The sequence below is a fragment of the Erythranthe guttata genome, chromosome 10 (genome assembly GCF_056151865.1).
Source record: "Erythranthe guttata isolate IM_541 chromosome 10, IM_541, whole genome shotgun sequence".
NCBI classification, from domain to species: Eukaryota; Viridiplantae; Streptophyta; class Magnoliopsida; order Lamiales; family Phrymaceae; genus Erythranthe; species Erythranthe guttata.
Genome location: NC_142542.1, coordinates 8,625,809 through 8,697,463, shown reverse-complemented (window position 1 = coordinate 8,697,463; position 71,655 = coordinate 8,625,809). Strand labels below are relative to the sequence as shown.

The 71,655-nt window shown below is 34.6% G+C and overlaps 6 protein-coding genes across 16 annotated transcripts in view; 4 read left to right on the top strand and 2 right to left on the bottom strand.

Annotated features, from left to right (window-relative positions):
• Positions 1-5,345: 5,345 nt before the first annotated feature.
• Positions 5,346-7,632, bottom strand: LOC105963616 (uncharacterized). The gene is made up of 3 exons (XM_012988035.2): positions 6,814-7,632; positions 5,891-6,709; positions 5,346-5,459 (listed from the first exon to the last, which is right to left on the bottom strand). The coding sequence occupies exons 1-3, from the start codon at positions 7,630-7,632 to the stop codon at positions 5,346-5,348; spliced, it is 1,752 nt and encodes a 583-aa protein (XP_012843489.2).
• Positions 7,633-14,733: 7,101 nt separating this feature from the next.
• LOC105963609 (casein kinase 1-like protein 3) lies at positions 14,734-19,928 on the top strand. Of its 3 annotated transcripts, none has more exons than XR_016034115.1 (15): positions 14,734-15,150; positions 15,301-15,341; positions 15,795-15,864; positions 16,338-16,486; positions 16,591-16,686; positions 16,780-16,850; positions 17,185-17,246; positions 17,363-17,426; positions 17,531-17,615; positions 17,717-17,843; positions 18,015-18,091; positions 18,289-18,343; positions 18,711-18,891; positions 19,071-19,267; positions 19,598-19,928. XR_016034115.1 is itself a non-coding variant. In XM_012988028.2 (15 exons), the coding sequence occupies exons 1-14, from the start codon at positions 15,075-15,077 to the stop codon at positions 19,245-19,247; spliced, it is 1,287 nt and encodes a 428-aa protein (XP_012843482.1). In that variant the 5' UTR covers positions 14,734-15,074; the 3' UTR covers positions 19,248-19,267; positions 19,598-19,928. The 3 variants fall into 3 exon arrangements, 2 of the variants coding, with proteins under 2 accessions (XP_012843482.1, XP_088681062.1); XM_012988028.2 differs by having other exon boundaries at positions 18,711-18,847; XM_088824936.1 differs by having other exon boundaries at positions 14,931-15,341; positions 18,711-18,847.
• Positions 19,929-21,647: 1,719 nt separating this feature from the next.
• Positions 21,648-24,569, bottom strand: LOC105963621 (S-adenosyl-L-methionine-dependent methyltransferases superfamily protein). The gene is made up of 8 exons (XM_012988040.2): positions 24,212-24,569; positions 23,811-23,925; positions 23,624-23,671; positions 22,732-22,969; positions 22,364-22,451; positions 22,178-22,243; positions 22,003-22,071; positions 21,648-21,893 (listed from the first exon to the last, which is right to left on the bottom strand). The coding sequence occupies exons 1-8, from the start codon at positions 24,272-24,274 to the stop codon at positions 21,804-21,806; spliced, it is 777 nt and encodes a 258-aa protein (XP_012843494.2). The 5' UTR covers positions 24,275-24,569; the 3' UTR covers positions 21,648-21,803.
• Positions 24,570-29,484: 4,915 nt separating this feature from the next.
• Positions 29,485-31,384, top strand: LOC105963620 (E3 ubiquitin-protein ligase ATL42). The gene has a single exon (XM_012988039.2). The coding sequence runs from the start codon at positions 29,775-29,777 to the stop codon at positions 31,200-31,202; it is 1,428 nt and encodes a 475-aa protein (XP_012843493.2). The 5' UTR covers positions 29,485-29,774; the 3' UTR covers positions 31,203-31,384.
• A 15,715-nt stretch (positions 31,385-47,099) lies between these two features.
• Positions 47,100-55,672, top strand: LOC105969322 (uncharacterized). 4 transcript variants are annotated; one of them, XM_012994079.2, is made up of 12 exons: positions 47,100-47,319; positions 47,833-47,931; positions 49,640-49,702; positions 50,786-50,827; positions 51,665-51,784; positions 52,212-52,357; positions 52,429-52,576; positions 52,687-52,767; positions 53,596-53,711; positions 53,848-53,906; positions 54,050-54,149; positions 55,235-55,672. In XM_012994079.2, exons 2-12 carry the CDS (start codon positions 47,835-47,837, stop codon positions 55,454-55,456), a joined length of 1,194 nt encoding a protein of 397 aa, XP_012849533.2. In that variant the 5' UTR covers positions 47,100-47,319; positions 47,833-47,834; the 3' UTR covers positions 55,457-55,672. The 4 variants fall into 4 exon arrangements, with proteins under 4 accessions (XP_012849533.2, XP_012849534.2, XP_088680025.1 ...); XM_012994080.2 differs by lacking the exon at positions 50,786-50,827 and having other exon boundaries at positions 47,159-47,319; XM_088823899.1 differs by lacking the exons at positions 47,100-47,319; positions 47,833-47,931; positions 49,640-49,702; positions 50,786-50,827 and adding an exon at positions 50,887-51,043.
• A 14,484-nt stretch (positions 55,673-70,156) lies between these two features.
• The window catches only part of LOC105969268 (DNA damage-binding protein 1), a 9,445-nt gene continuing 7,946 nt past the window's right edge, over positions 70,157-71,655 (top strand). For 4 of the 6 annotated variants that reach the window (XM_088823971.1, XM_088823969.1, XM_088823970.1 and 1 more), the window contains exons 1-5: positions 70,157-70,474; positions 70,715-70,772; positions 70,856-70,927; positions 71,053-71,141; positions 71,513-71,564. In XM_088823971.1, the coding sequence (XP_088680097.1) occupies positions 70,371-70,474; positions 70,715-70,772; positions 70,856-70,927; positions 71,053-71,141; positions 71,513-71,564 (375 nt within the window). In that variant the 5' untranslated portion in view covers positions 70,157-70,370. The remainder of the gene's footprint in view (positions 70,475-70,714; positions 70,773-70,855; positions 70,928-71,052; positions 71,142-71,512; positions 71,565-71,655) is intronic. The other 2 variants (XM_088823973.1, XM_088823972.1) reach the window with 1 other exon arrangement.

Genomic DNA, 71,655 nt, shown 5'->3' with positions numbered 1-71,655 from the left:
AACCATATAATGATATGGGTATTAAAGTGTAAATAATTGGATATAAAATATTTTAACATTGTATATATCTCTCTATCTTTTGGCATGTGAATACGTGAGTTCTTTTGTCTCACTTAAAAGTTATGCATCTAAATTAGTAAATATTCTTAAGTTTTCTATTTTCCCATCATATGTAATAAGATATATTTATTTTGTTAAGATTTGTTTTATTTTTAAATATTTGTAAAATAAAATTATTTATTTTATAAAATTTATAAGAATCTAATATCTATTCTATATCCTTTGAATTTTGGTAATTACCGATGTGTGGGGGTGTTTTTTGTAATTTAGCTTAACTTCGTGGGGGTTTTCGTAATTTATCATATTAACAAAAATTTGTGTTCTTTTTTACGTTTAATGTTTCCTTATACACTTATAATATTTTAAATAATTTTAATGTGAGTTTGATAATATAATTAAATATTGATTTTTAATATATTTAATATGTGTTTTTATATGCTTCATCTACCACACAAAAGGAATTTGATATGAAAGTTGAGAGATGCAAAATAGTAGACCATTGAAAAAAAATGAATGCAAAATTAGAATTAAGATTGTGATTAGTATGATCATTAAAATTAGGATTATAATTAATATTGTTTGAATTAGTATTAGTATTAATACTATGGTTAGGATTATGATTATAATTAGGATTAATATAGTATTAGAATTAATATTAGGATTATGATTAGGATTAGGATTAATATTAGTATTAGAATTACAATCAAGATTTTTATTATGACTAGTATTAGTATTATAATTATGATTAGTATTAGGATTAGGATTAAGATTAGAATTAAGATTAGAATATGAATTAGAATTAACATTAGCATTCACATTTAGCATTTTTAGTATTAGAATAATGGTACATCAGTGATACACCTAATTTTGAAAATATATATGAGGAGGTTCAATATTTTTTTTCCGCCCTAGTCAAAAATTTAAATTATGATCTTAGTTTGTAAGACCCCCTTGGCAACTTAAGTACTTGTTTTGTCATTTTAGTTTCAATTCAATACATGGCATAACCCTAACCTTTTCTCTCTTCCACTCACACTTAGCCGTTACATCTCTCTCTCTCTCTCTCTCTCTCTCTCTCTCTCTCTCTCTCCCCACAACCCTTCCGCGGCCCACATCTGCTCCCGCACCGCCTTGCGCCGCACCTCAGCTGCCAAATCGCCGCCTTGAATCACCCGTTCAAATCGAATAGACTCGATGGCAAAAAACATGATGGATGATGGTTTTCTTTGTTTTAAATTCATTTCATATTTCTTTCTACTTTTGTTTGATAAAATGGTTTCTAATTATTGTTTTAGTTTCTTCTCTTTTTTTGGTTGAGGGAGAACTCAAACCAGATCTACTATGTTTTTTAAGATCTGTCAATAATTAACATTAAAATATTTTTCTTTGGATTAATTTGATTTTTTATTTTATTTGGTTATCTCGTTCCATTTTTTTTAAACCAGATGTAATTTATTTTTTGTATTTATTTGCAGGTGATCCGAAATGCTCCAAGTGTGAAAGCTCTGTTTTGCTTGATTTCATGCACGATGAGAGGATCAGAGGATTCAAGAAATGAAAATCGCATAATTTAGATTTATTTGATATTTCTTTGAATTCTTGAAAATTGCAGGATGAGAGGATCTTTTGAAAAGTGCATAATCAGAGGATATCGTGCTCTGTTTTTGTGTTTGTGGTTTCATCAATCGTTTTGAGTCACCGCTGCCAAATTCTGATGTTGAAGTATATTTCTCCCTATTCCTCTATCTCCTCTCGATCTGAGTTTTTTTTTTGGTGTTTTCTGGTGTAAAATTCAGTTGCAACAAAAAAAGTCGATGTTGAAGAAGATGAGCAACTCAGTATCAGTTTCACTATAATTATCAATATCAATTTGAATATTAGTATCAATATCATTATCAGTATCAGTATCAGTATTAGTATCAATATAAGTATCAGTATCAGTATCATTATCAATATTAGTATTAGTATCAGTATAAGTATCAGTATCAGTATAAGTATTAGTATCAGTGTGAGCATATGTGGTAGTATGAGTATTATGTTAGTATTAATAATAGTGTATGTATCAGTATCCGCATCCGTATCTGTATCCGTATCCATATCCGTATCAGTATCCGTATATGTATCAATATCAATATCAATATCAATATACGTATTGGTATATGTATCAGTATCAATATTAGTATAATATCAGTATTAGTATCAGTAGTAGTATTAGTAGTAGTATTAGTATTAGTATTAGTATTAGTATTAGTATTAGTATTAGTATTAGTATTAGTATTAGTATTAGTATTAGTATTAGTATTAGTATGAGTATGAGTATGTGTATCAGTGTTAATATTAGTATCAGTATTAGTATTAATATTAATTTTTGTATTAGTGTCAGTATCATTATTATTATCAATATTGATATTAGTACCAATATTTGTATCAATATCAACATTAGTATCGGTATTAGTATCATTATTAATGTCAGTATTAATATGAGTAGTAGTATCAATGGTAGTAGCAATATTAGTATTAGTATTAATATTAGTATTAATATTAGTATTAGTATTAGTATGAGTATGAATATTAATACCATTATTAATATCAGTATGAAGGTGACCTCAGTGCAACGTACTGGTGAAGTTCTATTAATATTTAAATATATAACTCTTTATAAACTCATACAGTTGTTATGTTCGAAAACATTATAAAACATCTTCAATTATTAAATAACTTATCAAATTGATAATGGAATTTACCAAATTTATTAGCACCTAACATGCTTACAAGAGGTTTATAAGAATACTTATAAATGCCAAGCAATAAACGGCCTATTACAATACCAAAAAGTAGGGCTGTGATTAGGTCGGGGGCCGATTACCAGCCTAAAAACTGACCCATCCAACAAATTAATTGTGCTCAAATTTTAAAACCGTTGCCGACCCAACCTTTGTGGATCGGTAGATGGTTGACAACCAAATATTCGGTTCCGGAATGGGTCAGTTGATGAGTTATACCCCCACCTAGTCAACTTTATAAAAAAGTAATCAAATTTTGGAGTGAAAATATGCACATTTTGCGTAATGCCACAACGCGATCATCATTTATCGGTTAAAAATAATTAGTAGAAATTTGACAAAAAAAAACAATTGAGAAATTCAAAGTAAGTAAAAAACACACCCTTAATTTTATAATTTTTAATAAAATTTTAATAATATAGTTGATTGACCGGTAATTATCGATCAACCAACTTTTGACAATATTAGAAATCACCAACCGACCCATTATAGTTGGGTTGGTTGAAATTTTCGATCCGGTTCAATGGATTGGTTAAAAAATTATTATCCGCCTAAAAATATAGTCGGTAATGAATCGGTTGGTGGATAAAAACCATCCTGGTCCCAGCCCTACCAGAAAATATGGCATCTATATAATTTATAATAGATGTCGCATATTATAATTATCATTAACATTAACATGATGATTAACGTATTAGGATTATGATTAGCATTCGTATTAGCATTATTATTAGAATTACGATCGACATTGGAATTATAATGAATTAGCATTAGTATTAGGATTATTATTAGGATTCATAATATAATTTGGATTAACATTAGCATTGATATAAGCATATTAGGATTAGAATTAACATTAACATTAACATTAACAAATTAGGAATAAAATTACCATTACCTTTAGGATTAGGATTATGATTAGAATTAGAAATTGCATTTACATTAAATCTGGATTAATATAGGATTATAATTAGGATTAGTATTGGCCTCATCACTAGCATAATAGGATTATGATTAATCTTAGCGTTAGCATTACTATTACTATTACCATGAGCATTAGCATTAGCATATATGATTATGATTAACATTAGCATTAGTCTTAGAATTAGCCTTGCGTTAGTATATTAGCATTGTAGATTTATATGCCTATAAATTCAGTAATTCTCTAGTTGTAACAATTTGATTAGTCGAAACAATGTTTTAGTTACAACTGTAATTCTTGTGTTAACACAGTTATATTCTACTAAAGCAAATAAACAGAACACAAGAATTAATGTGGTTCAGACACAACTGTGCCCTACATCCACGTGGACCTGCAAACACGATTTCACTAGTTCAGATTTACAGTGTACATTAATAAGACTTATTAAAATAATTAAGACTCCCTCTTTAATTCTTTATGCCGTTCTTGTACACAACTCGAACTCCGTGTCTCTTCCAACAGCAGCTCCACACCGCGTGCCTAGAACTCCTTTCAGGCCTGAACTCCCTTCAGCGACGCGGTTGATCTCCCTTGAGATCTATACAGCAGATCTGTATATGTTGACACATGCAACGATGGCACAGTTCTGTCCAGCAGAACGTTTCAGCAATTCTTCAAAGCTATGGAGTAATTCTTCTCCCAAAAAATGTCACGGTCTTTGTGAGAGGAGAAGCCTTATATAGACGTGAAGTCGGCCTCCAAAGACCTACCTTCCAAAGGAATCGAATAACTAGGAAACAGAATCCTAATCAATATCTAATTCTAATCTAGATAACTATAAAAGATTCCTAACTAGAGTAGAGTACAAGGAAATAAATGTAAGTCCTAAAGTATTATAAATGTAGGACTCTAAATTTCCAAAATAAACATGGGAACAAATCTTTGCCAATCTTTACTTCCCAAGTGTGGCGGATTTCTTTATCGGTAAAAATTTGGCGCCAACAAGTATTAAGATTATTATATTAGTATCAGCAGATTAAGATTAGCATTACACTAGTATTAGGATTATAATTAGCATTAACATTAATATATTAGTATGAGTATTACCATTCTCATTAGTGTATACTAATTAGGATTAGGAATAGGATTAGTACTAGGGTTATGCTAAATATTGTGATCTATGATGCATGAAAACTTCTATAGACATGTGTTCCCAAGTTTCAGAAACTGAAACGCCATGACACAATTCGGAAACGCCTCGGGGTCATTTCCATAAATATTCAAAAAAATTGGGGATGTTTATGGTAATAATGATAAAATGGAAACGCGTTTCCACCCAAAAAAATTCAAAACCGGTTTTAAATGAAGACTCAGAATTGCCTACGCTTATAAAAATCTTAAATCTTATGCCTCTTTTTCACTTCTAGTGGTGTTTTAATATTTTTTGTACATGTTAATTCCATACTGAAATAAAGTTATGTGTCTCAAATATATTTTGTGGAATGATAATTTCGGATTGGAACTTGTAAATTATATATAATTTGTAGATACAAATATGTAATTGAGGATAAATATATAAATTAAATGTTATAATATTTGATGGTGTTCGAATTTCTCACCCTCAAGACCTTCTCCGAAATCCTATTTTGAGCATTGCCGGAGAATCCACCACTAGCCGGATCGGACAGCGGTGGCTAGATGTATAAAGAATAAAATAAAGTTTGTAGAGAAAAAGTAAAGAAATATATTATTGATGTATTAAAAACGTAACCCTAATGAGGGTTTTTACATGTGTTTATATAGGTGAGTTAATAGAGGTGTATAATCAGCCAATTATCTATAAATTGCACGTTTCCTTCTTAATTTATCCAATATTATCGCCTTTCCTTGTATAAAATATCTCCTTTCCTTCTTCTTCGAGTCTTCTCATGCAATTCGCGGCTTGTCCTACGAGTTAAGGCCTAATTTGGGCCACAAATTCGTACAAATTCCTCCGGCCCAGCTCGTGTTTCCTCCGCTGGCCTATTTCCTTGGGCCCAACCCAAGCTTGCCAAAATGGGCCCCATCATCTACTCCCCCCTATTGTTCTCGCCCCTTCATGGTTGCTACACCATCCTTCATGTACCTCTTTCAGCACATATTCAGCTTCGCTGCTTCCTAGACATCTGGCATCTACATGCGAGTACAATCTCTTAAACAAGGTTTCGCCTATTAAGTAGAAGTGCCGGGCCTTGTATTCCATTCGCTCTCGCGTGCGGCGATCTGAGATTGTATTGCCTTTGAGATGAGCAATGATTGGTGTTCGCCAATCTTCCTGATCTTCTATACTTGCAACAAGTTTTTCACCATTACTTCCTAAGAAACGTCCACTGGTTGATAATATGGTTATATTCCGCTCGCTGCAGTCCACGGATGAACTGCCAATTTTGGACAAGAAATCAGCTTGTGTGTTTGATTCTCGCGGGATCTGGATGATTTCGCACTCTTCAAAGCCTTCGACCAATGTTTTGATAACTTTCACATATGCTTCCATTCGTACTTCTTTGATCTCGTATTCCCCCGCTAGTTGTTGCACGACTAATTGAGAGTCGGAGTGAACTTTGGCTTTTTTTATTCCCATTTTTTGTGCTATCTCTAGTCCTTGCGCCAAGGCCTCGTATTCGGCTTCGTTATTCGATGCTCTAACATTGAACTTTATAGCGAAGTGGAACTCTTCTTTGTTGGGTTTTATAAGCAACACACCTGCTCCTGCACCTTGATTTGTTGAAGATCCATCCACATATACTTCCCATGGCTGTGAGTTCTCAATGCGCGTAGTTTCCTGTAGAAAATCCACCAGCGCCTGCCCTTTTATTGCGGTCCGGGGCTCGTATTCGACATTGTACTGGCCTAATTCCACGGCCCATTTGACCATGCGCCCAGATGCTTCGGCGTTCCCCAACGTCTGTCGTAGAGGATAGCTGGTTCTTACTATTATAGTATGGGATAGAAAGTATGGCCTTAATCGCCTTGCTGTTGTGATGAGTGCCAGACCAACCTTTTACTTACATAATACACGGGCAACTGTCTTTTATCTTTCTCTCTGAACAATACTGAGCTGATGGATTCACTCCCTGCAGCTAGGTACATGCAGAGAGTTTCTCCTTCTTCTGAGGGAGATAGCGAAGGGAGTTTCGAAAGGACCTGTTTCAGATTTTCGAAGGAGGTTTGGCATTCCTTCGTCCAGGCGAACTCTTTTCGCTTTCGTAACGCTCGAAAAATAGGAAAACTATGTTCGGCGAGTCGTGATACGAACCGACTGAGTGCTACGACTTTTCCCGCCAGCGTTTGTACTTCTTTGATTGTCCTTGGGGCAGTCATTGCTGTGATCGCCTTCACTTTTTCCGGGTTAACTTCTATGCCCTGTTTAGTGACCATATATCCCAGGAATTTTCCGGTGCAGACTCCGAAAGAGCATTTAGCAGGGTTCAGCTTCATGCCATATCTCCGCAGCGTTAAGAAGGTTTCCGCGAGGTCATCTATGTGTGATGTGGCCTTGCGACTTTTTACTAGCATGTCATCTACATACACCTCTAGATTTCGCCCTAATTGCTTAGCAAACACCTTGTCTACTAGCCTTTGGTATGTCGCACCCGCATTTTTTAAACCAAACGGCATAACTTGATAACAGAATGTGCCTCCTGATGTGATAAAACTAACCTTAGGTTGGTCTATGGTGTCTAGTCTGACTTGGTGATATCCTTGCGATGCATCCATCATGCTCAATAATTCGCATCCTGCTGTAGCATCTACCAGCTGATCTATCCTGGGGAGCGGATAGTGATCTTTAGGACATGCGGCGTTGAGGTCCCGAAAATCTATGCACATACGCCATTTACCGCCTGGCTTAGCTACTAGAACAACGTTTGAAAGCCATTCAAGGAAATAGGCCAGCGGAGGAAACACGAGCTGGGCCGGAGGAATTTGTACGAATTTGTGGCCCAAATTAGGCCTTAACTCGTAGGACAAGCCGCGAATTGCATGAGAAGACTCGAAGAAGAAGGAAAGGAGATATTTTATACAAGGAAAGGCGATAATATTGGATAAATTAAGAAGGAAACGTGCAATTTATAGATAATTGGCTGATTATACACCTCTATTAACTCACCTATATAAACACATGTAAAAACCCTCATTAGGGTTACGTTTTTAATACATCAATAATATATTTCTTTACTTTTTCTCTACAAACTTTATTTTATTCTTTATACATCTAGCCACCGCTGTCCGATCCGGCTAGTGGTGGATTCTCCGGCAATGCTCAAAATAGGATTTCGGAGAAGGTCTTGAGGGTGATAAATTCGAGCACCATCAAGTGGCGCCGTCTGTGGGAACTCGAATCGAGTTGAGACGTTGAGTGCTAAAATTATCATGGCTGAAACGAAGCGCATATTGTTACCAATCGTCGATAAGTATTTCTATTTTTAATTTTTTGTTAGAATTAATTTGCATAATAATTTAAAGGGTTTCTTACTTCTCACAATGTTAGGGTTTTGGAATCCCCATATATCCTTATTCATATTCTACGAAATTTGTTATGATATATATTTTATGCCATAATTGTGTATTATATATCATATAACTTGGGTATGTGACGTGGGCATATTTTTTCTTATTTGCTAGCAGATTCCAATATTTTGAATATTTTAATATTCTAATATTTTTGATAGAGTAATTGTTGATTATATTATTTATGTGAATTGTATGCAAAATGAACAAGCTAAGGGAGGAATTCTTCCCCTTTGCATATTTTAATATCTTCTCTTTGACATATTTTGATTATTAATCCACTTGTTATATATATTATCTCTGTCAATTGTTTCACTTTTTAATGGGTTGCCCTGATTTATTTGTTATTTGATTATCAATTTCCTTACCCCAAGATGATTGTTTCTATAAACTTTAAATATAAATTGTATATTAAATAAGAGCTGTTTCATTATTATTTCTACTCACATTTGCAGTTATCTTGCAATAGGGTTTATTAAACTTTGTCAATGCCTGTGTCTCAGTGCATGAAATAATTAAATTATACAAGGAGAGATTTCTATTATTTGATCAAGAATTATTTTAATGAGCCGGGTGATACTGACTGACGGTAATTAATTCTTCTATCTACTTAGTGCTCTTTTGAACAGGAAATTAGTCATGATGGATAATTTACATAAAATGAAGGAGCTATTTCGCTATAGTCTTTCGCTACGACCTCGAGGCTCGATTTTTTGTAGCTTGCATTCATTCCATAGAGCTCGCATCAACCCCTTAGTTTTGAACTCATGAAAGCTCGTTTTGACATAGGCGCAAGATAAGTTTTTCTTTAGCCTCAATATTTTGCAGAATTTCTTTATAAAGTTCTTTCTACATTTAAGTTTGAAATTTGCACTGATATGTGAATTGTAGTGCTCCTCAATTATTAAAGAAGATTGCATGTACATCTTTGCTATATATCTTGTATTAAACAAGAACTATACCCCGAATAGCTTATGTGATACCTATCTTAAAAAAAAAATTAAATTAAATTGGTTGCTCGCTATACGACTCAATACTATCCCTTATAGCATGGATCTATTGAAACTTAAATTTATTATCGAGCTCACATTAATAGGGCAAGTATGCTTCAATTTGACTTCTTATGAGGTCTCATTTGAGTTTGGTAACCCCCGTTTATTTAAGGATACTCGCATTAGTCTTATTTAAACTACAATAAATGTCTATTTCTCTCAAGGATTCACCTGTCATGAAACCTAATGAAGCATTGCTATAAATTATTGACTATACCATTCTTTCAGAATTTTACTTCAACATCTTAGTACATGACTCCACGACTTTGAACTTGTTCGTTGATGCTTGAATTTATTTAAGCTCGCCTTTATTGAAGTCCAAATTATATAAAAGTGTCTCGAAAAGCTATTATATGCTCGCATATGTCTCTAAAAGTTCGCAGTTATATTTCAAAATTAAATTCTTGAAGAATAAATTCTTTTGATTCAATTTATCTTAAGCTCAATTATCTGTTAGATTTCATCATGCATGAGTTCGCATATGTAGCCATTATATGTTTTGTATTAAAAAAAAAAAGTTCGCTAAGGGTTGGAAGATCCCCGTGGCTTCGGCCCAAAAGGTAGTTGAAAGTGTTTGATAAGGGTTGGAAGATTCCCGCGGCTTCGGCCCAAAAGGTAGATGAAAGTGTTTGATAAGGGTTGGAAGATCCCCGCGGCTTCGGCCCAAAAGGTAGTTGAAAGTGTTTAAAAGGGTTGGAAGATCCCCGCGGCTTCGGCCCAAAAAGTAGTTGAAAGTGTTTAAAAGGGTTGGAAGATTCCCGCGGCTTCGGCTCAAAAGGTAGTTGAAAGTATTTGAGAAGGGTTGGAAGATTCCCGAGGCTTCGGCCCAAAAAGTAGTTGTGTTCGCCCGAAAAGTAAGTTATGGACGTTCACACAGTTGAGCTCATTACGCTCGTTTGAACAAAATATTGACCACTTATGGTTATGAAAATCAAACAAAAATAAAAACACTAATACTTCAATCATCGCGTGTTTCGAAAATAAACATAAAACGTCAAGGCTCCGCGAAAAGCGGAAACGGGTGACTTAAGCTAAAAGCAAGCGAAAAAATAAAATAAAAATGGGGTGTTCGATTTTTTGACTTTTCATATTCTCAAGCGAACCACTTCGCTAGGTTCACTAGAGAATAGGGGGGAGTAGATGATGGGCCCCATTTTGGCAAGCTTGGGTTGGGCCCAAGGAAATAGGCCAGCGGAGGAAACACGAGCTGGGCCGGAGGAATTTGTACGAATTTGTGGCCCAAATTAGGCCTTAACTCGTAGGACAAGCCGCGAATTGCATGAGAAGACTCGAAGAAGAAGGAAAGGAGATATTTTATACAAGGAAAGGCGATAATATTGGATAAATTAAGAAGGAAACGTGCAACTTATAGATAATTGGCTGATTATACACCTCTATTAACTCACCTATATAAACACATGTAAAAACCCTCATTAGGGTTACGTTTTTAATACATCAATAATATATTTCTTTACTTTTTCTCTACAAACTTTATTTTATTCTTTATACATCTAGCCACCGCTGTCCGATCCGGCTAGTGGTGGATTCTCCGGCAATGCTCAAAATAGGATTTCGGAGAAGGTCTTGAGGGTGAGAAATTCGAGCACCATCAATATTTTTAGAAATTATGGATGTAACTCAATATTTTAATATTTACACGTTTCCCGAGGATTCCGTATCCAACTTTTTGGAAAAATGGGGTTTCCCCGTGCATGTTTCCCCGTTTTACCGTGTCCCCGTTCCCGTGTTTGTGCTTCATAGATTATGATTAGTATTAGGATTAGGAAAGCATATTCACATTATCATTGGCATATTAGTATTAGCAAATTAGGATATATTTAGAAGATTAGGATTAGCATTAAGCATTACTATTAGGATTAGTATTAATATTAGCTAGCATATTAGTATTAGTACCATTAACATTATCATTAGCGTATTACTATTAATAATAGTATTAGTAATAACGTTATGATTAGGATTATGATTAGTATTAAGATTAAGCTAAGAATTTAGAATTAATATTATGATTAGTATGATGATTAGGACTAGCATTAGCATATTATAATTATCATTATATTATGATTAACATCAATATTAGTATTAGTATTAGGATTATGATTAGCATTAGGGTTCTAATAAATTAGGATATTATATTTATCATCGCCAAAATTAAACCAGTTAAATTAATCGAAACAAAATCAATCAGTTCAATTTGTAAATACAATCGTGCTATTCAAATTAAAACACATCATCATATCATTTCGGCTTTGATACCACTGTTGGAATTCGACATGCATAACACATCGGAAATTAAAATAATTTTTCCATCATACAGTTTCGATGAATTTAAATTCATCAATTGCATGAACCAAAGAAAGGGGCTTCCGACAAAAACTTGATTATAAAGGCAATATCTCTTTCTATACACATTGTGGACTCTTGGGACATATTAGCGTAGAGTGTCGAAAACGTTTGAAAAAATGACCTCGTAATACTGGCCCAACCTCAGGTATCAATAACAATGATCAGAAAGGTGATATGCAAAAGAAAATTTGGAGGGTCAATGACACTAATCATGATAATCCATTGACTTGAACAGATTCAAGTATCCTAGATGAAAGTCGATTCTCCAGCAACCCTAAATACTGATCAACTTAATACTGAGCCCTCTAGGAATAGAGAAATAGTGCAAGAAACCAATGCAAATAAAGAATCGGAAACAAACACAACCCCTTCACCACAGCTTGAGCTCAAAAGTCCAACTTTTAATGGTAAACAACATCTGAGAAGGATTTTTAAGTTCAACCTTTTCAAAATCAAAACATGTTTGAGCTGCTAGAGAAAGCTGGATTAATTGATATAGATGACAATCCCAACAAATATCAATTGGAAAAATTGGTTGAATTAGTTCCACAATATCAAGACAAATGATCATTATCTAAAGATTCAGGAGTTAAGACACATCAACAAGATAACGAAGAGTCTAATACATTAGTAGATGAGGATGAGAAAGAATAATTTACTGAGAAAATTGGAAAGAATTCTTTAGCACCGACTCAAAATGTTGTTAGAAAGAAAGGTACAGCACCTCCCAAAAGAAAATGGGGTAGACCAAGTCAGGCTAAAGCCCTTCAAACTCTTGACATAATTTCCGGATGTTAGTGCTTATTTGGAACATAAGGGGAGTAGGGAACCCTCAATCTCTATATTACATATAGTGACTAATTTCATGCACTTAAAAAAACAAGTTAAAGAAGTAATCCGATATATGGTTTAAATAAATTATAGAATAAAAGAGTTTAGCTACTCATAAGTATTATCAACATAAAAGTATAATTCATATGAAAAGAAAAAAAAAATTATTCTTGAAATCTTCGAGTTCTTTTACTTCGCCTCTTGGGACGGCCATCCGAGGCCTTTTTTTTTTTTTTTTTGTCTCCGATTGGTTTTTTTCCATTCTCAAATGTTTTCGCTCTATTTTTGACCTCCAAACGTCCGATCATTTATTTCGCACCTAAACCATGTAAATCAAGTCTTTAGGGACCAAAAATCAATAAAACACAACAAAAATTCACGTAAAAGAATATAAATCGAGTGTAAGACCTACACTCGGCAATCTTCGAAGACAAGGCCCAATGTTTCCGAACAACTTTGTACATTGTAGTAGGGGATTCAAGGGATTGATTAGTCATGGATGTCATGTGTGTTCTAACGGTTTGTAATCCACCGACTCTCTCGACACAGGTGACAAAGTGGTGATTTGGGAAATGGTTTTCTCTAAGTCACACACAAACAAATTATATTACCTAGAACATTCACACAACTATTGAACTATATTCGAGGTTTCATTAGACCAATGCCTCTAGTTCAATCGGGACATATGCGTTGGAGGGATCGCACAATACATTAACTATTTCACACGGTACTTGCAGGCACTTTATTTGCATCTAGAAAATCATGATGCGTAGTTGCTAGACGCCAATCTTGATTCGTTAGACATTCGCTGATTGGATCGACGATTAAGTTCAAATGAGTTTTATCTTAATTGAGACTCTAGGGACGAGTCCGTTTATGAACAATGTGTTGTTGGAATCACAAAGAGTCACAAAGAGTTGTGGATCTCACGACTAGCATACAGTTGGACCATTGAGGGTTACACTTCGCGTGTCCTGGAGATCCTTGAATACAACGAGCTAAGATCAAGTTGTTGGTCCTTGCATAATTGGAGGTCAATGTGATTGGATCCAAGGTTCGTTAATGTTGATTGTTGATTCGAATAAACAGAGAGAGAATTTTGTGGAAAGTTTGTGAACATTCTAAATTGGGAAAGTTTCCCGATTTAGCCGGTCCAATTTTGGAAATTGGAAAATTTCAAGTGGCACTCGTATTGACGAGTACGATGTGTTCGTCAAGAATATGTGATCATTGCATTTTTTCGAGCGATCGTTTATTAGAAATGGGTCATCAACGAGAGGGCCCAACAGCTTAACAGGGCGGATCAACTTAGGCTCACTAGGGTCTTAGAAACCCTAATAAGGAGGGCTGAAAATAATGTGAAATGTTATTTTTGAATCCAAAAACCCTAGCCGCTCCAGCCCCTCTGATAAGAACCAGCTGGAGTCTGCGCAAATCGTTCCAAAATCGAAGTTTTCCTGGATGGAGTCAACGGAAATTGGAAATTCTCTTCCGATTTCCGCCCCTAGAACTGTACGTATCTACAAGAATAACTGGTGACATGTAAACAACTGTTATTCTCCTTTTTTACGTTAGGGGTATTCATTCGGTAATACCGTACGGAATTGTACTGGAATTTCGGTACTTCAAACTTTGTATTGCTAACCGTACCGAACTATTCGGTTCAGTACAATTTTCTTACCTAATTAATTCGGTTTTTTTTGGTTCGGTGCCAATAAAATCGAAAAATATATTTTAATATTATAAACAACGTAAAAAAATATATATTTAAACTAATTAATTCTTGAATTTTACATTCAAATTTCAAATGGGGTTAATTTGCAATTAATTAAAAAAATTCAATCTAAAAGTATTTTATTATTTACCATAGCCCTAAAAAAATCAAAAAAAGAAAAAAAAAAAAAGAATAAATATTTAAATATATTAAAATATATTTTAATATTATAAACAACGTAAAAAAATATATATTTAAACTAATTAATTCTTGAATTTTACATTCAAATTTCAAATGGGGTTAATTTGCAATTAATTAAAAAAATTCAATCTAAAAGTATTTTATTATTTACCATAGCCCTAAAAAAATCAAAAAAAGAAAAAAAAAAAAAAAGAATAAATATTTATTAACTATTTATTCGATACAGTACATATTAACCCGTATCAATACCATAATACCGGAATTTCCAGAAATTGTTTACAGAGTACCACCTACCCAATGCATATGAAATGACTAAAACCTCCCCGTTCTCTCTCCTCATCCTCTTTAGTCTTTCCCAAATCCAATACATCAGTTTGCCAGCCCTCGTGAGCTACGAACAACTCGTCAAACTCTCTCTCTCTCTCTCTCCGTTGTCACTTTTCACCTATACCCAACAAACCCTCTACTCTGTGTATGTGTGTGGCTTCCATTTTTTCATACAGAAAAAAATTTCAATTGCCTTTTTGTACACAACGATTCTGAGGAGTTTCAATCGATTTGATGATAGTTGTTGAGATTGGATTTGGGCCGTTGATCTGATGGAACGGATTGTCGGAGGTAAATATAAGCTAGGCCGTAAGATCGGCAGTGGATCATTTGGTGAAATTTTTCTCGGTGAGCTTTCCTTTTACCTTCAGTATATATATATATATATATATATATATATGCTTCTTTATGCTTTCGATTTTTTTTTTTTTAATTTATTTATTCATTTTTTTTTTAATTTAGTTGTGCTGAATTATGCCAATTTTTGTTGTTCCACAGCTACGCATATTGATACTTTTGAGATTGTCGCGGTGAAGATCGTAAGTCACGACATCTGTAACTTTATTGGATGATTCAATTTTCATTACTAAATTTCCGTGTTTATGTGCTGCTGATTAATTGAAATGGGTTTGAAATTTGCATGGAGCTATGTGTAGTTCATTTCGAATATATTCATAAAGTTGTTTGGGAACTAGAAATTGGGAAACTCAAATCAACTGGTGATTTTGTTTCTGCCTTTGTATGTTTGAACTCCTATTGTTAGTATAGAATCATTTTTTAATCCACTCGCGAGTGCAACGATGCTTTCTTGCCTGATTAAAGGTGACAACTTGTTTGGAGTGATATCTATTTTAGCATGTTTTAATTTTTCGTGGGAAATTCACGCGGCAGGAAATTAGAAGGAGGTTCAGTTAAAAGAAATCTCCGAGGGCTTAAATCATTTAATGCTGACTGCTAATGACCTGATCTATGGCATATGTTTTTCTTTGCAGGAAAATAATAAAACGAAGCACCCTCAACTTCTTTATGAGGCCAAATTATACAACATTCTTCAAGGAGGAAGTATGTATAAATAAATGCATCTAAAATGACCCAACATCGAAATAATTCAGTGTGCATCTGTCTTTTCAGTTTGCATGTGCATGTTAATAAGTTAGGGGATTCTTGTATTTATTAGGTCGTGTCTTGAATAAAATGTTCATTTGTGACTGTTAGGCATGCATTCTTGCATCTAAGATTTAAAGGAACTAAAACTTGCTGTATGCATCAGGCAACTCTCAAATGTTATCTGTTGTGAATCATAATTATTGTGATCTAGGACATAATTAGTATCTAATTTGTTCTCGTGATAGCGAACATCATAAATATGGTCTTCATTTTTAAGTTCAAGTATTAAGTTGTGACATTTTTAAGTTACTTCCAATTCATGCTTCTTAGCTTACATTAACGTATGGGGCACATAAGAATGAAAGAAGTGTTGCTATGTATTAAGTTGGTATTTCCAAAACTTATTTAAATGGGTGGTCTCCTGTCAGGTGGTATACCTGGTATAAAGTGGTCTGGTGTGAATGGGGAAGATAATGTACTTGTCCTCGACTTGCTTGGACCGAGCCTTGAGGATCTTTTTGTATACTGTGGTCGGAAGTTCTCATTGAAAAGTGTCTTAATGTTGGCCGATCAAATGGTAAGATCATAACTGAGAAAAAATGGACATCGTTTCTCTTTCTGCTTGTTTTTCAAACATTAACATCACCTTGAGCTGAAATCTATATCTTTTGTTCTATACAGATAACTAGAATAGAATTTGTCCATTCTAAAGGATTTTTGCATCGGGACATCAAGCCTGATAACTTTCTTATGGGTCTTGGTCGAAAAGCGAATCAGGTAATGGCGTTTGTTTTATTGTTTTCTTTGCGATATTTTTACCCCACAATTTCTCTTTTCTTCTCAATCTTATATCCTTGTTCTATCTCCTAGGTTTATATTATTGATTTCGGTCTGGCAAAAAGGTATCGAGATTCAACAACGAACCGCCATATTCCTTACAGGTGCTTTCCTATCCTGATCATTTTGTAACTTCAAGGTTATTCGAGAAATCGTCCTTGATTTAATGTTAATATTTCTGCACTTGCATTCATTTGGTAATGAATGATTCATTACCATATCCTTGATAAAACTACTACTCCTTGAGAAATCGTCCTTGATTTGATGTTTAAATAACATATCCTTGAGAAACATATCTTGAGAATCATGAAAATTGGATTTTTCCCCCCAGATTCTAATACGATTCTTCTGTATGCTCGTATTTTCCATTTATGAACCACACAGTCTGCCTGTGGTTTTCTGGTCATGAATACTCTACTTTACCCTTGGCTTGTACAGGGAGAATAAAAATTTGACAGGAACTGCACGTTATGCGAGTTGTAATACCCATCTTGGGATTGGTAAGACAAATGCTTTTTTTTTTTTCCCTCTCTAATGTTTAGTCCAGAATAAAGAACAAAGAGTATTAAATGGTGTTTTTCACGATAGGTCAACTCCCTTTTTTCCTGTTTTGTAGAGCAAAGCCGGAGAGATGATTTGGAGTCCCTTGGATACGTACTCCTGTATTTTCTGAGAGGAAGGTATTCCAGTGATTTTCTATGCTCCTGCAATTACATCATTTACTTTTGTTAAACAAATTGATTATCACCGTTTCATTTTTGACCAACTTTAAGTCTGCATATAGCCTTCCATGGCAGGGATTAAAAGCTGCCACAAAGAAGCAGAAGTATGACAAGATTTGTGAGAAAAAATTATCAACTCCTATAGAGGTGGTTACATATGTTGACTTACATCTCTCAGTTCCTTACTTCCCTTTGCTTGTGTGTGTTCTCTTCTGTCTGCAATACCAATATTTTTTGTTCTCCTGAAGGTGTTGTGCAAGTCCCATCCTGTGGAATTTGCTTCATACTTCCACTACTGCCATTCTTTGACGTTTGACCAACGGCCTGACTATGGATTCTTGAAGCGCTTATTTCGTGAACTGTTCACCCGTGAAGGTGAATGATTATGCTTAATTTGCCGTTTTTACAATTTCGGTTTGGGAACTAGTTGAGCTTTGGATTTTTGGAATAAAATTGAACTAAAGTCTGGGATGGAGTAATGGAGTGCATTGTCCAAGTCTTGAGTATTTTCTGTCTTTAAGACTAGTATTTTGCCGCTTCTTGCAGGATATGAGTTCGATTACATATTTGACTGGACCATTCTCAAGTACCAGCAGGCACAAATAAGTAAAACGCAGAAACGGGTATCAGTCGATATCCATCCTTATCTAGTTTCCTAGCTTACTTCTTGTCTTTGCTGAAGTTACCCTCGGCAAGGCTTAAATTTGTTTACATATCATTGCTGCATAAGCAGGCATTAATTAGTACTTTATCTGTTTGGCCTGGAACTGTTGAATTATTGTCATATTTATATCGAGTTTAATGTTTGAGCTTTTCACAGCCAATCACTGGAGAGAGCAGTGAAGCAGTTCCAAGGGCTGTGGAAAAACATCAAGGTAATTAGTTTTTATGCTTCTTTCAGTTTAGTAAATGAACAATGGTAAATAAAAATATAATAGATTCGAGCGGAAGTAGGCATCTAGCCTGTTTGGAGGCTGTTTGTGTGGTTCAGCACCATCGTATGAGTGTGGGCTCAATATAAGTTATATACTTTATTCAGAGAATCCAACTATATTTTGGGATCTGTACATAATCCAAGTTAATCTGGGGTGTAATGAGTTTTTCATGGTTTGAGGCCACATATTTGAAAGACATGAATATAGAATAAATGCAGAATTATTTTATCACCGACTGGAAAGAGTAGTGTACAATATATTATTTGAGAAAGCTAATTTTGCAACTTTTACTTGTTTGGCTTATCAGGAAATAATGCTCCTTTTTCGACTGATTTGGGTGAACGTATAAGGTCAAACGACGCTGCTGCCAGTCCTGGTGTTCGCCTCCAATTTAAATCACCAACAAGTCGAAATTATATTCATGGGAGCCCTCTCGATAGAAATGTATGTAATCACATGTTGGTTGCGAAAGTGGAATAAAACTTATTGTATGTACATCTTTAGTTTCCTTTTCTTTCATCCATAGTAAAAAAAAATATTATCTATCATGACTAATCACGATTAAAACATGGAGGTGTTACTTATTCTTGTTTATTATTATTTGTAGCTATCATATTCATGATTTCCATGTTTCATTTCAATTTTATACATATTAACTATTTTGTAGGTGTTAAACAATTCACATGCGCCATCTACATCACAGTCTCCTGCTGTTGTGGGAAAAGGAAATGCCTCAAAACCTATATTATCTACTGAAGCAAATGCTACTCATGGAAACGGCGATAACTCTGGTCCATCAAGTAGTTGGATTTCTTCCCTACGTCGAATTTCTTCGTCTAAGTGATTGAAATGGCTATGTATTCGGTTTGTTCCTTCCCCTCCCACTTTCTTTCCCTGGCTGTAATAATACATATATGATTATTGTATGAAGACTTCAGTTCCATTATTGATGGAATAAATTGGAAATTACCTTTGGTTTTATGATGCATCAGCTAGTTATTTTCATTGTTCGGGTTTTCAAGATATGAATTTCCATGGCTGTCTGTCAATTACCATTAGGTTATTTAATAGTTTATCCTTGAGAGATTTGATATGTTTGGCTGTTCAACCATGAAACAGAACTTTTGATTACTCTCGTTTGTGCTTCATTCTTGCGAATCCATCAATATGAGTTGATAAATTTTCAATTTTCAGGATTTGGTGTCTCCAGCTATGTATACTGCCATCAATGGGTGGAATGAGCAGAGAAATTATCTTCTGAAGATGGTGGTATCTCCGCTGGACATGTAATTTATGCCAAAATGAGTCTTTTATTTTATGTCGTCAATTGGTAACAAATGATACAGGAATTGTCGGTCGTTTGCTCATAATTGGTTGATTAATGAAATTGTGTGTATAGTGTATGAATGACGAGGTGTTGTTTTAGCATTGCCAAATACTTGTGATATGTTCATGTGTCATGGCCTGTAGACTTTTTTTGTCCATTTAATACAGATCCAAAGCAACGTTTGCTGGAGTTGTCGAAGCTACATTGCAGGCAGCTTGCTGTGAGGCATGAGTTTGATTGTGTAAATTGGAATGTCACAGAATATATATCTACGCGTTTTATAATTTAAGGTTGTGTTGACGAGTGCTACCAACATAAGGAGGCAAGACAGAGAAAAGAAGTCTTGCTCATTTGCCTGTGCATATGACATTGTTGCGCATTCATGTTGATTCTGTGAAGGTATTATTATCTTAATGGAATGGAAATGCTCGAGAAAGTAGGTTAAAGGTGTCTAATCTCCGATACATAGCTTCAACTTGTGTGGTTTTGATATATTGATGAGGAGTTTGACCATTCATTAAGGTTTCTTCTATGTGTTTCTTTGTGGTTGTGAGGAATAATTTCAAGTTAGTGTACGACGGACGATATAGATGTTTGCCACAACAGTATCCAGCTATATATATATATATATATATATATATATATATATATATATATATATATATATATATATATATATATATATATATATATATATATATATATATAACAGGTTATGCAAATGGGAGATGCTATTTCAATGCACTGAACTCGGGAATCACTTCAACCAAGTTATTCAGCCAAGAAGAGAGGTAATATCATCGTGTGTGGTTAATGTGTGGATGTATATTTTTTCTGGAATTGTTATTTGTTCCATAGTGTTAATACTTGAGACCGAGTGTTGATAAAGCTCGTCTTCCTCCATATCAAGCTTTATTTGTTTGCCTGGCATGAACTGCATTCGATAAATCATTTCACTTGTCTAATATAAATGCTGTTTTATTTCCACATGAATAAAAATAAAGCCAGCGTTGAAACTTGGCCCTTCAAATCTTTTACTAACCTCTATTGTTCCTCTCAACTGCAGTTCAATCATTATTGCAAAAAAACAATACTTTTACTCACAGTTTTTATATTCGTCTTGTGGGCCAGCTTCTACAACAATAGATTGCGACGTATAACAGTTTTGCAAACACAAGGGCCCATTATACACGTATATATAAATCTCAAATGATAAATGCAGACGACTTTTATTAATTTCCCTCCAATACCAATTCTAGATAAAAATCCTACAAATGCGCTCTTCCGTTTACACTTGTTACATCAAGTATTTTTTAAATTCAAGTTTAAGAATTTGTTTTTTCTGATTTTGAGAATTAAATTAGGGAAAATCATTTGAACTTGAAATTTATTCATACATTTTTGTCTTAAAAGTTTACAAAAATAGACATTTACATATCCCAAAGGCAGATATTTTTGGATTAAAAATAGTCGAAATTTTGAACTAAGAAGATTTACATCACAAGAAAAAACGCGCATATGCGATAGATCCAAGTTTGCTGGTGCATCTAATCCAAGCGCAAAAGTTGACCAATTCTTTTAGGCCTGTGAAAATCTCGTCTCACTTCAAAGTGTAGTATGCTCAACTTACTAGGGTATAAGTCTTTTTTTTTTTTTAATTTTAAGACAAGTCTGCGAATAAATACCAAGTTTCTGACAGATTTACGTGGTTATTGACTAATAATATTATTCTATCGTCGAAAATTTACGAAAAACAGGTCGAGAAAAATAATATTATTTTTTAAATAATGCATCCTGCATTTACTGAAAATTTGTCCTGCATTTATCAAATCCCATATACAGTAGAACCTTGATAAATTAATAAAATCGCTTAAATAATAATTTCTTCCGGTGCAGACTCGGTAAAAATGTACTAAATTTTTAATTTGTTAATTTAATATTTCACTAAATTAATAGAATTTTGTTAGTCCCCGTTGTATTAATTTATAGAGATTTAATTGTATACATATATATGTCTATATAGATAGCATTCGTACATCACTTACTTTCTCGAAAAGAAATCACCCCTCGAAATTACTTCCAGAAAGCCAAGATGGGCCTGTTGAATCCGGGTTGGGTACCAGTTAAGCTGGAAGTAAGGTTTTCTACCCTCCGAAATCCAATCTGCCATACAAAAATATTTCCATTCAACTTACAACAGAGAAGAACAAAATCTCGATTTTATTTCAACTTAAAAACAACGGGGACTCAATGAAACAAACACCTAATATACCTTGTCCAGAAGCACATACTGAAAATCCTCCGGAGGTATCTCAATATTTTTATAGTTGGCAGAAGCCTCCTGCAAAATATGCCAACTGTCAGTCGATGATAGTCGTACAGTCATCAAAATAGTCATTGTTCAAAGTGAATTCACACGTTTGCATGTTGAAAAATAATATACATACCTCCGACACGGTACGATTGTTATAATACGAGCTCCACGGTTGGGGTTCCAATATAAAAATGCCACCCTGCAACGAAACCTCGATTAGCTTTTCTAATATTTTTTTAAAAAAAGTATTTGCAACAAAAATGCATCAATGAATGAATGTCGAACAATGAAAAAAGAAATAGTTGCATGCGTTGAATACCGGTTTTAGAAGCGTCCACACTCTCTGAAACAATGTAATTAATCCATCGTCACCCCAGTTCAAATGTATCCATTTTGACACGCTTAAACTGCCAAGGAACAAAATCAATTTCATTAGCACGATTTTCTCGTATAAACATAAAGATTTGTATGACATGATGTTTCATAAAAGTTAAAATTAAACCCATCTCTTATTTTTATAATTAATCCATTCGCTTATATCATCATTCATGCCTTATCTCACTGCAAACAAGACGAGATTCAGAAAAATTCAAGTGTAGCTAAACTCGGTTTCGGTTTTCGGTTTTCGGTTTTCGGTTAGAACTTGAATAGAGTTCATATAGTATAGGAAAAAGAAAGAAGTATTACCAAAGGATTACATGGTAAGTTGTTTTTTCTGGTGGATGCCAATTCTGAACAAAGTTCCCTTTCTGAAACGAGACTACATTGAGCAGATCCTTTTCCCCCGAAAGAGGGGAATTACCAGAATTGTCCCGTTTCTCTTCAATTAATGATTCATCTGCATTTTTATCTGTATTAGTTGATTTAGAAGTCACACTTGCCCTAACAACTTTCCGAAGCGTCCATTGTGCATCCTCGATTCGATCTGGAATGTGACCAATAATTATCGTTAAATAATCATCATTTATTTTCTAGCAAGATCACAGCAGAGATTGGAGTAGAGTTTTTATATGGCACTGGCCAAAATTACAAGACTCGGTTTATGTACTACACCCTATCTCTCTTTTTACATTAGGATATCGAAAGTCGATAAGAAGCAGTCAGTTGGCTAAATATGGACAAAACGAGAAGAGAACCATGCATGATGTGGAACATACCATCGAGATTCTTGCATGTGTTTTCAGTATGTAGAACAAAGACAACGTCTACTTTTCATCACAGTTATATAACGATTTAAAATACTATCGCATATGCTGATTCATTTTACCGAACTTGAATTTGAGCTTTTCTCAGAGCTCTACACACAACCACTACAGTAATCCAAGCATATATTTTTCGCTGGTATAAATTAGTCGGTGAAGATGCTATCCATCAAAATCGTCTTACGAGTTCTTTAACCTAAATAAGAATTTGCGAACTTTTCCAGGCAAGAGAAAATACGATGGATGGAAATACAAAGGTAAAGAGAAAAGTTTAGAAATTCACTCATTAAAATGGTATTAAAAAAGCTTACAACTACAGTCATATTGACAGGTAATTTTGTTCGCAACTTGTGCAATAAGAGGTCAGAAAAAAATACCTCCGTCGATGTCAATGCCAAGAATGCTCCGACAACCAAATTTCTTTGCTGTAGAAAAGAAAATCAAACAGAGAAATTAATTAGGAAGTTTAGTTTGCGTTCTACTAAAAAAACTGAGACTAATGCACTTGGAGCACAACATATCAAAATATTAGGAAATAAAAAGTCGAAAGAGTTGGTTGCTTACCAACAGTAATAGTAATCCAGCCACTATTGCATCCAATGTCAAGACAATCTTTACCCTCAAACCATTCCCTCTTCATAACCTTAACTCTAGGATCTTCATCGAAACTCTGACCAACCTGCGCATTTATAAATAAATACTCGTAACTTCATAGCAATAATTAGGGTGTTGCGTAGGGGCAACAAACACTGTTAGTTTTGATTACTCACTCAACTCTCTGTAGTGTAAAGGGATATTTTTAAGTTCATAGTAAACATAAATCTCTAATTCTGTATCCCCTTTCCATTCTAATTATTTTTTCATCAGTTTTCTTAAGGAAGAGAATGAGGCAATCAATTAGTTAAAAAACATACACACAATTAATACTGAAAAAGGAGATGAGAAGAAGAAGGAGATGGGATTACTCTATATCCATAGTAGTTTCTGTAATTTCCAAAAATGGCTACTTCTTTTTTTTTGTTTCCCATGACGAAGAACGCTGCGAAAAGCGGCCTGATAAATCGGACTGGGTATTGCGTTGTCGCTGGTGGTTGCACGGCGGCGGAAGATGTTACAGGTTAAAGATGACCGGACTTCTTTCGATTTCTCGCCGCTCTCATATTTTTTTTCCGGCAAGCGCTTGATAAGTATTTATGTTTATTTTGTGGGAAAATCAAATTAATTAGTGTATGGTATGTTTTGGGTTTGTGAAACGGCGGAGAATTATAGAAATATTAGGTTTTATTGCATTCAAAACTACGTTCCAGGCCCAAGTATGTTTCTAAGCTCTTTTTTTTTTTTTCTTTCTTTTAATTTATTTGGGGTTTTTTTTTTTCTTTTAATTTATTTAGGGAATAAACTCCTTTACAAATAAGTTCACACATGGTCCAGATTTTTGTATAAAAATAGCCCATCATACTTTAATATGTTCTAATTTCATCATTTAATTTAATTTAACCTCAATTTGACCCCAAATTTCACAAATTATTCAATTTTGACCCAAAACCTTTTTTTTCAAAAAAACATTTTTGCCGCCGGATTCCGGCGATGACTTTTCGATTTTTCTAGATTTTTTCGCCAGTCTCCAGCGTTGACTTTTTTTTTCCTAATTTTTCTGCCACCAGTTTTCGGAGGTCAACGCCGGTCTCCGGCGTTGACTTTTTCGATTTTTTTTTCTGTAACATTTTTTTTTGTTTAGACAACAATATTGTTGTGATTGACAATAATATTAACTATATTACTGTTAAACATACTACAATTATATATACTACAGTTTAACACAGTAATATTGTTATATTAATCTCTAGCACAATAATATTAACACAATAAAACTCCTTATTATTGTGTAATAGAGTAATATTACTATGTTGACCGTTCAACAAATGTAAACATAATAAAAAGCCAAAATAATTAATATTACTGTGAGTGACAGTAATATTACCGTCAACCACAGTAATATTACAATAATACACAGTAATATTATTACGTTACTCCGTGAATAACTCAAACAAACAAAAACTTTCAAACAAAATAATAATATTGATGTGGTAGACAACAATATTACTATAACAACAGTAATCTTACCTTCAACCACAGTAATATTATTGTGTTTACAGTAAGATTACAATAATAGACAGTAATATTATTACGTGAATAACTCAAACAAAACAAAAAACCCAAGAAAATAATAATATTGATGTTGTTGACAGTAATATTATTGTGTTTACAGTTATTTTACTGTCGACGACAGTAATATAATTACGTTGACTTGTTAACAAATCAAACAAAATAAAAATAAATAACAAAAAATAAAAAATAATAATATTACGTTAATTTACTGTCAACGGCAGAACAATTACATAAATGTATTGTCAACGGCAGTACAATTACGTTAATTAACTGTCATTGACAGTATAATAACGTTAATTTATTGTCAGTGACAGCACAATTACGGTCAACGTGTAGTGGCGAAAAAAAAAACTAAAAAAACACTAAAAAAAGTCAACGCCGGCGGTGAAAAAATCCAGAAGAAAAAAAAATCGAAAAGTCAACGCCGGAACCCGGCGGCAAAAATTTTGTTTTTGAAAGAAAAAGTCAAAATTGAATTTTTGTGGTCAAAATTGATTTTTTGTGGACAAAATTGATTAAATTGGGTTACAATTAAGAATTAGGTATAAAGGATTGTGGGTAATATTATCACAATACATAAATGTTTCCTTTATTTATAATAAATATTAAATGGATGGGCTTATTGGTGAAAGAGATATAACCTCTAAACCTAGAATAATGAAGATGTTTGGTTGGAGACTTATGCACAAAAACCCCTTTTAAAAAAATTCAACCACCTACCCAAATCTTACATAGTAGATTAGTATGTCGTATAATCCTACGAGTTATATGTTACTGCAAGAATTTGTAATCTTATTTATATCAATATAATATTTTCATATGAAGTACGGTCACCCCGAGGCAAAATTAAATTACGAAAAACCCCCTCTTATTTGGATAATTACAACCACCTCTCCAACTATGAATCTTCTTACACGTCCACCCTTAAGGTGTCAAATTCTACCTTTTTAACGTTTTTTTTATAAGAAAATATTGAATATTTTTTTAATTTTTGAACTTCTTTATTTTTTTTAATCTTTTAATTTTATTTTTTTTAATTTCTATATGTTTACTATACTGAAAATATCTACAAGTAACTACAGTCAACTATAATCATTCGTAATGCTCTTTCTTTTATGTACATACATCAATCTGTACATACATCAATATGGCCGATTATATACAAAAAAAATCATCCGCACAAACAATGTATTTATATTATAAATCAACTCGTAACCATCAAATACATGTCGAGAAATATACAATCACATGCATATGTTACTATATGTTACTACATGTAACTATATTAATGTGTAGTAATGTAATTTATGCAGCTTACGGTCGACTATAACTTGAAATGCATATGTCAAATTCCCAAAAAATCGTCTACAATTTCAACCAACATTTTTGGCACCTTCAAGGAGTAGATCAATGACTTATATTCAAGGTTGTAAAAAACGGTAATCGGGTCGGAGGCGGTCAGGCACCGACTCACGATTAATCGGTGCGGTGATGATTAATCGGTGATAATTCGGAATAAATCGGTTTTTAAAATTTAATATAATATATTTCTAGATATTATTTATAAATACTCAAAACATATATAAAAAAGATATTTAAACATAGTTATATCTCCATCATGTATATATCTTAATAACATAATAAAAGTTTAATTATAATAAGATCATAATGCATAAATATCCTTATAAATATAAATAAAAATGCAATCTATATAATATATAAAAGTTGAATTCCACACCTAATTGAATACAATAATAAAAACATGTACAATATGTATACATGAATAAAAAAAATATTAAATTAAACATTATGATATATGCACTACAAAAATACTAAATGTGGGTCCAAAATGATAAGTGCGGTTGGTGAAAATGCTGAATGTAGTTGGGCGAAAATTGCAAATAAGGACACAATAATACTTTTGTCTCTCCAGGGGTATCTCAAAGGAAGATTTTTAGGGATGGACCTATCCGTATATATTTTCCATATGAGGGTTGTATATCAAATGGACCCTAATTTATATGATGATTATAAGATATCTTAATGTGAGGAGACTCTAAGTAATGATCGATCGGAGCTCGAATGTAATATTTGAGAATACAAATGGAAGTTTAATAATTATTGAGTAGTGAAAAATAAATAATTGTTTAATAATTAATTAAATGAATTCTTAGATTTAATTAGTTTCTTCCTTTTAGTCTCTATTGTAGTCCAATGGATTTTCGTTTCTTCACTTAGTCTCTATTAGTCTCTATTGTAGCCCAATGATATATAAAATAGAGTAGTGGTCGAAAAGTAAACCCCTTTCGTAGGAGGATATTTGTCCACGCTAATTCTTGTGAAAGAAGGAATTTATTTCCGTAGTTTTTTTTCCTTGTACAACTCTATTTAGTGCCTTATATATACAAGACTTGGTTGGAGAGAGATGAATTTTCGATATAGAAAATAATGTGCTACATGTTTAGGGAAAAAAAATGCTCAATTCTTTTCTTTCTCAATTTATCAATTATATATTTAGAATTCTTCAAGTACAAGCCTACCCTCGTAGTAGAATTATTAATTCGGAATATAAAATAAAATATTGAAGGTTCTTGTGAGCTTAAATTCATTTCCGAAATTTATGAGCAGTATTTCGAGAAACTTCACGATAAATTGGTCATTCATCCGATTGGATTGGAATTTTAACGGTAGCTTCCCGACCACCAGAACGACAATTCCTCCAAAGTGGTTTGCCATCAGATCAACCATTAGGGAGATATCGGCAAAGGAAGAGGGCTAACACTTTTTGGGGAGGAGTATTTCAAGAACCAAAAAGCTTGGCGTGGATCCCATTTGTGCACCTAAGTGAAAACATCAAAGCACCAAACAAGGATTTTTGAAATTCATAAGTAAGCCTTAGATTAGATTGAATCCCGCTTCATGAGAATCTAATATGCATGATTATGCTTATTAAATAAAAACGTCTAAAATTGAGTTTGATTGAGTTAATTTTTGGCTCCGGGGACTCACGATCCTAATGTAAACATCCTCCCACAAGACTAAGCTATGTAAAAGGATGATTATTAATCCACCTTTCTGTCCTAGATGTAATAAAATCGAAACCATCATGAATATTGTGCAAGACTTTTGAGGAATGAAATTGGTATGGTTGAAGTATCTCTTTTCCAGATTTTGCATTAACCAAGCTCTTTGATTCTTAGATTGATCGGATTATGCACGCCTTGACAGAGGAGATGCTATATCTAGCATATGTGGTGATGTGGAAGACTTGGAAAAACATAAATCATAAGATGAAGACGAAAAGACGATGGAAACGGATGGCATTTTGGTTTGGAGTGCATCATTCATCAAATATGATGGTCCGTAGCACCAAAGTAATGGATCACTCGACGAAACGGAAACCACCTCCTTCAGGTACTTACAATATTAACTTCGATGCATCATTTCCAGGCAAAAAAATAGTTAAATACTATGTCAACACAATAATATTATTGTTTTACCGGGCAAACAAATTTCAGAAAAAAAAAAGTTAATAATTGGTGAACGGCAGCAAAAGAAATCAATGCAGGAGACCGGCGACCAAAGGCGGTGGCAGTCAAAATTTGTTTAGGGGTCAAAATTCAATATAGAGTAAATTACAAACACCCCCTGAGCTATGGTCAAATTACAAAAACACCCCTCTTGTTTGGATAATTACAGCCACCCCTCAACTCCTCAAATTTAGTGGAATCTTCGAGATTATATGGAATATTATCACTTTTGTACCCGTTTTATCCCATTCAATCTCTACATTATGAAGCAAGATGATCATAATATGTGATTTTTAGCTTGTATATATCAGTTTGTGGTGCATCGGAAACTGTATTTTTACTCAAAACGAGTACAAACTAGAGCACATTTCACGGAATCTAGATGATTATGTTGAATTTGGCTTATAAACTCTACTTAACAGCTTTGAAAGTGCTTAAAAATTCTTAAACATTTTATAAACTCTGTTTAACAGCTTATAAACTTAACCAAACATCCTCTTAAAAATATATTTGGGGTTGAGTTTATTATAAAATGCCCCAATAGAATATTCAAAATTTGAAAAACTGCGAGAAAGGAAAACAAATATTATATTTGTTAATCGCTGAATAGGCAGAAGGCATACAGAAGAACCAGCGATGACGAAAGGAAGAAGGAATCTGACAAAAAAAAAAACATATCAAAATCAGCGTTGAAAAAAGATTAATTCATTTTATTACAGCAAAACAATGTGAAACAAAACCGCCCCTGACTGAATTATACATTATTTTTTACACACTTGTTCTAAACACAAAGATAAGTCCTATTTTCGGCCAAACTAATTTCCCAACGATGAAAACTCCATCATTATTTATCCTCCAATTCATCTTCTTCTTCTTCTTCTTCATTGGTAATATTATGGCACAAAATTTTTCAGACAGCACAGAAGGGATACCGTCACAGGATTCCATCAGCAATTTCCAGCCAAGTTTAGCAGTTGTGATTGGTATGCTCTCCATCATGTTTTCCGTCACATTCATCCTTCTTCTCTACGCCAAATTCTGCCACCGCACATCCTCCTCCGTCCACACCACAAACGGCGGCCGCCTGATTATTCGTGATGGTCTTCTCCGGTCAACCTCAACAGCATCCGGCGTCGACAAGACCGTGGTCGAATCTCTCCCTTTCTTCAGATTCAGTTCCCTGAAGGGGTCCCGACAAGGCCTCGAGTGCTCCGTTTGTCTCGCCAAATTCGAAGATGTCGAGATTCTGAGACTGCTGCCCAAATGCAAACACGCTTTCCACATCGACTGCATTGACCGGTGGCTCGAAAAGCATTCCACTTGCCCACTCTGCAGGCGCCGCGTCAGCGCGGACGACCTCTCGCAGGAGCTGCCGTATTCCGATAGTTTGAGGTTTTTGTCCGAGCATCATCAGTTGAGTATGAGGGAGGAATCCAATCTCGAGCTTTATGTTCAGAGAGAGGAGAATTCCAGCAACAGTAATAGTAATGGTAATAGTAATAGTAATAATGGATCTTCATCAAGATTCAGTATTATTGGGAGCAGCTTCAGAAAAGCAAACAAAGAAGAGGGATTGCCAATAAAAGAAGACGAAAGCAAATTATTGACGGGTTCTTGTTCGGAATTAGACGATGGTAATGAGTCTGCAGAACTTCATAGATTCAACCACAAGATTAACTATGTTAATTATGTCTCTAATCATAATCATGAAGCCGTGGTCCTTAAGAGCCGTTGGAGCAACGTCAGCTCGTCGGATCTCTTGTTCCTCAACTCGGAGATGATTAATGATGTTTCGAGTGCGAGGTTTTCTTCGGAGGAAACGAAATCGGTGGATTTAGTAATCAATACCGATCAAAACGACGATCACAAGAAGAAGATGACGATGATGGTTATCAAACAAGAGATGGAGAGGAAAAGAGCTTTTGAGAGCAAGATTCTTATTAGTGGAATAACAATCGAGAAAAATAATAATCGCATTAATTTTCCTATCGCATTTCCGACAACAAGTTCAAGTTCAAGTTCAAGTTCAAAAGCACTGAATCCGAAAAATGAGAAGAGATCGATGTCCGAGATCGTAGTTCATCCACGATTCATTAACAATAATAATGATAATGGAAATTCAATTAGTGATGTGAAGGAGGAAAGAATGAGAAGGCTTTGGCTACCAATTGCAAGAAAAACAGTCAAATGGTTTGCTAATAGAGAAGCAATTACACCTCTTCCACAACCTTCAAACCTCCACAATTTACATGTTTAGTATCTAATAATTACCTCCCATCAAATTATTTATTTCAGATTTTAATTTTTTTTTTTAAATCTTTAACTTGGTATATTCAAATTTTACAGATTCAAATATTTTTAAGAGATACCAGATACCAGAAATATACTTCCACAGTTTTGTACATGTGTATTTAGATCAATACAATACCTTGTTCCCTTTATTTATTTGTTTGGACAATACTATTGATTTTGATTCTTTTAATAATTCATACACATGTGATGTGATCGGTACGTAAATATTATTTTGAATTTAATTTCCAGTTAATATATATATGATGAGATTTTAAGGCAGCGCAGCGATTCTATATGTTTTAAGCCAACCTGGTTTTGTTACATTGATTGATTCCACAAAACAGACAGACAGACAGAGTATTTTGAGGGAAGAAAAAACTGACAGCAAATCACAAGTCAGAACCTTTTTTTTAATGCTTCAATATTAACCTTATATGTGTGTACCTTCAGCTTGCAGTTAGGAATCTCTTTCTTTTTGCTATCTTGTAAAATTTGCATCAAATTTCTTTAGAGTTAATTGTACAGAAACTCCCTGTGTAATTTCGAATTGTCGAAAAAGTCCCTATACTAAAAAAAATAGCAATAACCCCTATGTTATTTTTTTTAGATTTCGTACAATAAAATGAACAAATAGTGATTTTCTATAGAACTTTTTTAAGCATGGTGTTATATATATGTTGTTCACCATACATTTGAACACATGTTTAAATTGAACGTGTGGCATTACAATTTGTTAAATTATATTACATTAGGAAGTTTTTGTACACTATAATTTGGAGTGTTGAAAAAGTAGAAAAATGACAAAAGAAAAAAGAAATAGAAAAAGTTGAAATCATATATATATATATATATATATATATATATATATATATATATATATATATATATATATATATATATATATATATATATATATATGGCCAGCTGTCCATTAATTAATAAATTGCGTATTAATAATATTTGGTTAATCATGCTAACGTGATGGTAAAACAAAACCTACCCCATTTTTTAAGAAATTCAATTCCATTTTGTTACATTTGTCAACATGCATGTCCTCACCACAATTGAATAAGATCATACCTCCTTCATTATGTATGTCCAACTATTAATTTTAAATTATTTTATTCAAACATTATATTTAAAATGAGGAAACATGGCCAATGATATATTGCATGATTTCTGTTTTATTTGTCTCTATGAATCCTTGCATCTATTATTTCGTTTAGTTGCGTTTATTGCATTATTACCATGTGTTTTCATTTTTGAAGGCATTACCATGTGTTTACTTTATTTGTAAATAAACTCCTTATTTAGTTTTATTATATATTATTTTATTCATGTTAAGTAATTATTTTTATGCTACAGACGGTGAATAATTACACCGGATGTTTTTTTACCGTTTATTTACACACACCAATCTGGGTGTGTGCGTGTGTGTGTGTGTGTTTGTGTGTATATGAATAATAAAGATATATCCAATGTACTTCACCCAGTGTGGCATAAAATAAACCAGTAAAGACCTATAGAACTGCATCTAAATAGCCGAGTGCCTGGTTAATTTTTATTTTTTTAAAGGAAATTTTATAGCTCTTACACTCTTACTATTTCAAATCTAATTAGTATATATTATTTTATTCATTTGATAAAAAATGTAGCGTAGTTTTATTTTTCAATACTTAGTTTTTCCCCAACAAAAATTATATATGTTAAAGAACAATAAATGATAAAAGGGATATATAATAGATTCGCCACTTGCAATATAGATATTAGAGACAATACGGCATAAAGACAACGCATTTGAATAAAACTGACGGAGACTTGTGATGCCCCGCAACTTGATGGCCATGAATTATTCCATATCTCAACTTAGGTACAAGATAAAAATATACATCCAAATTAAAGATAGGCCCATCTCTTATTTTCTTTTTATTTTTTCCAATGTCCTATTCCTCATTTTATATCATACTTTTAAATGCAAAACTATTTCAAATTGGTCTCTTAGTGACCATTAGCTTCAAAATATTACGAACCACTCCATTAATATTTATCATGTCACTGTAGTGTGTATATATATTGGGGCTATGGTTAACAAGTTGGACCCACGAACTAGCTGAAAATCCGTCCTGTTGAAACTAGACGAATAATACTACCATCAATTGAAATGAGTGTTGATTTGGAGAAGATATATTCGCGGGTTGGGATCTAAAATGAGTTCATATTATTTTTCAACCTGTGAAATTTGTTGTGCCTCACCATGTAAAACGACGTTATTTTGTTTATATAATATTGTATATGATAAATGAATATTATATAATAGTAAATAAAATATTTCTCTTAATCAAAGTAATTATATATGATCCATAAAATTAACTAAATACTATAAATATTATGGACATTTCGCTATCTAACCATGCTGATAGAAGTTAATTAAGTTACCGCTAGATTACAACTTCCTACTATTGTAACATCATGTAACTTCTACTTGGTGGTTTTATCCTATATTAACGAGAAAACTCCCTCCCCAATTTATTCCTACAATTATCTCTCTATGCATTTGTTGTATGTGTTCTCCCTATCTATCTCCTTCCATTGTCGTTTATATATACTTTACTAGCTATATCATTCCACGATCACCAAACCAAGGAGATTGAGTAAGTAGGTCATTTTACAACACAAACTTGAGTAAATAGGCCATTTTACAACACGTTATCAGCATGAAGTGCTTCTCGTGATCGTGGAAAGACAACGTGGGGCGATGATACTCGAACAATCTGTGATTTGGGTGCTCGTAGAAAGTCAATCGTTTGTGGGATGTGGATATTTGAAGAACTTGTGATTTGAGTTCGTTCGTGAAAGGGTGATCTTGTTCGAGGAACACAATATAATTTTCTTAATATTTGTATTTAAGCGTTTCAAGTACGCTTTGAACTCTTGCGATTCGATTTCATAATAGATGTATTCTAGATGAATTTGATGGCATGAAATATGAAGTCTATATTTACCTTCAAGTCATAACTTCATTTATTCCCTGGTGACCTTTATAAAATGACATGTGTTAGGTGATACGAACCCCGTAGAACTTGTTACGAGATCCAATACCTTACACGGAAGTAAGATCAAAACATCAAAAAATAAAGGAATGAAAGGGGTGGAACCGCGACCTATTGCCTATAAAGAGACAAAAACCTTGCTATGTGAAGAAGCCCCAATCGATTGTGAAAGATTGATTGATAAGTCGGGGTGAAGGCACGGAATCCTCCGATACGTTCGAAAAATTCTTAAAAAACTAGAGAGAATAATCTCAATTTATTAATCAAAATTCGTCCAATCAAAATAAGCCAAATTGGCGACCTTGTAAGACCTAAAAAGACTCATTTTTCACAAGAAAAATGACTCATACCTAAACTATAATAAGGTAACTTATAAGTAAGCAAATCTTAACCATAAAATAGCTCTAAAATAATAAAAACATAATAAATCCTAAAATAAAACATTCATAATTAAATTACATAACTTGACACATCAAGTCGACTTCCCGATCACCCTTCTAAACTCGGGTATACATTTGGATGTATACGTGCAAGCAGTTAAAGCTCGATTTCGACACTGTTCCACTTCGAATCTCTCTTAGCTCGAAAGATGAAAGTTGTAGACCTTTCAGTTTTGCTTTCTGTAGCAGTTTGAATCATCTTAAATGGAAATCCAGATGAGAGAGTTATTACCCGAATGGTAACGCCGCTAGAAACATTTGAGAGTTTTTTGATGCATGGAATTCGGCTTGTCGAATTATTCTCTTTCTCTTCTTCCAATTCCACATCATAGATTCTTCAAGCAAATCATTGGGTATGAATGTTTTCATCCAGCACACGAACAACTCCGTTAAACTCATCCGCTTTTTTCTTTTTCCAAATTTTCATATTGGAGCTTGTCAGAATCGTTAGGAGTATAAATAAAATCAATCTCATTATCGATCTCTCTCTTTGGCAGAAAAGTAACACTTCTCTCAAGCTTAATGACATCCCTCCAAGTGTGATCTTGATCATCATATGGTTGAGCCAAGACAAAAGATGCAAGTGTAACAAGTCCACCATTCATCTCAAATGTATATATGCTCCTCGATCTTGCCGGCTTCACCCTACTATCATACTTCCATGGTCGACAAAGTGCAATGTGGTTAACATGCACATTTACCACATCGCAGAACACACTATTTTTCAGCCATTGAAGTGTACATGTACGTGGGTGTTTTCTAGCTCGAAGCCCCAATGCGTCAAACATCGGTATAGAGAATGACTGAAGCATCTCTCTAGGAACCGCCATCTCATTAACATGCACAATGGGAGTTTGTACTTTGCTTAGCTCGGCATTAACTTCGATGCATGGCTAGATCATATCATTCTCCACCTCTTTAAGAGAATTCTCTCTCAATCTGAACCTTTTTTTTCTTCAATTGGTGACGCGGGTTTGGAATTTTCTTCCGCCTTGGACTTGAGCTCATGATTCTCATTTACCTCTTCCTCAACTATCGTATCAACAATTTCCATTTTTTCTTGAGTGTTGTTTTCCTCAAAAGCTTTACAAGTATCATCATTTCTATGTGATATGATGGTAAAGAATCACCCTTTTCTCTTCAATTCCTCATAGTCCGACCATAAATTCATGAACGGCTTGTTCAAACAATCTGAAGCAATATGATCAAAATCCAAACACCGAAAAGATTAGTATCTTAAGTTTTACGAGACTATAAAATTTCCTTTCGTCTCGAATTGAAGCTCGGGTTTGAATTGATCTCTGTTGGTCCTTTGTAATGGTTATTCTATTTGGCTCGCAGAAGATCTCCTTTGTGATTTCCAACTCGATGAACTCCTTTCTTCTAACTTATCAACTTGCCTCAAGCTCTGCATCTTCAATTCCCTATAATAATTTGAATAAACAAACCTCCTTCTCAGAACTGCCTTCATGGACTCCCAATCACCGATTGATGGTTCGCCACAATGGCGCCTAGTTAAGACAAATTGGTCCCACCAAATAATTGCGTAGTCAATGAACGCCTTGACGACGAGCTTCACCTTCTTCTTTTTGGAATAGTAGTGAAAATTAAGTACTGGTTGTACCTTTCCGTTCCTTCCCATTTAATGTACACCTCTGGATCACTCTTACCTTGGAAAGATGGTACTGTCAACTTCACTGAACTGAACTGAAGTTTTCATCTACTCCATCTCTTTCTTGACCAAAATATCCTCGGCTCGATCTATCTAATCTGGACCCTCGTCCCATAATCTCCCTTCTTGATTTACAAGTGAACTTAACTCTAAGCAACTAAAAAAAAAAAAAAAAACAGAAATTAGATGGTAATTTTAATGTTTCTTGCTGTCAAAACCTCTTGGAATTCTTGTGGATTGTTCTCCAGACCTTCTTAGTAGTTAATAGCCATTAACACTGCATCATCCTCCCCCAGTTGAGAAAAATTCGCCCTCGAATTTGCAGCTTCATCTTCAGAGTTATCACCATGATATGGAAGTAAATGTTTCACATTGAAAACATCAGACGTGCGGATATGACTTGGAAGTTTCAAGCGGTAAGCATTGGCATTGATCTTTGCGATTATCTCCAAGGGCCCAATTTTGCGAGCCGATAATTTATTATACTCTCCCACGGGAAATCGATCCTTGGTAAGAACTGCCCATACATAGTCCCCGACTTCAAACTCCAAAACGCGACGTTTGCCATCTGCTGCTTCTTTATACTTGGCAGTAGCTTGTAGTAGATTTTGTTGAGTAGCCCGATGGATATCCTGAATCTGAGTAATGAAATCCCCAGCCTTGCTATTCATGCGTTTCACACTTGGTAGTGGTGCCAAGTTTAGTGGGGATCGTGGTTCATAGCCATAGTTGATATAGAAAGGACTAAATCCCGTACTACGACTGTGAGAGTGATTATACGCAAACTCGGCTTGGTACAATTTTTGATCCCATGACTTTAAATGATCCCCGACCAAGCTCCGCAATAAATTTCCCACTGAACGATTAACAACTTCTGTTTGCCCATCGGTTTGGGGATGATAAGCACTACTGAAATCGAGTGTTGTACCGGAAAGTCGCCACAGACTTCGCCAAAAGTGACTCAGAAAACGCGTATCTCGATCAGGGACAATGGTTAAAGGTAACCCGTGCAAGCGATACACCTCCTTGAAATACAAATAAGCCACGTTACTCGCATCTGATGTTTTTTTGCAGGCAATAAAATGAGACATCTTTGAAAAGCGATCCACGACAACAAAAATCGAATCCATTCCTCGTTGAGTTCTTGGCAGTCCCAATATAAAATCCATGCTAATATTTGTCCATGGTTGAGTAGGTACCGGCAGTGGCATGTATAACTCGGTGATAATGGTCTTTGATCTTGGGCTCGTGGCCCAGTAGGTAAAGAAATTGTAGGCCCAAATTGTAGGCCCATTGGGTTGGCCCAATTAGGCATATCATTAAGCCCCCCACTCTCGAGTCGATGCGGGGGCCTTGTCGAAATGGATTCTCGATCGTGTCGAGAGTAAATTGTAGTGGCCGTTCTTTGGAATATGGCATGATGGTGTGCAAATATGCATTGTAGCATGTGTTGGAGGAGCGTGAAGGCGCGTAGCGCGACCAAGTTGTCGCGATGTAAGTTATTTGAGTCGTCGGTGTTGTCCCGCGACGATGTAGTAGCTCGGATCAAGTTATCTCCTTGTGGGAGTTGTCTCGTCGCGGGGTAATAGAGTTGATTGAGTTATCTCTTCGTGGGAGTTGTTTCGCAAATGTAGTAGCACAGAGCGAGTATTCTCCTCGTGGGAGTTGTTATTTATTGACATTGTCAATGTTTGACGCGTTGCTTGTATGTGTTTACATATAGCCTTGTGCGTGATGTACTTGAGGAGGGGATCAGGCTCTCAAGATTTTTTATGGGGATCGTGCCCCTTGTTAGACCTCGTGGGTCGTAAGTCTGTTTGGACCGTGGCCAGGTTTTAATGAAGGACCCATCGAAAACAAGTAGGTAAATTTGAGTAATCAAGCTGGCCAGGCTATATAGATTCTCATAATATCTCTAAGTGTTTCTAGGGTTGTAATCGTGCTAACTTGAGCTTGCGATTACATAGTGAATTTCGGGCGAGTTGTCTCCTCATGGGAGTTGCCTCGCAACGAAGTTGTAGGAGCATTGGATGATGCGCGACTGAGGAACATGCGGATTGAGGTCGCTCTGAGCGATTTGTCTTCTCGTGGGAGTTGTCTCGCTGCGGGTTGGTAATACCGAGCGAGTTGTCTCCTCGTGAGAGTTTTCTCGCTGCGGGTTGTAGTCCGGAGCGAGTGATCTCCTCGTGGGAGTTGTCTCGCAAGCCCCCCACTCTCGATTCGATGTGGGATCACCGAATCGTGTCGAGAGTTGATCGGTGTTGTAGTGCTCCGTTACTTCTTCACGTGGTGTGGAGGAATATTTTTTATTTACCCATTGGAGAGTGCGCGTGATTTAGTGAGGTGCGTTGGAGAGCACGCGCAATTTGGTGGAGCTCGTTGAAATTCGTGTGCGATTTGATGAAACAAGTAAAAATCCGGACGCGATTTGGTGGAGCGCGATAAAATTCGCGCGATTGGACGGAGGGGAGGAGGCTGGTGAGCCGGGATATCGAGCCGCGCGAATTTGAGTGGAAAGAGCCGCGCGAATATGGAGCCGCGCGGCTTAAGCCGCGCGTTCTGATGTGAGAGGGGGAGCCGGCACGGAGCCCGAGAAGGTGAGGAGAGAGAAGAGAGAGAGAAGGAGAGGAAAGAAGGGGTAGGTGGGGTTGGGCACGTGGGGGGTAGGAGAGAGAGGGAGAGAGAAAGGTGGGTGGGGTGGGTGTGGGTGGGGTTGGCAGGGGGTAGGGATGTGGGTAGGCCTGTAGGTAGGCAGGAGAGAGAGAGAGAGGAGGGAGAGAGAGAGAGAGAGGAGGGGAAGGGGTAGGGGGTAAGGCGGGTTGCGTCGCGCGGGGGGTGGGGTACCCGCGCGACGCGGGGGGGGGGGGGGGGGGGGGGGGGGGGGGGGGGGGGGGGGGGGTTGCAGACGCGCCAGCGCGTGGGGGCGCGTTGGCAGGCGCGTGCGGGCGCGTCGGAAGGCCGTTTTCGGCCGTTTTCGAGGAGCATCAACCCGTTTCTTCTCCGGATAATTTTTTGGCATCAAATGTTGATATTCCTAATATTAGTGATGATGTTGGTACTAGTAGGAGACGTCTTAGATCCCAATTTGTAGATTTTAGGAGTGATAATGAAGAATCAGAGAGATCCGAGAGTGATGTAAATCCGGATGGAAATGTGGGATGTGGACCCGCTAGGGGTTGAAAAGTAAGGGTGATGTTCTACAATTAGGATGAGATGCCCAACCTTAGGCTGCGATAACTCCTGCGATAACTCCTAACTTAGGATGAAGCGATCACGTACCCTTGGGATAAGATGTCCAACCTTATGGTTGGATAACCCCCAACTTAGGATGAGACGATCACGAACCCTTAGGATGAGATGCCCAATCCTGGGGTGGGATAACCTCCAACTTAGGATGACGCGATCACGTACCCTTGGGATGAGATGCCCAACCTTGGGGTGGGATAACCCCCACCTTAGGATGAGGCGATCACGTACCCTTGGGATGAGATGTCCAACCTTCGGATGGGATAGCCCCCAACTATAGGATCAGACGATCACGAAACCTTAGGATGAGATGTCCAACCTTCGGATGGGATGCTACATTCGAGACCTATGGTCTGAGGTGGATGCGCACGGTTGTGCCATTGCTTCAGTGGTAGGATGGGTTGAAGCTTTCACGGTCGTACGCTCGGTTATCTGAACCGTTAGAGGAGCAAGTAGAAGTTGATCTTGTTGAAGGTTCGACGATGACCCATGGCGAACGAAATATTTTGGGGGCACTGTAAACCCCCAGGGAGTCGATAACCCTTGGCGAATGAAATATTTTGGGGACAGATGTAAGCCCCCAGGGAGTCGATAACCCTTGGCGAACGAAATATTTTGGGGGCAGATGTAAGCCCCCAGGGAGTCGATAACCCTTGGCGAACGAATTTTTTTTATTTATTTTTTTTTTTTTTTGGGGCAGATGTAAGCCCCCAGGGAGTCGATAATCCTTGGCGAGCGTTGAAGGGCCTCATCGGTTGTCTGAACCGATTGAGTGGCGGGAAGAAGTGAATCCTGTTGAGGATCTAGTGGGACCTCCGAGGCAGGTCTCGTGGTGGATCCCGAGCACGAGGAGGAGAAAGTTGCAAGCCAGAGCTTCCACAAGGTGGGAGGTCGTTAGCAGTCACACTCCCCTTGAGCAAATGTCTAAAGGCCATCATGCGCGCTACGTGATTATGTTTGCCTTCCCACAGACGGCGCCAAAATGATGAGGCTAAAAATAGATCACCTTAGATAGTCGAAGTAGGATGAGCTGGAAGAGCAGAGTGGATCACTGGCTCACGAGCTTGATGACCTTGAGATACCTGCGATCATAGAACACGTGAACTACGCCGGGGGTTGATCCGGCGGAAACCCCTCCGACGCTCAAGTCAGACGTGCTGATCATAGAAAATAGTCCAGATAATACAGTTAATAGTATTGCTCAGTTAATAGGACGTACCTTAAGGAATGAGTTCAAACCTTTATTTATAGTTTAGTTGAGATTGTCGGGCCAAAACCTTACTTGAAGGTGATTGGGCCTCGGTGATAATGGTCTTTGATCTTGGGCTCGTGGCCCAGTAGGTAAAGAAATTGTAGGCCCAAATTGTAGGCCCATTGGGTTGGCCCAATTAGGCATATCAGAAATGTTTTGCAAAGTCGGTAGTGTTGGCTTGTGTTCTTTTCCCATTTCATGTGGAACCGTTCGTTTTTCAGAACTTATTCGCTCTCGCACTATAGTTATGTAATGGGTAAGGAGTTAATAATTGAATTTGTTTTACCAATTTTGGATCTGAATGATGTCTAACCTGATCATTTCCAGCATTTGGTGATTTTTATCTTTCAATTATTTCATCATCAAGTATGTATGTGTAACTGATAGATAGTATTATAAATTCCACCCATTTGATTTTATTGGTGTGTGATAATTTTTGATAATCTTATATATAAATGGAATTACCAGTTGGGTAATCCTAGGGCCATTTCTGAGATTGAATATCGAGCATAAAGCCTATACATGTACACCACCTCATAATGATTTATGCAAAGAACATTCATATATTGCGGATTTTGTGGGAAAACAAGCCCATAATTAAGTATAAATTGAGACAAGTAAAAGAGATGGTGTTGGCAGTTTAGTGGGGTTTAGGTTTTTTTTCAGGATCAGAGGGTGTTTGGGGTTGATGTTGGGGGTCTCAGGTGAATTGAAATTAAGAAATAAAAAAAATCGAAATGAAGAAGGTGGACGTAAAATATGCGTGCTTCACAAAAATAAAAACAGAGTGGTTTCCGTGCTTCACCGCAAACCAAATAGTGCGTAATAGTCATGGGTTTAGCACTTTTCGAATTAATTTTAATATGAATGCACATTTATTACGCTGTTGTAGCATATATTCGATCGATAATTTAAAATGTCATAGTGGTTTTGATATATTCCCTGATTACAAAGTTACATGTCCGTTTTAAAATTATTATCATTGTACATGTCAGATTTATAATGTATGTTCTCAATCGTGGTAATGGGGTATTTTTTCCCCCTTTTTAATAGCATGTTGTTTTTTACTTCATAATTTACCATGTTATTATTTTGTGCAGTTTCATGGATTCCAACGTGACATTTGTGTTGAGGTTTCGAGGGATTGTTGCAATAAAGCGATGGTTTGATAGCATGAATTTTGATTCATTGATAAAATATGTTTGGTCGAAATTTTGTGTTTTGATGATGCATTAATTGTGACGTGTACGACGACTGCATCCTTGCGAGTGATGATGATTTGACATCAATGTTGTTCATCATGCGCGAGTACAACACGTACCATTAAGTGGTTTTAGATAAGACCATTAAAGAAAAAAAAACATTCTTGCACACTTCGAAACAAGTTAATACAAAACACATACATTTTTTTTTTAATTCTGAAGAAAAAAATAAATAAACCACACAACATTTGTACCAACTGCACTTAATTCATTTGTGTGGTTTAAAAACCAACCCATAAAAATAGCGGAAAAATGCTTAATTGACTACCACTTAGATCATGGTTGGCATATGTTCACAATTCAAATTCCCATAAACAAGACTGCATATCTTTGAGTGGTTATAACGAAACCAAAAAAAAAAAAATTAAAATGATAACACGTTTACAAAAATCAAAAACCATATTCACCTAAACATGGTTTTTCCCTGAAACAACAATTAACAAACCCAAACCAATTTACCTAAACAAAATACACACTTACAGATTTTTTGTTTTTCACAAACAAATTGTTGACAAACACATTATAGGAACAAAACACCTAATACAGAACCACCGAATATGTTCCAAACTCAAAATCACTTAATCAAAACCACATATCTTCGTGTGGTTTAAAAATTAACCCATAAAACCAGAGGAAACATTATCATGTAAAGATCGTTGTTGAAAACCATTTAATTCTCTACTGTTAAGTGTATATTTATACACTTAAGTGTACCTTTTAATTGGAACTTTTGGTGTGTTTTAACGATAATTGGTGCTTAAAATGGCTATTATTTGTATTTTAGGTGCAAATTGAAGAATTGGCAACTTATGGGGTGAAAACTGCAAATTCGGAGAAAAAGTGGGCCAAAAGTGAAAATATCGAAACTCTGAAGAATTGAAGACCGGGCGGCCGGCCGGATTTTAAAGCTTATTCTCGCACGGCCGTCCGGAGGAACGTATTGGCGCAGTGAAGGAATTTTAATTACACATGGAAACCGCCCTTTTATATTTTTGCACCCTATTTAAAGGCCAAAAAGCACACAATTAAGGGGATCGACCTTCTATCTTTTATCTTTATTTTTTTTACACGCGATTAAGAGCACAAGAACGAAGACGAAGACTTGACGAATCTTCATCATAGTTCTCCTCTTTTATTTTTATTCATAGCTTTTATGTTTTTCCGTATTTTTATTATGTTTTTCGTAGCGAACATGAGTAGCTAAGTTTTTATTCTAGGATTTTGTTGGAACCCTATGTGGTAATTCGAACCTCTTTTTCTACTTTTATGCAAGTTTAATTCTTCGATTATTTCTTCTATCTTGATCTTATTTAGCGCATGAACGTAGCTAATTTATGTTGCTATTGGTTATTGTTAGAATTGATTGACAGATCGTTTTAATAATTAGAACAGGGATAGAAGAGCCTTCTAGTAGTTTTCACCGGATGAGTGTGTCAATTGCATGACATATCGTAGACATATAGATAATACCTTAGGTAGCCGTTTACGAGACTTGTTATTTAATGCTTTATTTATACTAGGCTTGCATAGACATATAGTGAATCTTTTATGAATAATAGACTTATAATACAGCGACAGCTGGTTATGAGTAATTTCGTGTCTTGGGTTAATAATCGGGAATCATAACTTGCATGATTGGAGATTAATTGGGTGAAGAATTATCGCATAGGGGGAAGATAAAATCCTAGATCCGTTTTATATTGATATTTTCTCGTGATTATTTGCTTTCTTAATTAGTTTAATTATTTAGTTGATTAAATTTGACAACCCTGCGTAGGCTGGATAAAATCATAATTGTTAGAATTTGGTACTTAGGATTAAATAATTTGCGTATTCCCTGTGGGATCGACATCCGACTCTCACGAGTCTACTTTACTACTTGTTCGCGATACGTGCACTTGCGTGTGGGTATTTAGCACCCACCATCTACCAATTCATATATTTGAGTGGTTTTCTTCAAGGGGGTAAAAGACTACATATCTTTCAGTGGTTTCAAAATCCCATAAACAAGACTGCATAACTTTGAATGGTTACAACGGAACCCAAAAAAACTAATTTATAAAATGATAACACGTTTACAAAAATCAAAAACTACAGACACTTAAAGATGTTTTTATATTGAAGAAACATTTTACAAAAACAACCAATCTTACCTAATGAAAATACATATTTACACATTTTTTGGGTTTCACAAATCAAAAATGTCAAAAAACACATTACCGATGTAGCACATGAACATGGGAAAAAAACCACGTAAATTAAAACCACTGAATATGTCTCCAACTCAAAACCACTTAAACAAACGTATATCTTTTGGTCATTACATCTGAACCCAGGAAATACCACACTAACACTTACCAGGATGTGCAAATCATACCATGTGTAAAATGCAAAAAAAACACGCAAAAACGAACTTTCTAGTATACGGTTTTACTTATTGTCACATACAACACAAAACATCCAAGCAACAAACTGCTACTACAAACATTTTTTGGAACCAAAAAAGTTATTTCCAAATTAAGCATGCACTTCGTAACTATAATTGGACAAACACCCATCGCAACAAACAAAACAAAATTGACACATTTGTTCACCATTTACGGATTTAAAAACTCACCAACATTTAACTGCATAATGTCAGGACCAGTTTTGGATTTCCTCTTCCTTGTATAAAATTACCCATTACGGTAAGCACATGCACAAAACAATAAGAACACCCATTTCGATTAATTGTGGTTTTCCACTAATTGAACGGAATCAACCTATGGTGACACTGATTACTTACTTTTCGGTGCTGATTTCAGTACCATCTTGCCGTTGTACAAAAATACGACGGATTTTTGCTTCCTCTAGCGGTTTTCGCCTCTGATTTCAGGATAAAACAAGAACGTCTTCTACCGTGTTGTGGGGCATTGCACAAAATGCGGGATAATGGGCTTAGTCGGAGTGGTTTTCTACCGTGATTTGGGGGAAGGGGGTTTTCTACCGTGATTTTGGGGTTTTCTATCGTGATTTGGGTCTTGATTTATTTTTGGGAGGGATTTGGTATTAATTTACCGTAATATTTAGTTTCACAATTATACTAATAAGTGGGGGCATATATGGGTTTTCAAGTTCAATGGATTTATCTCAAATACCATTAATTAATTATGGATTTATCAAGAATAAAAAACCCAATGGAGGGTGTTTGGCATATTCCCCCAATCTTAAATTGAAACCAATGATAATGCCTGAGTAAATAAAAAAAAAAATACGTTTTAACCATTAATTCATTAAAAAGAGTAAATAAACTCAAAGCTTTATAAGACATGATTTAAAATAAAATAGATAACTATAGACAAAATGAGACGATATCGTCGTTATGGATATAAGTTTTGACATTTGAGAGATACTTTATTCATGTATTATATATTATTAATTTGTTATACTACATGATTTAAACAATTTTGTATGGCGGAGCGGGACGGGTTTCACGGGTATTAAAAAATATTGAACCCGTCTTAGACCCAAACCCGCGAATCTTCTCTATTTCAGGACCCAATTCTATTGATGGATTATCCGTCCGGTCCTAATGGGACGATTTTTACCGGTAGTTTCTCAAAGAACCCCATTTAAATCAATGGTTTAAATATGAAAATTGTATTATAAAAGGCAAGTAAACTCAATTGAAATAGATGAAAGAAATATGGGGTCAAAATGGAAGATTGATATTTCTTGAATGTGTATTCTACCTTAAAATATTGAGGTAATTGCACTGACCCCCCGTGTAATCTCGAATGGCCGAAAAAGCCCTCGTGTTAAAATAATTAGCAAGAGACCCCCTATGTTATCATTTACAATGCACACTGCCCCTTATCTCATTTTGTTGCCGTTGACTTGGATAAAATGACCAAAATATCCTTAATTAAAATTTAAACAAATACCCAACCCTTAAAAAATGTTAAAATTGAAGCACTGTTCATCTTCCCCACACTGTCCACAGTCACCGCCACTGTCCACCAGCCATTGAAATCGCCCCACACTGCATCTCAAAGTTTTGCAATTTACCGACGGATATTGCATCTCAAAGCTTGCAAGTTACCAATGGAGATTCGCATCTCAAAGCTCTGCAAATTACCTACATAATTCGAATAGCTCTGCAAATCATTCCCTGCCAGCTTCGAAACAACGTGGTTTTAGAGATTCGGCTTCTGGTCGGGGGTGAGCCCGACGATACCATTTCGGAGGTAGAAATTGAGTTTGATGTTTTTCGATGAGTTAGATGTTTGCAGGGACATTTTTTATTCAATTTGGGAAGATGGATCTTTTGAAAATGCTAAGAATTGAATTGAAAATTTTGAATTGTTTGGGTTAAATATTTTTGGGGTGAATATATAATTTTTGAAACTTATTTGTAAGAGCATTTAGGTATTTTGGGTAAAAAATAAACACGCAGTCGCGCGTGCAGCACATGATAGGCTATTAGGGTTTTTTTTTTGGCTTTTACTAATTTTTCATTGGGGGGTTTTGCTAATTTTTTAACACAGGGACTTTTTTGACCATTCGAAATTACACAAGGGTAGATTTTGCAAAAAACCTGTCTCAGACCCAAACCCGCGAATCTTCTCTATTTTAGGACCCAATTCTATTGATGGATCTATCCGTTCGGTCATAATGGAACGATTTTTACCGATTTGACGGGTTGATGGGTTCGACTTGGTCACCACTAGTTTCTCAAAGAACCCTATTTAAATCAATCGTTTAAATATGAAAATTGTATTATAAAAGGCAAGTAAACTCAATTGAAATAAATGAAAGAAATATGGGGTCAAAATGGAAGATGATATTTCTTGAATGTGTATTGTACCTTAAAATATTATATGGAAGATAGATAGATTAATGTCCTTTTTCCGTATAAAAAAATTTGAAGTGCTTATTATTGCAATAAAATATGGGCCCATGTCCTTATTGCAATTAACCCTTAGATAAACGACGCCCAACAACAAAAGAATTCGATTATTTATCTGTTCTTCCTTGCCGCTAGGACTACTAAGTTCTCTTCTTCGCTTAGCCTCTCCGCCTCTGCTTGTGAAGCCCGCCTCCTGCTCGCTCTATCTCAATTTGTTTTCTTATTCTTTCAGGCAAAGCAACTTCCTGAATTGATTATTCTTCTCCATCCGGGTAATTTGTTTAACAAATTAGAGATGTTTTCCTCGGAAATCGTTAGATTTACTAGATTGATGTGGAAATTTCCGAAAAAAAACTTAAGATTACGAAAAATTGCGAATTTCTGATTTTTATGTGGAATCATATGTTTTTTTTTTTTTTTTTTTTTTTTTTTTTTTTTTTTTTTAAATTCCGATTCGTCAATTTCCACCTTAGTATAAACCTTAAACCAAATTTCTAACCTAAAACATGAAACATCTAAAACTTGAAAAAATAATTTTGAAATCCTAAACTTATAACTCTAACCTATGTGTAACCCTTTACTAGATTTTGGACATTGGAGACGCCCAGCGCTATAAACATCTGCGCACATCTCAAAAACCTTGATTTTGAAATGGATAAGTTTATGCGATTGTTTAGAAATTAGGCAATTGCAAAATGTCCTCTATCCGATAGATATGACACTTGCTAGATTTGTTGTTGCTTTATATATTTTAGTACTCGTAACTGAAGTTCTTGTTGCTCCAGAAATGAATGCGCCGTCTCCAAATGATTACGAGTATAACGACGAAGAGACTTTTCTCGACGAAAGTGATATAATTAACGAGTATGATGTTGATGTAGAAGGTATGTATGAAGTAAAAAGAAGTTTGTGAGACATATGTTGCAAGTTATTATTTTTCCTGTAGCTATTAAAGATTGTTTTTAGGGTAAAATTCATTTTGCACCCCTGTACTATGTGAAAGGTATCATTTACCCCTGATGTATAGAAAACATCAAACACCCCCCTATTTTTAATTGTCAATGGTCAAACTTTTAATGGTGTTAAATTTGAGTGTGCAATGACTCTTTTACCCTACTTTATGCCAATATAATCCCTAATTCTTTGAGGCGTATTTTTTGTGATTGTTGACGATTTTTAGCGTTCGTTCAAATTATGGCTTTTTTCCAATTTTAGTATTTGATTTTAGGGATTTTCAGTTTTCTTTTTCGGGGGATTTTTCCATTATAATATGAAAAACTTTGTTTTTTATTTGCAACTCTTGCATATGGTTTTATTCCAATTTTAGGGTTTCTTTAGATTTCAGGGATTTTAGTTTTCTTTTTTGTGGGTTTCACATTCATAATCTGCAAAGCTTCATTCTTATTTATTCGACTTTTTAGTTCTTTTATAAGAAAAATCGCTGAAAATAGTATAAAAAATGACTGAATAAAGTGAAAAACTGTTCCGACAAAAGTGAAAAAACTGGTGAACATTTGTCAAAACTAAGCAACTTATATAAAGGGTTTGACTAACGGAAATTAGGAAAAAGGCTAACAGCAGGGGGTGTTTGATGTTTTCTATACTCTAGGGGGGGGGGGGTGGGGGGGGTAAATTATACATTTCGCATATTACAGGGTGCAAAATGAATTTTACCCTTGTATTTATGATGATTGTGCAAACATGGGTTGTCATGCCTAGTTCGAGCCATTTTATTGAACCCAGTTAATTTATGATCCGACGATTAGTTTATGAGCCGAGTTTGAGCTTCATGTGGCTCAACCCGAGTTAACAATTAAATATATATATTGTATTGTATGACTAAACATACAATTTGCAAGATAATTTTTATCTTGAAAAAAAGAAGTCAAGAAATAAATTTAACAAATGGTGACGGTGAGAAATATGAGAATTAAGTTAGATAAGCCATAATTGATGAAATTTATCACTCAGAATATAAAATGTTTATACAATAAAAGATACATTAGCTTTTTACTTTTTTCACTTCGTTCATTCATGTTTTCAAGTTTTTCTAATAACTTGCGGAAAATCATTTAGGGTTTCTTTAGATATGACTTCAATGGGATATTAGATAAACTTGAGTTGTTTGTGTAAATTTTTCATTTCTTTTGCTGCAACTGTCAAGTGTGTAATTTACGTATCGCTCTATATAAGCCCGATCTAAACCAGAAAGGCCGAAACCTAAAAAACTAAATGAGCCGAGCTTGAACCTATAATCATGAAGCCCGATGGTATTTAAGCTTGTGCTTAAAGTTTCGAACCTTGATGATGTTTGAGCTTGAGCAAACCCAAGTTCCGCTCACATGGCCCGATTGCTAACCCTACTTGTAATTGATGCACATCTTCTAAGGAATCTAACTTATATTTACAAACTTGTATTGTGTAAAAGTATTAATTTGGTTTCATTTACCATCAATTGGAGATGGGGAGGGAGCTGACGGGTTCTAACAGTATATGCCATGTAGTTTCCTCTAGAGTCTGTACTATTTTGCTGCAATACCTATTCAGAATGTATGTCTTTTGTTTATTGATTTATCTTTATTTTTGCTTCAGAACTCCCAGATGCAGATGAGGAAGGTGACTCTCATGGAGATGATGATGGAGATGATGATTCTGGTGTGTTCATGTTAATTACGTTTTCTTTTACCAGTCATACTCGGACATAGTATTTCTACTTTTTTGATTTAATCCGTGTGTATAATATAAATACGATAATACAATATTCATTAGTGATTTCAATATGGAACTTTTTTATTTAGTCAAATCCTTCATGATCTTTAAGAATAAGAACATGCAAGATATAGAACTCTTCGGCATTTGTTAGAAATTGTAATAAGCTAATTAAAATATTGGATTTTTCAAGATGAATATAAAAGGGTTATTTTTACCATTGTGAATTGTGTTGTTAACATCAAGTTTTGTTCTCTTGATGATATGTCATATAATATGCCGAAGTCATCTGTGATACCCATCTCATTTAATATAATAAATATTAAAGGGTAAATTACACCCACACCCCTGAGGTATACTTCAATAGTTTTAAGGTCCCTATGGTATCGATAATTACACTCACCCCCCTGAAACGTAGTTAGAAACTCTAACGGGATAATGCATTGGATACAATATTCCGATAGGGTTCTAATGGACTATTACTTTTAGCTAGTGGTGGAGATAACATAGAGTTATGGGGAGTTTTGGGGTGACATGGCTCCCCCAATATTTCTTAAATCATCCATAACTCTTTGTTGTCTCCACCACTTCCTGAAACCAATAGTCCGTTAGAACTCTATCGTAATAACGTATTCAATGCATTATCCCATTAGAGTTTATAAGTACGTTTCAAGGGGGTGGGTGTAATTATCGATACCGCAGGGACCTTAAAGTTATTTAAGCTTACCTCAGGGGTGTAGGTGTAATTTACCCAATATTAAAATTAAAGAGGTGAATGGTGGACGACTTATATTGATGGATATCAATTGTTGTAAGCATGAAGATTTGAAGTGTTTAGTGCATGTGTTATAGTTTAAGTGGTCAAATAATATACCATATACTGATTCTTGTTTCTGATAAAAAAAATATATACTGATTCTTGATGAAGCATATTGGTTCTGAGCATAGTTGTTTCTCAACCACCGTGGTTGGTGTAACTGTATTCAATTATGCATTTAATTTTACCATATTAACTTTTGATGGTTGCAGAAGAGGTTGATCATTCAATACATATATTTACTGGTCATACAGGTTAGCCATTTTATTGCAGTTTCCAAGCTGATATTTCCATCGTGGTATTCTTCTTATTATAAAAGCTTGAATATTGTTGTTTGTTTATCTGTGTTGATCCCGTTGATCGACATTGAGTTAGGTGTTATTGGAGGAAAAGAAATACAAATAGAGTTGTATATTTTAATGCTTTAATGTGGAACCAAGGGAGAGATAAGCACTGGTTTATATTTGATGGTTTTAACTCATTCATCATTTTACTGGTTTCATCAACTTGTATTTTGGAATTGCGTTGATGTCGTTTCATGTAGCATGTTGGTGATTTTTTATTAATTCTTTTTTTTTCCCGCTGATTAGCATGATCTTTATTCCGCTCAATACTTGTTTTTTCTGAGTCGGTTAACATTTTATGTTTCTTATGACTTATTGTGAAAGCTACATATGATAATTGATAACAATATGAATTCACTTCACCAGATGGTGCACAATGTTTTTTTTAGGAATTACATTGATAGTACTAGATTTCCTGTGTCCTTTGCAACTGATTTACGTGCTGAATCGTGATCCTATATAAAATATTGTAAATGGGAGATTGTCCTAGAATACCAATTTGTAGAAATGCATGTAGATACTACAGTATTACATACATATTCTTGTGTGTGGATGACAGTCATTACTTCGATACTGGGAAGATATGGTATCTTGACCAAGTGTAGAAGCAACTTACTGTTTCTTGGTCATGCATTCTTATCTTTTTTTGTATTTGAATGATACTGATGTTAATAGGTCTATTCACATTTTAATTCCAGCTTTAAAGTGCTAGAAATGATGCTTAAAGAGTTGATTTCTTTCATCTAGGTGAACTATACACTGCTGTCTGTAGTCCAACAAATGCTGCATTAGTGGCAACTGGAGGTGGAGATGATAAAGGATTCCTGTGGAAGATTAGTCATGGAGACTGGGCTTTTGAGTTGCAAGGTATTGAACTGGCCCATTTTACATAGTTTTTTGAAAAGAAAAAAAAGTTAATTCTAATTCTTGATCAAACTTTTGATTCATAACATCATTTACACGTGTATATGATTCCAACAATCAGAGTATTTCATCATCTTTTGGAATAAGAATGCAGGTGGAGAATAAGTTAAGTCCTTTGTTTCTTAAAGAATAGTTAGGTCACAAGACCTGTATAACTTGAAAGTTGAATGACCTGTATACCTTACTAAGTTACATTAGTAAGGTATGAACCTGTTACTGTGCTAAAGCACTAATCATGTATACAACTATATATAGACTCCAAGAAAAATATACAACACGTTTCGCTTATTAAATGATTCTACTTCAATATTTCACCCACATTTGAATACATTTATTTACGTCTTGTATCTTCTCAAACATCTTTGTGCAGGTCACCAAGACTCTGTATCTAGTCTTTCCTTTAGCGCAGATGGACAGTTTCTTGCATCTGGAAGCTTGGATGGAGTTGTGAAAGTATGGGATATGGCTAAAGGAGAATTAAAATGTACCCTTGAAGGTGCAGATGGAGGCATTGTGGTAATATTTGAGAAGTTAACTTGGTTGTTTATCTTAAAAGTTAATGCTATATTAAGCAGTAAATTGTTCAGTGGGTCAGGTGGCATCCAAAAAGACATTTGGTCTTGGCTGGTTTAGAGAATTCTTTGGTTTGCATGTGGGATCCAGACAGGGCTCCTTATGTGGATGTCTTGTCAGGTCATGCGAGTAGTGTAACCTGTGGCGATTTTACCCCTGATGGTACTTACATTCTATCACAAGGAAAATCTGATGGTTTTTTTCCTTTTGACAAAGAATTTATAGTTTTGTGGAATCAATCGTTATATGTTACTGATTTTCACTTTCTGTAGGTAGAAAAATTTGTACCGGTTCTGATGATGCAACTCTGAGAATTAAGGACCTAGAAACTTCAAAAGTTAATGTAGTTAAAGGTATGCCTTTGAGTTTCTTTTTTTTCTTTTTCCTTGTCTTTATTTTTTCTGGCACATTCTCTTATTTTGCTGTATTCTGTATATGTTAATGTCATGTTTTAAACTTATTTTTTTGGTGCCCACCCTGGTAGATTATCTGGTGCATGGTTTCAAAGTCATTTTTCGAGCAGCTTAACAACCATGAAGTAGTTTTGTCCTAGCATTTTTTTCCTGTTGCACGTAGGAGAGTCTTCAATGATAAGAAGATGAAACACACCAATTGCAAGTACATGATGAACTTATGATAATGCTTCTTTTAGTTGAAGTGAAAATAATTAGGAATAAAAATCATGGCTGGATTTGACAACTGCTTAAAATGTGGCCAACTTCTTTATTTTAGGTTCTAATTAAGTCATAATCATCCGTAGATGCTTAGAGGGCTTGAGCTCCTAGATTATAAAGTATGCTATGTTAGTGGTTTAACAGCTCTTTCTGACAATGAATTGTTCGCCTGTGTAATGTAATTACTTTGGTAAGTGCTGTGTTTTTTGGAAGATGTTGCAAGGACAAAGTTTGAAGCTTTGTCCTATAGCATCATCATCAATCCTCCCCTGCTAAATATACTATTTTTTATTTGCCTAAAATAAATTCATGGCTTATCTTTAGATGTGTAGCAGCGAATTTTGCCTCCTCATTATAGAATAGATAATATGTCAATCTCAGTACAATGCGTATCATCATCTTGCTTAAGATTTTAGTTATATCTGCAATATAGGCTAGTTAATTATTGTCTACAGGATGCTATTGGTACTTGTAGATACTGATAAAAGGCGTACTTGATATTGCAAGGTCATTCTTATCATAGTGAAGGACTTACGTGCTTGACAATCAACTCTGACTCTACTCTTGTGCTTACTGGGTCAACCGATGGTTCTGTTCATGTTGTTAACCTATCAACTGGAAAGGTGCTTTTGCCTTGATTTGTTTCTTTCTTCACCTTTTATTTTATTTTATGCATCCGTTGCTTGTTTCTTCTTCTGCTGGCACAGAAATGCAGTTTCTCTTGGGTAATGAATGATTTAATGATATCTCAAATTGCAGGTTGTTAGTTCGTTGATGGAACATTCAGGTTCAGTCGAGTTTGCTGCTTTTGAACCAAGGTTTATAACAGCTAGAAATCTTACTAAAAAAAGTTATATCTGATATTTTGCCATTTTCCTTTCATAAGTAGAACATCTCTTGTTAAATTATTTATTATGCTCGATAATTCTTGAAGCTCTATTATCGTATGAATCTTTTGTAGCTCTGGAAGGCATAGTTGGAAGGCTGCAACAGGAGGCTTGGATAAGAAGCTTATAATCTGGGATCAGTATTCGTCGCTCCGTTGCATATGTTATCATGAGGTGTGCTGGTTTACTACCTTTTGTCTGTCATTTATTTTTATGTATTAGTTAAGGTAAATTTTTCTTCCTTGGGGTTCTGTTCAAGTTGGATGAACAGCCATAAGGAGGCCCGGAACTGGTTAAGTAGGTAGAAATTTATATCTCAAAAGGCAACACTAGCTGCAGCCTCCATACCACTCACGAGTTTCAACACCTATAAATTGATTAACTTTGCTGGACTTATTGTGTTGGCTATAATTGTGTAATGCAAATTCATAAAAGCATTAAGTTGCGTAATAAAGACATAGTTAACTACCTCCATCAAACAGACTCTACAATCCACCACCTACCGGCCATCAGTAGATTCACTGACTATTGCATTTTTTAACTTTCACTTGTGGGCACTTGGTTTTGAAGGATATAACCTGTTAATTCAAGAACGAATAGTACCGGACTGGTTGAAGTTAATAATAAGATTTAAGAGATAACAAGTTTAACTCGTTCCCCTGTGTCTAGTTATTGGTTAAAGTTTTTATTTTTTGTTACTTCTCTTTCACTTCTTCTCGTCCTATTTGGTGCGTGATAGCAGATTACTTAATTCTTTCTCTATAGATTTTTAAGTCTAAGTCCCTCAGCACTAGTGCCACATAAGAAGTTGAATTCGACTTAACAAACAGTTCAAGCATTATTTGTATTTAATTATTGAAATCGTTTATTTTTCCTAGAAAGAGGTTATACGTGAATTGCAAATTGAGTAAAAAGGCAAAACAGAGTATCTTCATGGTATCTAATTAGGCATTGCTTTTGGGTAATATATATGTAAAGCCTGATTTTGGAGGTGTGGTTGGCTGTGATTGATCGAGCTTAACTAATTTGCATATGCTAGTATCAACTTAATACCTAATACTCTTAGTAACTTAGACTCTGAAAGGAATTAAAAGTAGTGCACCATTATCAAAATCATGGAGAGGTAATCAGTTTATGTGAATATATAATTAAATTGATACAAGTACACTAAAATTAAGACAGATAGGCCTTAAATTATGACCCATTTGTTAATTTCATTTCAATGTTGTGTCGTCCTAATATCAACAATTCTATTTCAGGAAGGTGTGACGTGTTTGCTGTGGCTTTCTAAATATGTAGCCTGTGGTTGTCTTGATGGAAAAATATGGATATGGGATAGTTTGTCGGGGAATTGTGTAAAAATATTCAGTGGACACTCTGATGCCATTCAGTCCATTACTGCATCTTCAAATGGAGATTTTCTCGTCTCCGTTTCACTTGATGGAACCGCTCGGGTCTTTGAGACTGCAGAATTCAAATAAGGTCTCAAGTTTTCAAACTATGTGCTTGTTTTTTATTTTCTTTTTAACTACGCTTCTTATTTCGTATTATATTTAAGTTATATGCTTCAATCATGGTATTGTGTAGAAAAGAGCCGTCTTAGAGCCGAATTTACTTGTTAAAGTGTGTTGGAGTGTTCAATCAAAAAAATTACTCTCTAATTTTATGATTATAGTAGCAACTCCTGATTATTTTAAGGGAGAATATATATATATATATATATATATATATATATATATATATATATATATATATATATATATATATATATATATATATATATATATATCAAGGTTGTAAAAAGCGGTAATCGGATAGGAGGCGGTCAGGCACCGACTCGCAATTAATTGGTGATAAATCGTTCTTATACTTTAATATAATATATTTCTAGATATTATTTATAAATATTCAAACCATATATAAAAAAGACTTTTAAACATAGGTATATCTTCAAATATATATCCTAATAACTTAATAAAGTTTAATAATAATAACATCATAATACGTAAATATCCTTATAAATAAAAGGCAAATTTTTTGAATTTAAATTTATTCTTGAACATTCCTGGCATACAAAATTAGGTTCTTTAACAATAACAAACAGTTAATATAAATAAAATAAAGCATAAACTAATATATTTTTTTTAATTAGAATCCCAATTTTTTTTTAATTCAAATAGTAAAAATTAAAAATTAAGAATTAAAATATATACCAAACATATTTTGATTGATTTTTGCCACTGAAGTTTGGGTTTGACCGCCTAATACAGCTTCACATCGCCTAACATGCGAAAACTCAATTTTTCAAACATTTACACCAAAATTGTAAATGTTTGGTACCGTATCCACTTCGGAGACCGATTTTTTTCAGAACTACAATCTAAGTTCCAATACTGAAAATTTCGGAATCTGAAAATGAGATCCGTTTCCGATTTAATCGGAATTTTTGAAAATTTTCTATTGAAAGAAAAGAGAAACAAAAAATATATTCGAACACACCAGAGAAACAAAAAACCAACGATGGTTTATCTCTCCACGGATTACTTTACAGTATACAATCAAAAGCTTCTCCTCTCCAAATTACTCGAATAAATAGACATAGAAAGTAAGAATGCTTAGCTCGAAGATAATGCTAAAAGGAAAAAAATAATGCTAAGGACAAACTAATTCCATAAGAAGAGGAAGAATGCTTAGCTCAAAGCTAATTCCAAAGTAAAGAATGCTTAGCACAAGCTAATTCCATGAGGAGAGGCACAATGGTTAGCTCAAAGCCAATGCCAAAAGGAAAGTAATAATGCTTCGCTCGACGAAAGTAAGAATGGACAAGCTAATGCCAAAAGGAAAGAAAGAATGCATACGTCAAAGCGAATGCCAAAAGGAAAGTAAGAATGCTTAGTCAAAGCTAATGCCATGACGAAATTAGAATGCTTAGAAAAAGCAAATTCCAAATTCCATAAGGAGAGGAAGAATGCGTAGCTCGAAGAGAATGCCAAAAGGAAAGTAAGAATGCTTAGCAAAAGCTAATTTCATAAAGAGAGGAAGAATGGTTAGCTCGAACCTAATGCTAAAAGGAAAGTAAGAATGTTTTGCACAAGCTAATTCCATAAGAAGAGGAATAATACTTAGGTCGAAGCTAATGCCAAAAGGAAAGTAAGAATGCTTACCACAAGCTAATTCTGTAAGGAGAGGGACAAAGCTTAGCTCAAAGCTAATGCCAAGGAAAGTAATAATACTAAGCTCGAAGCTAATGCCAAAAAGAAAATAAGAATGCTTAGTTCGAAGCTAATGCCAAACGTACGTAAAGTACGAATGGTTTGTCCAAGCTAATTCCATAACAAAAAAAAAAAATAAAAAATAAAATAAAATACAAAATATTAATTAAAATTATAAATAAATAAAAAAGTATAATAAATATATAAATAAAAAAAATGCTAATTTCGAAAGAAGAGAAATAATGCTTAGCTCGAAGCTAATGCCAAAAGGAAAGTAAGAATGCTTAGCATAAGCAAATTCCATAAGGAGAGGAATAATGCTTACCTCGAAGCTTCCAAAAGGAAAGTGAAAATTCTTTGCACAAGTTAATTCTATAACGAGAGGAATAATGCTTAGCTCGAAGCTAATTCCAAAAGGAAAGTAAGAATGATTAGCACAAGCAAATTCCATAAGGAGAGGAATAATGCTTAGCTCGAAGCTAATGCCAAAAGGAAAGTAAGAATGCCTAGCTCGAAGCTAATGCTAAATCGAAATAAGATACCATAAGCAAATTCCATAAGGAGAAGCAGAATGCTTAGGTCGAAGCTAATGTCAAACTGACTTTAAGAATGCTTAGCACAAGCTAATTCCGTAAGAAAAAAAGTATATAATAAAATAAAAATAAATAAATAAATATATAAACTAATTCCACAAGAAGAGGAATATGCATAGCTCGAAGCTAATGTCAAAAGGAAAGTAAGAATAGTTAGCTCGAAGCTAATGCCAAAAGGAAAGTAAGAATGCGTAGCTCGAAGCTAATGCCAAACGGAAAGTAAGAATGCTCAGCACAAGCTAATTCCATATTTAAGAAAATAAAAATTAAGTAAATAAATAAGAACTAAAAAAAGTAAAAATAAAATTAAATAAATAAAAATAAAAAAATTAATAAATTATAAATAAATAAGTAAATAAATAAATAAATAAATAAATAAAAACTAATTAAATAAGAAGAAGAATAATGCGTAGCATGAAGTCAATGCCCAAACGAAAGTAAGAATGCTTAGCTCGGAGCTAATGCCAAGCGGAAAGTATGAATGCTTGGCACAAGCTAATTCCATAAGAAAATAAAATAAAATAAAAACTAAAAATAAAATAAAAATAAATAAATAAAAATGAAAATAAAAATAATAATAAAATAAGTAAGTAAATAAATCAATCAATAAATAAATAAATAAAACCTAATTCCATAAGAAGATGTATAATGCTTATCTCGAAGCTAATGCGAAAATGAAAGTAGGAATGCTTAGGGCAAGCTATTGCCAAAAGGAAAGTAAGAATTCTTACGTCAAAGATAATGCTAAAATGAAAGTAAGAATGCTTAGCTCAAAGTTAATGCCAAAAGGAAATAAGAATGGTTCGCAAAAGAAAATTCCATACGGAAAGGAACAATGCTTAGCTCTAAGAGAATGGCAAAAAGAAAGTAAGAATGCTTAACAAAAGATAATTCCATAAGGAGAGGAAGAATGATTAGCTCAAAGCGAATGCTATAAAAGGAAAGTAAGAATGATTAGCACAAGCTAATTCTATAAGGAGAGGAACAAGGCTTAGCTCAAACCTAATGCCAATAGGAAAGTAATAATACTACGCTTGAAGCTAATTTCGAAAGAAGAGGAATAATGCTTAGCTCGAAGGTAATGCCAAAAGGAAAGTAAGAATACTTAGCATAAGAAAATTCCATAAGAAGAGGGATAATGCTTAGCTCATAGCTTTCAAAAGGAAAGTGAGAACACTTACCACAAGTTAATTCCATAAACAGAGGAATAATGATTAGCTCAAAGCTAATGTCAAAAGGAAAGTAAGAATGCTTAGGTCGAAGCTATTGCCAAACGAAAAGTAAGAATGCTTAACACATGCTAATTCCAAATGAAAAATAATATAAATAAAATTAAAAATTAAAACTAAAAATAAACTCAAAATAAAAATTATAATAAAACAATAAATAAATAAATTAAAACTAATTCTATAAGAAGAGGAATAATGCGTAGCTCGAAGCTAATTCCATTTGAAAAAAAAAACAAAAATAAATAAATAAAAGTAAAATAATAATAATAAATAAATAAATCGATAAGTAAATAAGTATATCAATAAATAAAAACTAATTACATAGGAAGATGACTAATGCTTATCTTAAAGCTAATTCCAAAACGAAAGTAAGAATGCTTAACTCGGAGTTAATGCCAAACGGAAAGTAAGAATGCTCGGCACATGCTAATTCCATAAGTGTTGAATGACCATCTCAACCAAAAGCTTAAGCTGTTAGTGAAATGTATCATTTAATATTAATATCTCCAATACGCCCCCTCAAGTGCAGGCGAATTACATCACTTGAAATATTTTTAAATGGGTGGTTGTGGGATTCGAACTCAGGACCTTTCATTTGGCCTGGCTCTGATACCATGTTGAATGACCATCTCAACCAAAAGCTTAAGCTGTTAGTGAAATGTATCATTTAATATTAATATCTCCAATAATAAGAAAAAGAAAATTTAACAAAAAACTAAAAATAAAATAAAAATAAATAAATAAAAATAAAAATATTAATAAAATATCTAAATAAATAAAAACTAATTGCATAAGAAGAGGAATAATGCTTAGTTCGAAGCTAATGCCAAAATGAAAGCAAGAATGCTTACGGCAAAGCTAATGCCAAAAGGAAAGAAAGAATGCTTAGCAAAAGCAAATTCCATAAGGAGAGGAACAATGCTTTGCTAGAAGAGAATGCCAAAAGGAAAGTAAGAATGCTTAGTAAAAGTTAATTCCATAAGGAGAGGAAGAATGCTTAGCTCGAAGCTAATGCTGAAAGGAAAGTATGCTTAGCAAAAGTTAATTCCATAAGAAGAGGAATAATGCTTAGCTCGAAGCTAATGCCAAATGGAAAGTAAGAATGCTTACCACAAGCTAATTCTATAAGGAGAGGAACAAAGATTAGCTCAAAGTTAATGACAATAGGAAAGTAATAATACTAAGCTTGAAGCTAATGCCAAAAGGAAAGTAAGAATGCTTAGCTCGAAGCCAATGTCAAACGGAAAGTACGAATGATTAGTCCAAACTAATTCCATAAGAAAAAAATATGAAATATAAAATATAAAATATTAATTAAAATAAAAATAAAAATAAAAATAAACAACAAAAGTTTATTTCGAAAAAAGAGGAATAATGCTTAGCTCGAAACAAAAGGCAAATGGAAAGTAAGAATGCTTAGCATAAGCAAATTCCATAAGAAGTGGAATAATGCTTAGCTCGAAGCTTTCAAAAGGAAACTGAGAATTCTTCGCACAAATTAATTCCATAAGGAGAGGGATAATGCTTAACTCGAAGCTAATGCCAAAAGAAAAGTAAGAATGATTAGCACAAGCAAATTCCATAAGGAGAGGAATAAAGCTTAGCTCGAAGCTAATGCCAAAAGGAAAGTAAGAATGCTTAGCTCAAAGCTAATGCAAAAAGAAAATAAGAGTGCTTAGCATAAGCAAATTCCATAAGGAGAGGAAAAATGCTTAGCTCAAAGCTTTCAAAAGGGAAGTGGGAATTCTTAGCACAAGTTAATTCCATAAGGTGAGGAATAATGTTGATGGAGGTCTAACCAACAGGTAGCAAGATGATCCTATCCAAGTCCCAACCACACCAGTAACGAGGAGCCGAGCTAAGCAATTCAAGGAGAAGCTTGCTGCATTGATCCAAAAAGTCTTAACTGAGAAAGCTTCAGTCAATGGTGATAAACAAGGGTGGATTATGCATATTCTAGTGGCGGAGTCAACGGACAAGTGTGGGAACCATCCGGGCTAAAGATCAGTCCAAGTTGAGCAAATAAGAGCAAGCAGGATGAAGACCAAAGCCCACCCTACCTTAAATTCGTGGGTTCATCTCTAATCAGCTCATATTAGTGTGTTTATGGGCCTATTCTATTAAGGCCCTCCTTAATTTCGTGGCTCACTTGTTTAGAGCCTTTATTAAGTAGATTTAGGGATTTATTTTTCTTTCTTGAAGACTAAGTTTTGGGGGCTATATATTTGTGAAAGACAACTTTTGATCATTAAATAAAGGGTGAGATTAATCTCTCTAGTTCTTTAAGAACTCTTCGAACATATTGAAGGATTCCGTACGTTCACCCGACTTATCAATCAATCTTCCACAATTGATTGTGGTGTCTTCAGATACCAAGGTTCTTGTCTCTTTATAGACAACGGGTCGCGGTTCCACCTCCTTTTGTTTCCTTCTCTTGGACGGTCCAGGAGTTGATAACCGAAGTATTGTTATCAGGTCTCGTCACATGCTTGGCGTGGTTCATATCAAATGCTTAGCTCGAAGTTAATGCCAAAAGGAAAGTAAGAATGATTACCACAAGCAAATTCCATAAGGAGAGGAATAATGCTTAGCTCGGAGCTCATGGCAAAAGGAAAGTGAGAATGCTTAGCTCAAAGCTAATGCCAAAAGGAAATAAGAGTGCTTAGCATAAGCAAATTCACTAAGGAGAGAAAGAATGCTTAGCTCGAAGCTAATGCCACAAGCTAATTCTCTAACAAAAAAATATATAATTAAATAAAAATAAATCAATAAATAAAAAAAAAGAGGAATAATGCTAAGCTCGAAGCTAATGCCAACATGAAGTAAAAATGCTTAGACCGAGGCTAATGCCAAACGGAAAGTAACAATGGTTAGGACATGCTATTTCCATATGAAAAAAAAAATAAAAAAAATAAAATATAGATATATATATAATAAAACAATAAATAAAAATTAATTGCATAAGAAGAGGAACAATGCTTAACTCGAGACTAATGCCAAAAGGAAATTAAGAACAATCCTAGGACATTAATACAAATCAACCGTAAAGGGTCCAAGTAGGAAAAGAGCACGTAGCCTCGTTTGACACCATCTCCATCAGAAAATCCGCAAGGACTTGCGCCTTTATTGCTGGTCGGGACCGGAAACTTACCCCATACTCACTTAGCTCGATTTCCCACTTGGCCAACCTACCTGACGTCTCGGGGCTTCGAAAAACCTGTTTCAAAGGGAAATTTGTCAAGACCACCACCTGGTAGGATTTACAGAAGTCCCTCCAAAACAATTGAGTTCAAAACTCCATATAAGAAATGGTATGGTAAACCTCCTAATTTCAGTAATTTGAAGGTGTTTGGTTGTTTAGCCTATGCCCATGTTAAAGGTGATAAACTAGAACCAAGAGCCCTCAAATGTGCCTTCATTGGTTATCCAACAGGGGTTAAGGGGTTTAAGTTATGGTGTCTGGAACCTGGTCAAGGGAAGTGTATTGTGAGTATGGATGTAGTCTTTGATGAATCGAAGATGGGAAAGATGATTGGATATCAGTCTACTCAAGGAACTTCAAGTAATGGTACTCAGATTGAGGTCGAGTTTCCATAAGAGACCACAGTTGAGCAGGACGTGACCACAGGGGCAGGAAGAATCTGATCACAGTGAAAGTTCTGAATCAGAGGATGATCTGAAGGATTACCATTTGGCCAGAGATAGAACCAGGAGGCAAATTAAACCACCTACAAGGTTTGGACAAGCTGATATGATTTCTTATGCACTCAATGTTGCTTCTTAGATTGAAGAAGGTGAGCGAGCCACTTACCAGGAAACAATTAATGGGAAGGAAAGGAGAAAGTGGAGTGAAGCTATGAGGGAAGAGATAGCTTCATTGAAGAAGAATGGGACTTGGGTCTTGGTGGAGAGACCAAGTGGGAAGAAGCCGGTGAGTTGTCGATGGCTCTTCAAGAAGAATGAGGGAATCCCCGGGGTGGAGAAGCCTAGGTACAAGGCTAGATTGGTTGCTAGGGGACTCTCACAGGGGATAGATTTCAATGAAATTTTGTCACCGGTGGTTAAAAATTGCTCAATCATAATCGTGTTGGCACTAGTAGCTCAGTATGACCTTGACTTGGAACAGATGGATGTGACAACAGCTTTCTTACATGGTGACTTGGTGGAAAAGATTCATATGGATCAGCGAGAGGGATTCATTGAGGAATCTAACCAAGACAAGGTCTGTTTGTTGAGGAAATCACTGTATGGACTCAAGCAAAGTCCAAGGCAGTGGTATAAAAGATTTGATGACTTTGTGTTATCAATTGGTTTCGACAGATGCATTTATGACTCTTGTGTATATGTAAGAAAAGCAAAAGGGAGAGTTAGAGCTTACTTGTTGCTGTATGTGGATGACATGCTCATTGCAAGCAAGTCCAATGAGGAGATAAATGATATCAAGGAGAAGCTGAAATTTGAGTTTGACATGAAAGGCTTGGGGTCTGCCGAGATGCTCTTGGGAATGCAGATATTGAGGAACAGAAGAAGTGGTTACTTGTTCCTATCTCAACAGTCTTATATTGAGAAGCTCTTGTTGAGATACAACATGCATCAGTCCAAGGCAGTGTCAACTCCTATGGGGCAGCATTTCAGACTCTCAAAGTCCCAAGCACCTGCAACTGATGAAGAGAAGAGGTACATGGCAAAGGTGCCATATGCTAATGCGGTTGGGAGCTTGATGTATTATATGGTGTGCAGTCGGCCAGATTTGGCACATGCTGCAAATGTGATCAGCAGGTTTATGGCTGATCCATGGCAGACACACTGGGAAGCACTCAAGTGGACTTTGAGATACATGAAGGGATCTGCTGAGATTGGACTTCTATTCAAGCGGAATGATAGAATAGAAGGTGATGCATTGAAGGGTTTTTTGGACTCAGATTATGTTGGTAGTATTGACACAAGGAAATCCTTAACATGATATGTGTTCACTCTGTTTGGGACTGCAGTGAGTTGAAAGTCAAACCTCCAATGGTGGTAGCTTTGTCTACTACGGAAGCTGAATATATGGCAGTAACTGAGGCCGTCAAAGAAGCTATATGGATGATTGGGATGGTTCAGGAGTTGGGGATTGAGCAAAAGAATGTGAATGTGTACTGTGACAATCAGAGTGCAATGCACTTGACAAAACATCAAGTGTTTCATGAGAGATCTAAACACATTGATGTGAGACTGAACTTTGTGAGAAATACTGTCTCTAAAGGTCGGATCAAGGTGGAGAAGGTGCATACAGATGACAACGCTGGTGATATGCTAACAAAATCTTTACCGGTTTCAAAGTTCAAGTATTGTATGGACTTGGTGAGTTGCTGTAGGCAGTGCTAGCTTGGTAAGAAGCTAGGTGGATCTAGCTTGGTAAGAAGCTAGGGTGCAGAGAGAGAGAGGGAAGAGAAGCCTACATGGAGTATGAGTCAAGGTGGAGAATTGTTATTATGTGACTCATATCCACGTGTACATGCCAAGTGGATACTTTATCTGGGTCAGCAGTTAGAGTAAAGCCAAAAGGATGAGCTAGAAAGTGTAAGGAGCTGTTACACTAGAAGACATAATCCATGAGGACCACTCTGACAGTGGTGGACACCTGTCGAGCTCTCAGTGGTTTGCTTATGGACCAAGTTTGCTTTTTGCTAGGGTTTGCTGCATATATAAAGCACTTGGTGGATGAGGCTTGGAGGCTAAGGCTAATCAAGGGGATGATGCTTGAAGGCCTGGAAACTCAAGAACAAAAGGAATAAGCTAGAGGGAAAGCAACAAGGAAATCTCCACACGTTTTGTGAGATTTGGGGTTGGGAAACAAGAGAGAACTAGTGAGGTATACACAAGGGAGTGTCAATATAGCTTAGGAGAAATAGCTGTTGAGAGCTTGAGTGTTTTCACTATCTTGTAATTTGTAACCTTCTTGATCTAGTGGATTTTGTTCTCTTTGCACAGTGGATGTAGGCCTGTGGTGATACAGGTCGAACCACTTTAAATATTGTGTTCTTTATCTGTTCTATAGCTTTCAGTTTTAGATCTGTGGTAGCTGTAGTTGTATTATCTGCAACGGCGTCAATAATCGGTTGAGTCAACACAGTGGTATATGTGTGTTCTTTCTTGGCTTGATTTTCATTTTGTGTGGCTTGTTATTGTTTGTGGGTCTGAATCCACAACAGTAGTCAACACTACTTAACATTAAACAGACATACTGTATACTTTAAATCCAGATGTTTCTGGTGCTTCTACTTTGTTCAACGACATCTTCGGTGCGTTTGGCATTGGCAATAATCCTGAAACTGTACCATGTTGCAGCTGGGAAAATAGTTCTCCTGCCACATCCAACTGTTTGTAAGCAAAAGCTGTATTTTAACGAATAACATTTTTCACCTCTCTTATGTTATAATTATAACTTGTCGACAGTAAATAAACGTAATATTATTATTTTTTATTTTTTGTTATTTTTTTAATTTTGTTTGATTTGTTGACAAATCAACGTAATTATATTACTGTCGTTGACAGTAAAATAACTGTAAACACAATAAAATATCTGTCAACAACATCAATATTATTATTTTTTGGGTTTTTTGTTTTGTTTGAGTTATTCACGGAGTAACGTAATAATATTACTGTCTATTATTGTAATATTACTGTAAACACAATAATATTACTGTGGTTGACGGTAATATTACTGTTGTTATAGTAATATTGTTGTGAACAACATCAATATTATTATTTTGTTTGTTTGAGTTATTCACGGAGTAACATAATAATATTACTGTCTATTATTGTAATATTATTGTGGTTGACAGTAATATTACTGTTGTTATAGTAATATTATTGTCACTCACAGTAATATTAATTCTTTTGGCTTTTTATTATGTTTACATTTGTTGAGCGGTCAACATAGTAATATTACTCTATTACACAATAATAATGAGTTTTGTTGTGGTAATATTACTGTCCCAGAGATTAATATAGAAATATTACTGTGTTAAACTGTAGTCTAGTTAATTTTACTGTGTTTAACAGTAATATAATTAATATTACTGTAATCACAGCAATATTGTTGTTTAAACGAAAAAAAAATATTACAGAAAGAGAAAAAAAAATTCGAAAAGTCAACGCCATAATCCGGCGGGATTTTTTTTTTTTTTTGAAAATTTTCTTTTTTGAAAAAAAAGTTTTGGGTCAAAATTGAATAGGCTGCGGCTATATGCAATACTCATTCCACTTGTGCAAGACCAAATTAAAGAAAGATTCCAAAAGATTCTATTTTATTAAGATGGAATGACAAGTATGCCCATAAATTAAATTGGCTTTTCTTTCTCATGTAAGACCAAATATGAGGAAAAAACAAAAATCGACACCAAGGTGTCGAAAAACTATGCTACAAATCGACACTTAAGCGTCGAATTTCATAGGTAAAAATCGACATTGACATGTCGAATTTATAGCACAAATTCAAATGTCGAATTTTATACCTGAAAATCGACATCTAAATGTCGAATTTTATACCTCAAAATTGACATCTAAATGTCGATTTTTACCTGTAAAATTCGACCTGTACATGTCGAATTCGTTTGCGCGGGATTTTTTTTTGGAAAATCGATATTCTATCTAAAAAACTCATAAATGCATACATTCTTGGGTTCTTCCATCGTAGAATCTTCTATTTTGATGTCTTTTGACTCTATACTTGCCATCTTTGTAAGATTTGTTGAGTTTTGATGATTTTGAATTTCTAGGTTTTGTGGGTTAATGGAGGAGGAAGGAGAAAGGTCTTGTGGGTTTTAGAAGATGGAGAAGATGAGAGTTGGTCTTGTAGTTTTGTGGTTTTGTGGTCTTGTGATAGGGTTTTTTGTGTTTTTGAATTTTTGGTCTTGCATATTTGGAATTTTTTATTTTTTTAATAAATAAGGGTATTATAGTATTTATACATTGAAAATTTTAATTTGGTCTTGCATAAGTGGAATTAGTCTTGCATATAGCCGCAGCCAATTGAATAATTTGTGAAATTTGGGGTCAAATTGAGGTTAAATTAAGTTAATGATGAAATTGGAGCATATTAAAGTATGAGGGGCTATTCTAGTCTTTTACAAAAAATTGGACCATGTGTGGATTTATTGGTAAATGAGTTTTTTGTCTGGATCTCTTTATGAATAAGTACCGGGAAAATTACATTTTTCGTCCTCATACTTTACCCACTTTTTCAAAATTGTCCCTAAACATTGTGGAGTTACAATAGTAGTCCTTAATCATGCCATTTTTTGACAGAATTGGTCCGCCGTTAATTTTTGCCGTTAAGTTGGATGGAAAATGGCATGTGCCTCTCACATGCCTTCAATTTACAACACTATATGAAAATGGACTTTCAACAACACGCATTGCGTCTTGTTAAAACATATTTTTTATAATTATTATTTTTAATTAAAAATTAATATAAAATTAAAATCACGTAAATTCCAAAAAATCAACTCATTTCGGAAATATTATTTTAAAAATCAAAATATAGTTTAAAATTTTAAAATATTGTTCCAAAATCGATATTTTTGGAATTCAATTAAAATATATCGTTTCAAACCAAAATAAAAAACCTCATAGGAATTGGGGAATTAGAAATCTCCATTCCAATTTTCACCTCTAGTCAATTCCAAAAATCTCAATTGTGAGACAATATGTCGAGTTTTAAATCATTCAATATGGATGAAAATTGGAAAGGATTTTTCTTATGCCGCCTAATTTGATCGAATTTTTATTTTATTTTAAAATAATATATTCATTCAATTTCCAAATAGTTCAGATTTTAAAACACAATATTATTTTTTAGACAATATTATGATTTTGTAAACAATATTTCTGAATTTATTTTGAAAAAAGTATCGAGTTTTAGATTATTAAATAAGGGTGAAAATTGGAACGAAGTTTTCTTACGGCTTAATTCCACTTTGCACCCTTGAAATATACCATTTTGGCACTTTGCACCCTCAAAAAATAATAATAGCACTTTGCACCCTCAAAACACAATAAATCATTCACAATGCACCCTCAATTGAATAATAAAGGCAATTTTATTTTTCATTGGTGTTTTTCTTTTTGGGGTACAAAATAAAAAAAAAATTGTTGTTTTCTTGAACCTCAAACCTAATTTCGAGCGGACAAAGTGCGAAAAAATAAAAATTACACCGGATTATTTAAAAAAAACTACATTATCTTACAAAAGAAAAAAAAAAAAATCTTTTATCACTAAATTATTCGATTGTGGATCTTTTATGTCACTGTTTGTAAAATATTAGGTGAAAATATTTGGAAGAAAAAATAATTTTCAGATAACTTGATAACGTAACAGCTGAATGATTTTTTTTTCGTAAAATATTTTATTTTGATAAAACAATATATTTTTTAAATATGTTGATGGAATGTATTTTTATTTTTGAACTTTATAGTTTCAAAATGATTGATGAATAAAAAAATATTTGACATTTGGCATCCTAAAAAAATATCACTACAAATATTAAATTTATATTTTTTAGCTTTAAAAAATCATTTGGGGTGCATTATGCATGATTTATTGTATTTCGAGGGTGCAAAGTGCTATTAATCTATTTCGAGGGTGCAAAGTGCCAAAATGGTATATTTCAAGGGTGCAAAGTGGAATTAAGCCTTTTCTTACTCCGCCTATTACGATCAGATTTTTATTTTATTTAAAACAATAATTTTCATTTGGATTCAAGAAATTCCGGTTTTAAAACATTATATTATTATTTTAGACAATGCTTCTAAAAATATTTTGAAACAATTTATCGAGTTTTACGTTATTAAATTAGGGTGAAGATTGAAATGGAGGTTTCTTATCCCACCTATTCGGATCAAACTTTTATTTTATTTTGAAACAATGTTTTCATTTGAATTCCGAAAATCTTGATTTTGAAAGTAATATTTCATTTTTTAAAACAATGTTTCAATTGTTTAAAGAATATTTCTCAAAATAATTTAAAAAAATATATATCGATTTTGTTTTTTTGGAATTTATATAATTTCGAATTTCAATCAAGTTTTAATTATGAAAAATTTGTTTTAACAAGACGCAATGCGTGTTGTTGAAAGTCCATTTTCATGTACTGTTGTAAATTGAAGGCATGTGAGAGGCAAATTGAAGGCATGTGAGAGGCACATGCCATTTTCCATCCAACTTAACGGCAAAAATTAACGGCGGACCAATTTTGTCAAAAAATGGCATGATTAAGGACTACTATTGTAACTCCAAAATGTTTAGGACAATTTTGAAAAGGTGGGTAAAGTATGAGGACGAAAAATGTAATTTTCCCAATAAGTACCCATTGATGAGTTTATTGTAATGACCCCTTATTTTAATGTTCAAAGTACAAGCACACTAATGCATGTTTATTCCTAATTAACATGCAATTTTTAAATCATGTGTGTTTGTGTGTATTAGTGTCCGTAAATTGAAGAAAATGAGGGGAGGATTTTCTAATTTTCTCCACTAATTAATAATCCTAAAATGCATGAGAAAATTTAGTTTCTAAAATTTTGTGCATGCATAAATATGATAAAATGCTCACTTAAATTATATGCAAGAATAAAATCTTAGTTCATGAAAAATATTTTATTTCGACATAATATATCTCAAAATATTTCCTAAGCACATAATTCACGTAATCACATAATCACATATTTCACATAATCACAAAACTGCATAATCATATATTTCACATAATCACAAAATCACATAATCATATATTTCACATAATCACATAATTTTCACGTAATTACTAATCATGCAAGAGTTACTCTAAATCCTAATTTCATAGATTTGACATAGAGGTGGTAAAATAAAATAATAATATTTTACCGAAAATACGGGGTGTTACATAAAATTTACACAATTTTCGATATTTTCTTTTGTTTCTCTCCTATTTAACATACTATATAATAGACTGTACACATTTTATCTTAAAAAAATTGGATCCATAGTTAATGAGAAGGGATTTTTGGTAATTACAAATAGATGAGATTATTTTTCGTCATTTAACGTAACTTGAGGATTTTTTTCGCAATTTACCTCAATACAAAGGATAAACTCAGTTCTATGCAATAATTAAAAAAAATTCATTGTTTTGGATTAAATCCACGTGTCATGAAGTAACTCGCAACCGTTTTACACCAAAACCCAGGCGATCAGTTTTGAAGTTATTCTCTTATTTCTATTCCCTCGCTTTGAAAATTCTCTCTGTGCCATTGTCGTTCCTCCCGCTCTCAAAACTTAGGAGCAAACCCTAGATCTGAGCCAGATTTTGACGAGCTCTCGTAATTCCGTAGGCGAAGATGAGCATTTGGAATTATATGGCGACGGCTCACAAACCGACCGCAGTTACTCATGCTTGCGTTGGCAGTTTCACCGGCGTTCAGGAAATTAATTTGATCTTGGCGTAAGTGCTCGCCGCTAAATTTTCGTCTCTTTGTTTCCGATACAATAATGATGTTCTTGATACAAAATATGAAGTTCCTTTGTTTCCGAGTAAATGATTATGGCTTTAATTTTTGTGTCAGTCAATTATGCTGCATTAGCGCTATGGAATTTAATCATTTAGAATCTTCAATTAAGCATCTAACTGCTTCATCCTAAGCGATCCGAGTTTGAAATGTGTTTAAACCTGCCCAATTTACAGGAAATGCAGTCAAATAGAGATCTATAAACTCTTATCTCAAGAGAGTCAAGCCTTGAAGGTATAATACTTAAGTTGCATCACAAATTTATTTTACTAGATTAGTTTCGAAATCAATGGTAATATATGGATCTGGATTATCAGGTGGATCTTCACCATATGTTGGACGTGCCAATATATGGTCGAATTGTCACACTCGAGCTCTTACGTCCAAGAGTAAGTATCAAAATCGATATATGAAACATTTAGTTACTCAGATACTCTATTTGATAAATAAACTCATGTATTCTGATGACCTAGTGAAATAGAAAAGGAGAGTGATATCCTGATTAAATTAACAGGGATTAGACCACGATCTCCTTTTCATAGCTACAAAAGAAAGACATAAATTCTGTCTGATGGAATGGGTTGAGGGTGCTGTTATTACAAGGTGCGGAACTAGTTTATACGTCTTAGAAATTCTAGTTACTGTGTGCTGATATGTTGCTCTGATATTTTTAATAATTCCTTAAAGTTATATCTCGATTGGTGAGTCAGTCTTGTTGCCTAGTACGTACTACATGCTTCGATACTCTGTACATCAAAATAACTTCATGACTTGAGACTGTCCCAATTAACATCTGAGTTGGCCCGAAATAATTGACTTACAGGCTATCCAAATGAGGCCTTAGAACTACTCTTTGTTTCCAAGGATATTTGATTATTGACTATCATTATTATAGTTGTTGGTTTTATATCTATACTACATTATTCCTAGAAAGAATTGGCTTATTTTTTGGCCGGTTTCCACCACTGGGATAGGTCCATTGGGGATGCTTCAGCCGCATATGCTCATCATGCGAGCATGCCCCAGGTACTTACTTTTTGGTGATGAATTTTAATGCCGCGATCTTGATCTCACACTTGTCTACTGAAGAAATATAACTAATTTATGACTTATCTAT

Bases quoted from the DNA above. Each gene is read 5' to 3' on its own strand.
- LOC105963620 (XM_012988039.2), top strand. From the start codon at position 29,775: ATGAAAACTCCATCATTATTTATCCTCCAATTCATCTTCTTCTTCTTC.
- LOC105963609 (XM_088824936.1), top strand. From the start codon at position 15,075: ATGGAACGGATTGTCGGAGGTAAATATAAGCTAGGCCGTAAGATCGGC. The intron at 17,616-17,716 runs GTGGTTACATAT...GTTCTCCTGAAG, and splicing joins AATTATCAACTCCTATAGAG to GTGTTGTGCAAGTCCCATCC. The intron at 18,344-18,710 runs GTAATTAGTTTT...TTGGCTTATCAG, and splicing joins GGCTGTGGAAAAACATCAAG to GAAATAATGCTCCTTTTTCG.
- LOC105969322 (XM_012994079.2), top strand. From the start codon at position 47,835: ATGAATGCGCCGTCTCCAAATGATTACGAGTATAACGACGAAGAGACT. The intron at 47,932-49,639 runs GTATGTATGAAG...TTTTTGCTTCAG, and splicing joins GTATGATGTTGATGTAGAAG to AACTCCCAGATGCAGATGAG. The intron at 52,768-53,595 runs GTATGCCTTTGA...TGATATTGCAAG, and splicing joins AAAAGTTAATGTAGTTAAAG to GTCATTCTTATCATAGTGAA.
- LOC105963616 (XM_012988035.2), bottom strand. From the start codon at position 7,632: ATGTGCATAGATTTTCGGGACCTCAACGCCGCATGTCCTAAAGATCAC. The intron at 6,710-6,813 runs GTAAGTAAAAGG...CCTCTACGACAG, and splicing joins GACAGTTGCCCGTGTATTAT to ACGTTGGGGAACGCCGAAGC. The intron at 5,460-5,890 runs GTACATGAAGGA...TTATACATCTAG, and splicing joins CTGAATATGTGCTGAAAGAG to CCACCGCTGTCCGATCCGGC.
- LOC105963621 (XM_012988040.2), bottom strand. From the start codon at position 24,274: ATGGGAAACAAAAAAAAAGAAGTAGCCATTTTTGGAAATTACAGAAAC. The intron at 23,672-23,810 runs GTAAGCAACCAA...TCTTTTCTACAG, and splicing joins CTGGATTACTATTACTGTTG to CAAAGAAATTTGGTTGTCGG. The intron at 22,970-23,623 runs GTATTTTTTTCT...GTCACATTCCAG, and splicing joins TGGCATTGACATCGACGGAG to ATCGAATCGAGGATGCACAA.